Genomic DNA, 72,089 nt, shown 5'->3' on the forward strand with positions numbered 1-72,089 from the left:
CTTCGGGTAACTCTAGTCTATAAGCAACCTCACCAACACGAGCCAAAATCTTGAAAGGCCCAATAAACTGAGGAGCTAACTTTCCTCATTTTCGAAATCGAATAACACCCTTCCACAGCGAAAACTTAAGCATCACCATCTTACCTTCTTGGAACTAGCATGGTAAGTTGGTCGCCTTCGCTTATCGGCATAAGTTTTTTGCCTATCTTGCGCCGCCTTAAGTCGGGCCCGAATCATCTCAATCTTACTATTCGTCTCTAAAACTAAATCTGTAATCCCGATTTCCCTTTGTCCCACTTCGCCTCAACAAATAGGAGTTCGACACCTTCGCCCATAAAGCATCTCATACGGTGGCATTCCAATACTAGCATGGTAACTATTGTTGTACGAGAATTCCACCAAAGGCAAGTGTTCATCCCAACTACCACCGAAATCAATAACACACACCCGTAACATATCCTCCAACGTTTGATTCGTACGCTCGATTTGACCGTCCGTTTGAGGATGATATGCTGTGCTCATCTTCAATTGAGTACCCATATCTTCATGAAACTTATTTCAAAATCGAGACGTGAAACGAGTATCTCGATCCGAAACAATAGATATAGGAACCCCATGACTTGATATCACTTCCTTGATAAACAACTTAGACAATGTCTCCGACGATATCGTCTCCCGGATAGGAAGAAACAATGCACTTTTTGAAATGTCCCGTTAATATTGATTATAAACGTTCCATATTAATTGATTTCGTTGCGAGGTTTTGACCTCTATATGAGACATTTTTAAAAGACTGCATTCGTTTTTAAAACAAACCATAACCTTTATTTTATCGACAAGGGTAAAAGGACACCACCTAGATTATCAGAAATGATAATCTAAAAATATCACACTTACATACTACCAATACATATTGGTTTACAATATTAATATGTTACAACAAAGTAAATCTCGAATGCAGTTTTAAACAATATTATACAAGGATGCTGACACCAAGTCTTGTCCATATATTAGCATGCAACAGCAGAAGCTCTTAATAATCACCTGAGAATAAACATGCTTTAAACGTCAACAAAAATATTAGTGAGTTATAGGTTTAACCTATATATTATCAAATTAATATAATAGACCACAAGATTTTATTTATTCAATAATCCTACACTCGCAAGTGTATAAAAATCATTCTATGATGAACACCTGGTAACCGACATTAACATAATGCATATAGAATATTCCCCGCATACTCGCAAGTATGTCATAAATTGGCAATCACAATTACCATATAAATCGAAGTATTAAAGCATTACATATTCTAGAATGGGGTTTGTTAGGCCCATAGATCTATCTTTAGGATTCGCGTCAATTAGGGGTCATTTTCCTAATTCTTAGGCTACCAGACTTGAAGGGGCAATTTTCGGTTTAATAATCCAACCATAGAATGTAGTTTTGCGTACTTGTGTCTATTTTGTAAAACATTTAGAAAGCTGCATGTATTCTCATCCCAAAAATATTAGATTTTAAAAGTGGGACTATAACTCACTTTCACAGATTTTTACTTCGTCGGGAAGTAAGACTTGGCCACTGGTCGATTCACGAACCTATAACAAATATGTACATATAAATCAAAGTATGTTCAAAATATATTTACAACATTTTTAATACGTTTTACTGTTGTAAGTTTATTAAGTCAGCTGTCCTCGTTAGTAACCTACAACTAGTTGTGCACAGTTAGATGTATAGAAATAAATCGATATATATATATTATCTTGAATCAATCCACGACCCAGTGTATACACGTCTCAGGCTAGATCACAACTCAAAGTATATATATTTTTGGAATCAACCTCAACCCTGTATAGCTAACTCCAACATTACTGCATATAGAGTGTCTATGGTTGTTCCAAATAATATATATACATGGGTCGATATGATATGTCAAAACATTTGCATACGTGTCGATGGTATCCCAAGATTACATAATATATTAGAATACATGTATAATACAATATGAGTTAGCTAGGATATGATTAATATAGATTTGTTACCAATTTTCACGTAGTTACAACAAGCAAAAATATCCAATCTTGTTTTACCCATAACTTCTTCGTTTTAAATCCGTTTTGAGTGATTCAAGTTGCTATGATTTCATATTGAACTTAACTTTATGAATCTAAATAGAAAAAGTATAAGTTTATAGTCGGAAATATAATTTACAAGTCATTTTTGTAAAAGTAGTCATTTCAGTCGAAAGAACGACGTCTAGATGACCATTTTGGAAAACATACTTCCACTTTGAGTTTAACCATGATTTTTGGATATAGTTTCATGTTCATAAGAAAAATCATTTTCTCAGAAGAACAACTTTTAAATCAAAGTTTATCATAGTTTTTAATTAACTAACCCAAAACAGCCCGCGGTGTTACTACGACGGCGTATATCCAGTTTTACGGTATTTTTCGTGTTTTCAGGTTTTAAATCATTAAGTTAGCATATCATATAGATATAGAACATGTGTTTAGTTGATTTTAAAAGTCAAGTTAGATTGATTAACTTTTGTTTGCGAACAAGTTTAGAATTAACTAAACTATGTTCTAGTGATTACATGCTCAAATCTTCGAATAAGATAGTTATACATATATGAATCAAATGATGTTATGAATATCATTACAACCTCAAGTTTAGTAGGTAAACCTATTGAAAATGATGAAAAAATAACTTGAGCTTCAAAGGGTCTTTGATGGCTTGGAAGTTCTTGAAATAGAATCATGACACAAAAACAAGTTCAAGTAAAATTATTACTCGAATTAAGATAGTTATAGTTATAGAAATTGAATCAAAGCTTGAATATGAATATTACCTTGATTTAGAAAGATAACCTACTATAAATAACAAAAGTTTCTTGATCTTAGATGATTGCTTGGAATGGATTAGGAAACTTGGAAGTAAACTTGTAAACTTGGAAGTGTTCTTGATGTGTTCTTGAGTAATTGTTTTTATGATGATTATAGGTAATAACCAAAGCTTGTATTTGATGATTTTTGCTAGAAAAATAGTAACTTAGACGTTCATGGAAGAGTGTGTGTGTTTTGAGAGAGAATTGAGAAGAAAATTGGAAGTGAAATGGAGTAGGTGGTGAGTGGTGAAGGTGAGTGGGGTTAAAAGGAGTTCTTGTTTTTGTTTTCCTTGCTCATAAGTCATGCTAGATGTTAAATGATGGTTCCCACATGGTTAGGTGACTCACATGGGCTGCTAAGAGTTGATCATTGGAGTGTATATACCAATAGTAAATACATTTAGAAGCTGTGTATTGTACAAGTACAAATACGAGTGCATACGAGTAGAATTGTTGATGAAAATGAATGAGGATGTAATCGTAAGCAATTTTGTTAAGTAGAAGTACTTGGATAAGTATCTTGAAGTCTTTCAAAAGTGTATGAATACATATTAAAACACTACATGTATATACATTTTAACTGAGTCGTTAAGTCATCGTTAGTCATTACATGTAAATGTTGTTTTGAAACCTTTAAGTTAACGATCTTGTTAAATGTTGTTAACACATTGTTTATTATATCTAATGAGATGTTAAATTATTACATTATCATGATATAATGATGTATTAATATATCTTAATATGATATATATACAGTTAAATGTCATTACAACGATAATCGTTACATATATGTCTCGTTTCGAAATCCTTAAGTTAGCAGTCTTGTTTTTACATATGTAGTTCATTGTTATTATACTTAATGATATGTTTACTTATCATTTAACATGTTTATATATAGTGTATCAATATCTTAAAATGATTCATATGTAATTAATAAGACGTTGTTATAACGATAATCGTTATATATACCGTTTTCAAGTTTCTTAATTCAATAGTCTCATTTTTATGTATATAACTCATTGTTAAAATACTTAATGAGGTACATACTTATCATAATATCATGATAACTATATATATATATATATATATATATATATATATATATATATATATATATATATATATATATATATATATATATATATATATATATATATATATATATATATATATATATATATATATATCCATATGTATGTCATCATATAGTTTTTACAAGTTTTAACGTTCGTGAATCGCCGATCAACTTGGGTGGTCAATTGTCTATATAAAACCTATTTCAATTAATCAAGTCTTAACAAATTTGATTGCTTAACATGTTGAAAACACCTAATCATGTAAATATCAATTTCATTTAATATATATAAACATGGAAAAGTTCGGGTCACTACACTTTTCGTCAACCGCTCAACTCTCACCCAAATCGTATCAAATTGGGTTCTCGCCGTCTTTGGTAACTTTGTAATGAAATCCATGATAATGTGCTCCTATTTCCATTTCGAGATTTCTAACGGTTGTAACATACCATACGGCTTTTGGTGTTCGGCCTTAACTTGCAAACACGTGACGCATTTTTCAACATACTTAACTACATCACGTTTCATGCCGGGCCACCAATACTCTTTCCTCAAATCAAGGTACATCTTCGTCGCACCCGGATGAATGGAATATTTTGACTTATGTGCTTCATCAAGTTGCACTTGTCAGTAATCGCCCATCTTAGGCACCCACACTCATCCTTGAAAGGACAACAAACCATGCGGGCCTAAAGTGATAGACTCTGTTTGCCTCATGTTTCGTTCTTCATGCTTGTTGTTAACAAAAGCTTTAATTTGAATCTCACTAAGCTTTACAAGAAAATTGTTAGTAATAATCATGTGTAACGATCGTGAGTAATAATCATGCGTTACGATCCTACTCGTATCGCCGGATGTTGAATCTTTCGACTCAACGCATCCACGACCACATTCGCCTTACCCGGATGGTAAAGTATCTCACAATCATAATCCTTTACCACATCCATCCACCTACATTGACGATAATTCAAATCTCGTTGGTCAAAGAGATGTTTTAAACTCTTGTGATCTGAATAAACCGTACACTTGACATCATACAAGTAGTGACGCCAAATTTTCAACGCATGAACCACCACCGCCAATTCAAGATCATGAGTCGGGTATCTCTTTTCATGTTCCTTCAATTTCCGAGAGACATAAGAAATGACTTTACCCTGTTTCATTAGAACACACCCTTGCCCATTAATGAGGCATCACAATAATTCCTCATATCTTCTACACCTTCCGGTAACACCAAAACCGGAGCTTGACACAACTTCTCTTTCAACAATTGGAAAGCAATTTCTTGCTCGTTTTCCCAATTAAATCTCGCGTTCTTCCTTGTTAATTTCGTCAAAGGAGAGGAAATTTTTGAAAAGTCTTGGATAAACTGGCGATAATAACCGTCCAATCCGAGAAAACTTCGGATTTCCGTAGGTGTAGTCGGTTGTCCCCAACTCTTTACCGTCTCTATCTTCCCCGGATCTACTTGAATACCTTCTTTGTTCACAATATGGCTAAGGAATTTCAATTCCCTTAGCCAAAATTCACACTTGGAGAATTTAGCATACAACTTCTCCTTCCACAACGTCTTCAACACTTCGCGTAAATGGTGTTCATGATCCTTCATACTCTTCGAATAGACAAGTATGTCGTCAATGAACACAATCACCGACTTATCCAACATAGGTTGGCACACTCAGTTCATAAGATCCATGAATGCCACCGGTGCATTCGTAAGACCGAAAGGTATAACTACAAACTCAAAATGCACGTAACGCGTTCGAAAAGCCGTTTTCTCAATATCTTCCTCACAAACACGCATTTGGTGACAGCCGGACCGTAAGTCAATTTTAGAAAAATAGGTCGCCCCTTGGAGTTGGTCGAACAAATCGTCAATTTGAGGCAATGAATAACGATTCTTGATTGTCACTTTGTTCAACTCCCGATAATCGATGCACATCCGCATACTACCATCTTTCTTCTTTACGAACAAAATCGGAGCGCCCCATGGCGAAGCACTCGTTCGGATAAAACCCTTTTCAAGCAACTCTTGGGTTTGGTTCAACAACTCATGCATCTCCGTTGATAAGGAGTCTTAGAAATGGGGGTAGCCCCCGGAACCAACTCAATGCGAAATTCGACTTGTCTTTCTGCCGGAACACCTGGTAACTCATCCGAAAAAACATCTTCAATTTCACTAACCACCGGAATTTCACGAATGGATGGTGGCTCTTCACGAGTATCAACTACATGGGCAAGAAAAACCATGCAACCACTATTAAGGAAACGCCGTGCCCGTGCATAAGTGCATAATGGTACGAGTCTCCTTCGCTTATCTCCATGAATAATTAACTCTCCCCCACTTGGGGTCTTCACACGAATAGACTTTTTGTTGAATGCGATGTCGGCTCTATAACGATCGAGCCAATCCATACCAACAACTATATCAAACTCACCCAAAGTCATCAGGATAAGGTCGATTTTAAAGGTTTTGGCACCAAACATAACATTACAATCTTTACACACATCAACCCCTAGCACCGTCTTACCATCTACTATTTCAACTTCTACCAGATGACTTAACTTAGCTAACGGTTTGTTAAGCTTAGACACAAATCAAGGTGACACAAACCACAAATTAGCACCGCTATTAAATAGTATCCTTGCCGGATTAGAGTTAACCATGAAAGTACGTGAGACAACTTCATTGGATTGTTTGGCTTCATCAATGGTCATCAAATTGTTTCGTCCTCTAGCTGTACCCTCCGTTTTCTCTAACCACTTAACTTGGTCACCCTGCTAATCGGGACACTCTGACTTTTGGTTCCCTTCCTTTTGACAATAGAAACAAGTGAGTTTTGTTGATGAGGATGGTTTCGGGCAATCCCGAGCCGTATGCCCCTTTTGACCACAATTGTGGCACGAAAAAGGAAAACCTCCGGTAACATTCTTCTTCACTCTATTAACACTTTCGGAGCCCTTCTTGTTCTTTTTATTTGAAAAGTTTGAATGACTTGTAGCTTCAAACTTTCTTTTTCTAAAAGTAAAGTCACTCTTTTTCAAAACGAGCGACTCAAAACCCTAAGCTATATCGAACAACTCATCAAAAGTTTTCATTGATTTCCTACTAATCTTCTCCTGGTAGTTGTCGCTCAAGGTTCGATAGAAGTATTCCTTCAACATATGATCATTCCCGACATACTCCGGGAAAAATTGGGTCTTTGATAAGAAAGTGGACTTGAGAGTGTTCAAATCCATCGACCATTGCCTCAAAGCACGCAACTCGTCCTTAAGCCTAGAAAGATCGGCAGAAGTTTGGTATTCCTTGAAATATTCCTGCTTGAACTCGTCCCACGTGAAATCCATACATTGTTCCTCAACATAGAGTTAGATTTTTGCGTCCCACCACAATTTGGCATCACCCCTTAACATACTACACTCGTACCTTGTCTTCTTATCGAGAGGGAATTCACTAGTACGGAAGGCCCCCTCCATATCAGAGATCCAACGGTTGCTCTTTAGTGGGTCTCGTTCACCATCAAAGGTGGGAGGTTGAGCATCCTTGAAATTCTTATAGTGGAAGTCTCGCCTCCCTACATTATCACCATGAATAATAGCATTAATTTGTTCCTTGATTATATCGGTCACTTGCTCGTCAACCGACTCTAGAAACATCTTCTTAACGTCCGCTAGAAAGGGTGCATGATGCTTTTGCAAAATGGCCTCAACATTGGCCGTAAACTCGGAATCTTCGCTCGTACCTCCGTTATCGGTATCATGTCCCTTTATCATCTTCATTCTATAAAACGGAATAGGTTAAACAACGAAATAAATGGAAACGACATATAACATACCACACCACCCCATCTTGCTCCAAACTCATTGTACATCACTTGTTTGACACGATTTGCACCCGTAACAATGGTAGCTAGTCATTATTACTCGAGCACGTCGCATTAACTCGCTAGTACAATGCCTATCTCGCTTGATGATTGTAAACACAATACAAAACAATTAACACAAAGTTAGTTCACCTCAGCCTAGGAACTAACCAAACCAGGTCCGACCCGTCTCCTATAAGTCCCGCATAAAATGCTTACACAATAAAGTCTAAGACTAGGCACATATCTCAAGTCGCCTAAATCCCTTAGACCATGCTCTGATACCACTTGAAATGACCCAACCCGTCTCTAACCCGAACCAATTTTTTTTTATAGTAACCCATTCACACGCCACTTTAATTGGTTACATGATGTCAACCGATTCATATTAACATTTAAAACGTTCAACAAGTTTAAAGTTTACATAATAGGCTAGAAGGCCCTTAATCAAATGTGTTACAAGTTCGACCTCAAGATGATAGATTTAAACCAAATGACTCATGAGCATGGCTTGGGGCTAAACTACCCAAAACAATAGGCCGTCTTCCAAAAGCTTCACCTAAGCAACCAACATGGGAATATCTAATTCCCGACAATCCCTTTCCCTTCTCCACACTTGTACCTAAAAATTAAACAACGAGAAGGGTGATAATGCTAAAAACGAACATATATTTCATAGCATTATTCCTCAAGAAAGACAAGATTTTAGTTGTAATTGTTCTATTTACAAGTGATATTCGTTTAAATAATAAAAGGTGAAGACAAAAGATAGATTCGACGAATTGAAGACTCAAACGACCAAAAAGCTCAAAAGTATAAAATACAATCAAAGAGGTTCCAATTATTGATAAGAAACGTCTCGAAATTACAAGAGTACAAGATTAAAAACGTAAAGTACAAGATATAAAATAGTACGCAAGGACGTTCGAAAATCCGGAACCAGGACATGAGTCAACTCTCAACGCTCGACGCAACGGACTAAAAATTACGAGTCAACTATGCACATAAATATAATATAATATTTAAATAATTCTTAAAAATTATTTATATATTATATTTATATTTAAATAACGTCGGCAAATTAAAAGACAAAATGGTGTGAGCTGGGTTTACGAACTTCGCGACTTGCGGAGTTTGTAGTGGAAAAACACCGCGACTCGCGGAGATACCCTGGACAAAAATGCCTATAAAAGCTAACGCATTTTGATCATAAAAAATATCCATCAATCTCTCTATCTATATGTAAACGTATATATATATATTTATATTTTAATTTTAATTTTAATTTTAATTTTAAATCCTAATAATAAGGGTATGTTAGCGAATGTTGTAAGGGTGTAAGTCAAAATTCTGTCCGTGTAACGCTACGCTATTTTTAATCATTGTAAGTTATGTTCAACCTTTTTAATTTAATGTCTCGTAGCTAAGTTATTATTATGCTTATTTAAATCGAAGTAATCATGATGTTGGACTAATTACTAAAATTGGGTAATTGAGCTTTGTACCATAATTGGGGTTTGGACAAAAGAACGACACTTGTGAAAATTAGACTATGGGCTATTAATGGGCTTTATATTTTTTTAACTAAATGATAGTTTGTTAATTTTAATATAAAGATTTACAATTGGACGTCCCTATAAATAACCATATACACTCGATCAGACACGATGGGCGGGATATTTATATGTACGAATAATCATTCATTTAACCGGACACGAGAATGGATTAATAGTCTATGGAATTATTAAAACAGGGGTGAAATTATGTACAAGGACACTTGGCATAATTGATAACAAAGTATTAAAACCTTGGGTTACACGCAGTCGATAACCTGCTGTAATTATTAAACAAAGTAATAAAACCTTGTTACAGTTTAAGTCCCCAATTAGTTGGAATATTTGACTTCGGGTATAAGGATAATTTGACGAGGACACTCGCACCTTAAATTTATGACCGATGGACTGTTATGGAGAAAAACCAGACGGACATATTAAATAATCCAGGACAAAGGACAATTAACCCATGGGCATAAAACTAAAATCAACACGTCAAACATCATGATTACGGAAGTTTAAATAAGCATAATTATTTTATTTCATATTTAATTTCCTTTATTTTATATTTAATTGCACTTTTAATTATCGCACTTTTATTTATTGTTATTGTATTTAATTGCACTTTTAATTATCGTACTTTTTAATTATCGCAAGTTTATTTTATCGCACTTTTATTTATCGCAATTTCCTTATCGTTATTTACTTTACGCTTTAAATTAAGTTATATTTATTTTTATTATTTTACATTAGGTTTTAACTGCGACTAAAGTTTTTTAAAATCGACAAACCGGTCACTAAACGGTAAAAACCCCCCTTTTATAATAATAATATTACTTATTTATATATTTGTATTTTTATAGATTAAAACTAATATAGCATTAAGCTTTGGTTAAAGATTTTTTCCTGTGGAACGAACTGAACTTACTAAAAACTACACTACTGTACGATTAGGTACACTGCCTATAAGTGTTGTAGCAAGGTTTAAGTATATCCATTCTATAAATAAATAAATATCTTGTGTAAAATTGTATCGTATTTAATAGTTTTTCATAGTAAAATATAAGCTATTTTATATACACCTCGCATAACATCAAGTATTTTTGGCGCCGCTGCCGGGGAATCCAATTTCTTGCTTAAATGCCGGAAGCGCAACGCTAATATAAAAAAAAATGCTTTTGTAAAAACACGTTTTAAATATCCGAAAACATAAAAAGAAAACAAAAAATATAAATATTTTTAAGAGTTTGTTAAATTTTTAAGTTTTATAAAGTTTCTTTATTTTTATTTTATAAAAATATAAGTCTTATTTAAATATTTTGTGTTTATTTAAAACATAAAAAAAAACGAAAATATATATATATTTATATATATATATATATATATATATATATATATATATATATATATATATATATATATATATATAAATCTATTTTTAAGTAAAATTATAAAGTATTTCTATTTTTATTTTAGTTTTTAAGACATAAGTTTTTATTTAATTTATATAAATATTTTATTTAATTATTAAAACAGAAAAATATATAAAATATAATTTAAAAAAAAACTACAGAACCTGTCAAACGAAACCACCTTATCTGAAATTTCAAATCCCGCGACTCGCGGAGTTTGTTGCAAGGTGTACCGCGACTCGCGGAGCCACCCTGACACGCGCCTGACAGAACCCTAATCTGCATTAAATACGGAGTATTATTAATTATTATTAATTAATTTGTATTTAGGGTTAAATATTTAATTAATTTAGTATTTAATTTAAGTTTTAATTAATTAATGTATTTAGTTTAATTAGTTTTATTAAATTATAAAATTAATAGTTTTATTAAATAAATAATATAAAAATAATATTTTTATAAAAATTGTACTTTTTACAACTTTTAGTATATTTTTATATTTTGTCCCCTTTTAATTGTTTTAGCGTAATTTGTTGTATTTTTCGCTCGTATTTAGTTTTAAATATAGTTTTTGCCATAGTTATTTTTTTCTTCTAGATTTTTAGGCTTTGCCGTAAAATCCCTTAAGTGCTTTTTTTCTTTAGACTAAGATTTAGGTGCTCTAGAATTTTGCGACGTTTTTTTTTAAAGTTTTAGTACCTTTTTAAGTTATTGCCATTTGGGATATAGTTTTACTTGTAAGCTTTAATATTTTTAGACGCAACTTTTAATTTTTAGTTTTTAGTTCCTTCTTAAGTTTCGAAACACTACTTTCTTATTTTTATTTTTCGACGCCTTTTACCTATGTATCAATTATCACTCCAATTAGTAATCTCAATTTGCAATTTTAATTTTAAGTTAGTGATAGTAATAAGGTTAGGTTAGTCGAGTGTTTTAAAGTTTTATAAGTCATTCTTTTTCTTTCTTATTTTTCGACGCCTTTTATTTTTCAACCCTTTTCTTTTTCGACCTTTTTCGACGCGCTCTTTTTCTTTCTTATTTCTCGCCATTCTAGTTTTTAGGACATAGATTTTTATTCTATTTCTTATCTAAATTTCTTAAAATTACGAAAATTTATTTTAAGTGGTTAAATTGATAGACATCAAAATTTTCTGGTTCATAGTAATAGTTGAATTTGTACGTGGACCGGGTTATTGGAGCCAAACAGTACTCAATTATATTGAGACCAAACGAATCCTGCCCCTCTGCTGCATCTTTTGGCTATTCGAAACATGGGCAAAATCAGAAAAGTCTATTAATTGGATAACTTATATAATTTTTCTTTCCTTTTAAAAACTAATAGGATATTCAGTGAATGCACCGAGCAAGACGTTCACCACCTGTAACTCGATCAAGACATCTAGCTAATATTGTCGCCGTTGATTTTTCTTTAGAATTGTCATCCAGTCGACCAAGTACTCCAATTCAAATTTTCGATAATCCATTTTTTGAACCCGACCTCAAAATTGAGAATCCGGAAAATATTCAGGGACGATTCATAGATCCTGAACCATTAATTTTCCTCCGGAACCACCAATCATTCAAACAGAGATTGTTGAGGAACGAACCATTAAATCAGAATCCTCTAGTGATTCAGATTTAACAAATTCAATTATGGAGAATCTGGAACCTCTAAGTATGGAAGACCGAATGCGAGCTAAACGCACTGGCCAAGGTCACGCAATTACTCATCCTGACATTAATGCGCCAGATTATGAAATCAAAGGACAAATTCTACACATGGTGACTAATCAATGCCAATTTAGTGGTGCGCCGAAGGAAGATCCAAATGAACATCTCCGTACCTTTAATAGGATCTGCACACTATTTAAAATCCGAGAAGTTGAGGACGAACATATATATCTCATGTTATTTCCCTGGACTTTAAAGGGAGAAGCCAAAGATTGGTTGGAATCGTTACCTGAAGGGGCGATTGATACATGGGACGTTTTAGTTGAAAAATTTCTTAAACAATTCTTTCCGGCATCTAAAGCCGTAAGACTTCAAGGAGAAATTGTTACGTTCACACAGAAACCGAATGAAACTCTATATGAGGCGTGGACTAGATTTGGAAAGTTATTAAGAGGATGTCCGCAACATGGTTTAGACACTTGTCAAATAGTACAAATATTCTACCAAGGATGCGACATCACTACAAGGAAAGACATCGATATAGTAGCTGGTGGTTCCATTATGAAGAAAACTGAAACTGATGCTTACAAAATTATTGATAACACTGCTTCCCACTCACATGAGTGGCACCAAGAAAAAGATATCGTTAGATCATCTAAAGCAGCTAGAGCCGATTCTAGCCATGACTTAGATTCCATTTACGCAAAGATAGATGCTGTCGAGAGACGAATGAAAAAGATGACTAAAGATATTCACTCAATACGAATTAGTTGTGAGCAGTGTGGAGGACCACATTTGACAAAAGATTGTCTTAGTATTGAGCTAACAATGGAACAAAGAGAGAATATTTCATACATAAACCAAAGACCTGGAAATAATTATCAGAATAATTATCAACCACCAAGACCAATTTACAATCAAAACCAGAATTATAACCGAAATATTCCATACAACAACCAACAAGGTCCTAGCAATCAACAAGTATCCAATAATACTTACAATCAACAAAGACCTAATTTTCAAAACAAACCACCACAAACAAATGATAAAAAGCCAAATTTAGAAGATATGATGACGAAGCTAGTTGAAACTCAAACGCAGTTTTTCACATCTCAGAAACAAACTAATGAACAAAATGCTCAAGCATTTAAAAATCAACAAGCTTCTATTCAAAATTTGGAACAAGAAGTAAGTAACATAGCAAGGTTAATAGGTGAAAGAAAACTAGGAAGTCTACCTAGTGATACAAATGCTAACCCCCGGAATGAAACAGCTAAAGCCATTACCACAAGAAGTGGTACAACACTTAAACCACTTGAAATACCTGTAATTTCTGATGAAGCTATTCCTACTCCACAAGAACCACAACCTGAGCAAGATAAGGAAACAGAACCGGTAGTTGAAAAGGTTAATGAAGATAACACAGTTAAGGCTAAACCTTATGTTAAACCATACCAACCACCACTTCCTTACCCGAGTAAAATGAAAAAAAAGAAACTTGAAGCCGAGCAATCCAAATTTTTAGATATGTTTAAACAGATAAATGTAAATCTTCCTTTCATTGATGTAATTTCAGGAATGCTTAGATATGCTAAATTCTTGAAAGATCTAATCACAAATAGAAAGAAAATGGAAGAACTCTCGGCCGTTACTATGAATGCTAATTGTTCAGCGATGCTGTTGAATAAGATACCAGAAAAATTATCTGATCCAGGAAGTTTCACAATTCCATGTTTTCTGGGTAGTCTTAGTTCAATAGAAGCATTGGCAGACTTAGGTGCTAGTATAAATCTAATGCCGTATACACTATACGCTAAACTAGACCTTGGAGAATTGAAACCAACAAGAATAAGTATACAACTAGCCGATCGATCAATAAAATATCCTAGAGGGATAATGGAGAACATGCTAGTTAACGTTGGTACTTTAGTATTTCCAGTAGATTTTGTTGTTCTGGACATGGAAGAAGATTCTCAAGTTCCTCTCATATTAGAAAGACCATTCTTAAACACGGCTAACGCAATGATAGACGTGTTCGGTAAGAAACTGACCCTAAGTATAGAGGATGAGAGTGTTACCTTTTCAGTTGATAGAGCAATGCAACAACCGCAATCTGCAGATGATACATGTTATTATATTCAAACTATAGATTCACATGCAGAATTGTTAGAAGAATTTCCAGAATTACAAGGAACAGGAGAATGTTCTTTAGGAGAAGGAACTGAACTAATTGATGAAACTGAAATGTTAGCTACACTAATAGCTAATGGATATTAACCAACAACAGAAGAAATTCAAATGCTAAAAGAAGAAGACATATATCGATATAAATCATCGAAAGAAGAACCACCGACATTAGAGTTAAAGCCACTTCCAAACCATTTGGAATACGCTTATTTACATGGTGAATCTGAATTACCTGTAATAATATCGTCTTCTCTTACTGAAAATGAGAAATCACAACTCATTTCTATGTTGAAAGCTCATAAACCAGCCATTGCATGGAAGATTTATGATATTAAAGGAATAAGTCCTTCGTATTGCACACATAAAATCCTTAAGGAAGAAGGTCATAAAACGTATGTGCAACGCCAACGAAGACTAAATCCGAATATGTAAGATGTTGTTAAGAAAGAAATTATTAAACTGCTAGATGCAGGTTTAATTTATCCAATCTCTGATAGTCCATGGATAAGCCCAGTTCAATGCGTGCCTAAGAAGGGTGGCATGACTGTCATCACAAATGAGAAAAATGAGCTTATTCCGACTAGGACTGTAACAGGATGGCGTGTATGTATTGATTATAGAAAATTAAATGACGCCACCAAAAAAGATCACTTTCCCTTACCTTTTATTGATCAAATGTTGGAAAGATTAGCCAGAAATAGTTACTATTGTTTTCTTGATGGATTTTCTGGATATTTTCAAATTCCAATAGCACCCGAAGACCAAGAGAAAACCACATTCACGTGCCCTTATGGTACTTTTACTTACAAACGCATGCCATTTGGACTTTGCAACGCCCCTGCAACCTTTCAAAGGTGCATGATGGCAATTTTTCACGACATGATAGAAGAATGCATGGAAGTTTTCATGGATGACTTTTCAGTCTTCGGTGATACATTTGAAACATGTCTAGCTAATCTTGAACGAATGCTTATTAGATGCAAACAATCAAATCTAGTTCTTAATTGGGAGAAATGTCATTTCATGGTTAAAGAAGGCATCGTTCTTGGTCATAAAATCTCAAAGGAAGGAATTGAAGTGGATAGAGCTAAAGTAGATGTAATTGCTAAACTTCCACATCCCACCAATGTTAGAGGAGTTAGGAGTTTTCTAGGGCATGCCGGTTTTTACCGACGTTTTATTAAAGATTTTCTAAAATTGCCACTCCTATGAATAAACTCCTAGAAAAGGATGCTCCATTCATCTTTTCAGATGAATGCATCAAATGTTTTAATATTCTTAAAGAGAAACTCACTAGTGCGCCGATCATGATAACTCCAAATTGGAATCTACCGTTTGAACTTATGTGCGATGCAAGTAATTTTGCAATGGGAGCCGTTTTAGGACAAATGATTGAAAAACGATTTCAACCTATATATTATGCTAGTAAGACATTACAAGGAGCACAAACAAATTACACAAGTACCGAGAAAGAACTCCTTGCTATTGTCTTTGCTTTTGACAAATTTAGATCATATCTCGTTCTAGCAAAAACTGTGGTCTATACCGACCATTCTGCTCTTAGATACCTATTTTCGAAACAAGATGCCAAACCAAGATTAATCCGTTGGATCTTACTCTTACAAGAATTTGATATTGAAATCCGAGATAAAAGAGGAGCAGAAAATCTCGCCGCTGATCATCTTTCTCGTCTTGAAAATCCTGAATTAGAATTCTAAATGAATCGGCCATACAAGACAACTTTTCTGATGAATATCTATTGAAGATAGATTATAATGAAATTCCATGGTTTGCAGACTATGCAAACTACTTAGTATTTGGATTCCTTGAAAAAGGATTATCGTACCAAAAACGAAAGAAATTCTTCAGTGATATAAAACACTATTTCTGGGAAGATCCACATTTGTTTAAAAGTTGTCCCGATGGAATAATACGCTGATGTGTATTCGGAGATGAAGCTAGTAAAATCTTAAACCATTATCACACATGACCAACAGGAGGGCATTATGGGCCTCAACTAACAGCAAGAAAAGTTTATGATGCTGGATTCTATTGGCCTACAATTTACAAAGACGCACACCTTCTTTGCAAATCCTGTGATGCTTGTCAAAGGGCCGAAAAAATAAGTGAACGTGATGAAATGCCACAAAATGTCATTCAAGTATGTGAAGTATTTGACATTTGGGGTATTGACTTTATGGGTCCATTTCCAAAATCTCATAAAAATCTCTACATTCTCGTAGCCATTGATTATGTATCTAAATGGGCGGAAGCACAAGCTCTCCCAACTAACGATGCACGAGTTGTAGTCAACTTTTTAAAACGTCTTTTGCAAGGTTTGGAACACCGAAAGCTTTAATAAGTGATCAGGGAACTCATTTCTGTAATAATCAACTTGAGAAAGTTCTTAAAAGATATGGAGTAACTCATAAAATCTCCACCGCATATCATCCACAAACAAGTGGACAAGTTGAAAATACCAACCGAGCTTTAAAACGTATTCTAGAGAAAACCGTAGGATCAAATCCGAAGGAATGGTCCATTAAATTGGAGGATGCACTCTGGGCTTTTAGAACAGCCTACAAAACTCCAATTGGAACCACACCTTTTAAACTCGTTTACGGAAAAGCATGTCATCTTCCAGTAGAAATTGAACATAAAGCATTTTGGGCTTTGAAGACATGTAATCTTGATTTACATGAAGCTGGACGTCTACGGTTAAGTCAACTAAACGAATTAGAAGAATTAAGACATGAAGCATACGAAAATTCGTTAATCTATAAGGAAAGAACGAAGAAATGGCATGATAAAAGAATCAGAAGTTCAAAAAAATTTAAAGAAGGAGACAGAGTTCTTCTTTTCAATTCACGATTCAAGCTATTTCCTAGAAAATTGAAATCAAGATGGTCTGGACCATTCATAGTCAAAAGAGTTTTCCCATACGGAACAGTAGAATTAATAAATTCAAATGGGATTGAATTTAAAGTTAATGGTCACAGAGTTAAACACTACATAGATAGTCCGATGGAAGTCAACAACGAAGTTAATCACAATTTCGATACCACAGCTAACTAAGTGTGGGGAGAATCAAGTATTTAAAGGATAATATGTATTTCTGTTAGAGTTAGATTTTCCGTTTTCATGTAGTTCTCGAAAATGGAACCCGAATGGTCTTTCCCTAGCAGACCCTAAAGAACTAGTCTTCTCCCCCCATTCTGAATTTTTATTTTTTTTTAGGTTTTTCGAAATGAAGACTTCCTGTGAATTATACCATGGTCTAATGCTACACGCTTTGATCACTAAACGTAATAATGACACACTTCCAAGTGAAATCGTATCATTAATCAGAGGTAAATTGGGCGGAGTAAGAAAAGAATCCAGATGCGAGAATAATAAGTTACAATTTGGTAAAGGAAAATCAAAATCCGCAGCGAAAAGAAGAGCACGACACCTTGAAAGATGTCACAAATGCGGAAAATGGTCACACGAAGGTAAATGTTCAAATAATCAAACTTATTCAAACACCGAATTTGTTACTTTATGCAGAGATGGACCGTTCATATGTTTAGAAGAAAAAATATTAAATGCTCAAGGTTACGCCTATGTAGCCATGGAAAATCAATTAGTTCGACTATCTTATGAGTGGGCTAGGGCATATCACTAAGAAATATATTTCACAGGTAAGTTTGTACAGTTTTTATTTTTATTTTTAACCTTTTGATAATAAACGCTAATTTGTTCGCTATAAAGTATTAAATTGGTATTCGATGAAATTAGGTCTTGCGACCGAAATTGTTGATATCATACAAAAAAAAAAAAATTATTACATCACTGCGAAATTTAACGTTTATTCTTAAGGTATAAATATCTTTAATCAATCAACCCAAAATATTTCAAAAATTCGTCATGAGTTAAATTAGGTCATGGAACCGAAATTACTTTACCAAAAAGAGGGGCGCATATTTTTGATAATATTTGATTGATTAAAGTGGGATAAAAGCCAAAAAGATTTTTAATTTTATTTTTACCATATTTTTAAAATTAATATATAAATCTTAACTTGATATTGTAAACTTTTTTTAAATCAATATATTTAAAATTATAAATATTTGGAAAATTAATATTTTTAATATAAGTTTGTATGTATAAAAACAAAAATATAATTTAAGTTTGGTGTAAATTTTTAAAATATGAATTTTTTTAATTTTATGCATTTTAAATTTAAGTTTGGTGTGAATTTGAAAATAAAAATTTACTTTATTTCGCTAAGTTAAAAATATAATTTTTAAAATTCGTCGTGAGTTGAAGACTAGGTCTTTGAACCGAAATTGCTTTACCCGAGGGGGGGACGAGAACTTTTATTATCATTATTTTTAATCTTATTGAATTAAAGTATGCAAAAAAAAAAAAAATTTAAAAACCCAGAAATCTTTGCTTTTAAAACCGCGCTTTAAATTGACAAATTTTAAAATTTTGTCGAGGGACGGACTAGGACATCGTTCCGAAACAACCTCGTCCTAAATAACAAGGGAAAAAAAATTTTAGAATTAATTAATTAATTATTTTATAAGTTAAGGTTTTTATAAATAAAAAAAAAATACAAACACCGCGACTCGCGGAGTTTGTAATGGGTAAACACTGTGACTCGCGGAGTTTGCAAAATCCAGAAAAAAAATAAAACGCAAAGATCAGATCAGTTGCACACAACCACACCACAAAACTGCGAAAACAAACACGAAAAACACACATAAAATCGAATTTTTTCACCATTTTTCATCAAATCTTTCACAAAATCATGTAGAGAAGGATGCTATCAAGGAATTACTCAAGGAAAACGGTAAATTTCTACACCTAAACACCATTTAATCCGAAAATTAGTGTTCTTGAACAAATTTATACCCAATTCGATTTTGATGCTTTTTAGTGTAATTATAGTTAAATTGTTTATGTATTATGCTTGTATAACCTAGATTGATGCTATTTAACATGATTAGAAGCCTTAAACTTGAAATTTTGAGTAATCTAGGGTTTGTGTTCTTGAGCAAAATTGGGGCTTTTTGATATAAACAGGTTATGGCCAATTTTTGTCATGAATTATTGCTAAATTAAGTAGTGTAACATGTTTAGGTAGTTAAATGATCCAAACTTTGAGCCTAAACATGATTTTTGAGAATTAAAGTGGACTTTTTCAAGTCTAAAATTCATGAACTTGATTTTTGAGAGATAATGCCATTTGAAACTTGTTTAATTGCTAATAATGATTATTTTGACATGTTATTTGAGTTGAATGCTTATGAACTTGGCGAACATTTTCGTATATGCTTATTTGAAAAAGTGTAGATTTGATAAAAATATGAAAATGAGCATAAGTTTGATATAAATTGAACATGTCATTGTAATTATTTTGATTGATGATTTTGCTGACACTAATGCATATTTAGATGCACAAAAATTGTGTTTGATGTGTTTTGCAGACTGAAAGGGGTGAATCGTCATCCCAAGCTCGCATTGCTCCTCCCGAGAATGCGGAACAACAGGATGTTGATAACTATTACAAACAAGATATACCTCATCCAGTTATGACATTTTCAGATATGCACGTGGAAGATTTGCACCCGAACTTAAGATTAGACAGACGTTGGATAGATTATCCAAAATACCAAAGGAGCTTGCACACTCTTCATTCTAAAGCTGTTGAAGTACCTAGGGTAATAGAATGGGAACCATTAGAAGCCGTAGGATTGGGTGAACGGATTAGAGAATTACTTACACAGAGGTATGGTAATTCTACTTTTAACGATTGGGTACGATTATTCAACATGCGTAGACCTGTATATAAAGTATGGTGTGAAGAATTATTGTGTAGTATAGAAATAAATGATCGGGTAGCTAGTTTAACCGATCGAACTTTTATTAGATTTTTGTTAGGAGGTTCAATACGCCACATGTCTCTACTAGACATGGCTCAGGCATTACGTATATATACGTCTGAGGAGCTAGCATCTGCCGATTGTCGAGGGTGGATATTAAATGGTAGGAAAATTGATGAAAATTTTGATACGCATGGTGTATGGAGTCAAATGACTAGCCATCACCGATTTAAAGGGAGAAATTACTCTTATTTGGATATAGATAGAGCTGAGTTAAGAGTAATTCACAGGTTTCTAGCGAACTCGATTACACAGCGAGGTAAAAATAAGGAAAAGGTAAATGAGCAAGATTTATTTTACCACATGTGTATTCGAGACCCACAAAGCGCTGTAAGTATACCTTATTGTGTGGGTTATTATTTATCAGCTATGGTTAGGGGGGTGAGACCGCACAGTATAATAGGAGGTGGTATATTTATTACATTAATTGCTGAGTATCTCGATGTGGATATAAGTCAGGGGGATTATTAATCGAAGAACCAGAACCCCACGATACAATTGGTTTAAATGTATATCATGGTGCTAAGGTTTTGAAGAGGCGAAATAACGCCGCAGTATAATATAATGGAAGACATCCACAGGTTGAAAGAGATCAACAGCCAGGTAATGTGGGAGGGGGAAATGAAATGACAGAAATGCAAAGGTTTATTGCTTCACAAGAGTATGAAAATGCTAGACATCGAGCATTTGAAGATTGGCAAGTTCATCAAAACCATATCATGGCACATTGCCAACATATAGGTAGAAACTATATTCCTACTCCAAAGCCCGTATTTCCTCCCTGGTCTATAGAGATCCAACCACCGTATCCTACTTATAACCCAGCTGAAGCATTTTATAACACATACGGTTATGCATGGAACCCCTACTGGTATCAGTATCAACCCTAGTTTATTTAGTTTTATTTATTTTATTTTTGTAATGTTACTACATTTAGCACTTATGTTGATATTGTAATAGTTTTTATAATTTTCTAACTTTTATTATTAGATTTTAATAATTTTTGAATGTGGGGTAATATACCAAACTTCAAAAATATGTATATATGTTTGCAGTTTATCTTATGTACACAACAGGGTAAAACAATGCATTTTCAAAGACTGACATTAAGTTCAGCAAAAACAACTAATTTTGACGACAAGATGAAAAATAAATGTGATGTAACAACAAGATGGAATGAACAAATGATATGCACCATTTATCATTCAACACAAACAACAATATGTTTGGAAACTTTGGTAAAATTTAATCATTTTTTCTGCGCTAATCACCCTCAATAATTTAAATTGTTACTGATTTCTTGCAAATGAGGGCATTGCAAGATCTTAAGTGTGGGAAGGGGTTAAATTCTTTCGAATTTTAAAATTTTTACTTTATACACTTGGTTACCATTAAAAATACTAGTAACGCAGTAGTTGTATTAGAATCTAGTGCTCTCTGATAATAAAGAACAGCCCTAGTCTTATATACTGACTACCCAATTCTAGTAAAATTTTTCAAAATTTTCAATTAAATGAACTCAAAATCATGTTTATACATATTTATGAACGATAAAACTAGGTGTTAACACCGAAATTATTGTTACCTCGGAAAGGACATAAATTGAGAAACAAACTAAAATGTTAGAATTCATTTAAAATGGAATAGAGGACAATAAAAAGGAAAATAAAAGCCAAGTGTGGGAAAATTTAACAAGTTATTTTAAACATATGTCACATATTTCTGTAACAAATAATTAAAGATACTTTTGCTTTGGACTAAACTAAATAGTTTTACCCGATTTACTGTAAGAAAGATGGATCTACACGATGAATGAATTCCATCATTAAAAGAAAGTAAAGTCTTACGAAAAAGACACGCGCTTCTTGATTTAGGTCATGAAGTTGTCGTCCAGACCAGCAGTAGGTTGACAAAAAATATAGAAAAGTCATCACTAAAATCAGCAGGAAATCCACGGACCTCAGCATCAAACAGGGTCGCCAAGTGGTCAGACTTATCCTAACCATGAGAGGATCTGTCTCGTAAAATGGGGAGGACGCCGTGCAAATTAGCTGGATAAGACTAATGAATCAGATCCCCAGAAAGGATAATCTCCTTAAAGATCAAAAATCAGCTTTTAAGACTGATATTACTCAATCCTAGAGATTGACCTTAAAGATTGAGAATTACAAACTCATGGAATTCGATGATATCTACACTCGAGCTTGAACGAGAAAATATTTTGATCAAAATTACAAACCGATTTGTTTTCTAAAAACCCATTTCTAATGAATTCATTACCATTGAACGTAAAATCCTAGGAATTCACCTGGAATTCATTAGGTCACCTAAACCAAATCGGGTGTCAACCGTAAGAATGGTGGTTGCATAGCATGGTCAAAGACATGACCTTGTACCAGACCGACAAATTATAAGGGTGAGCTTTACTATTGCTCCTACCAAGGATAGTAATTGCATCCGATAAGTTATAGACCATAATTAAAAGCATGTCACGAGACATTGCCTTAACAGTTGCTTGTTCAACGCTTTCCTTTATGACCGGACGGTAGTTTATCGAAAGGCAATATACGGAGCAAGTATACTGGACGTGTTGCTTTCCTAATACAAGGTTAGCAAGTGGGTGACACAAAACCACAAGTTTTGAGCTAAAATTTTCAAATCTGAAACCCACCAAACCCACAAAAAGTATTTGCAAACACCGGTGAAGGGTTATTCCGGAAAACTTATCTAGGGTAAAAGCTAGATTTAATTTTCAAAAGATCAAATGTTTTCATAAAGATCCAATTTCCTTAATGGATCTAAATTTTTATAGTCATGTGGGAATGTAAACCATAACGTTACTACCATTGTTTATACCGCCATAAAGAAATCACTGATGTGCAAAGTGTGAAGAATAAAGAAGTGATTCTAGTATTTCAAGACTATATTGCTTGAGGACAAGAAACACTCAAGTGTGGGAATATTTGATAATGCTAAAAACGAACATATATTTCATAGCATTATTCCTCAAGAAAGACAAGCTTTTAGTTGCAATTGTTCTATTTACAAGTGATATTCGTTTAAATAATAAAAGGTGAAGATAAAAGATAGATTCGACGAATTGAAGACGCAAACGACCAAAAAGCTCAAAAGTATAAAATACAATCAAATAGGTTCCAATTATTGATAAGAAACGTCTCGAAATTACAAGAGTACAAGATTCAAAACGCAAATTACAAGATATAAAATAGTACGCAAGGACGTTCGAAAATCCAGAACCGGGACATGAGTCAACTCTCAACGCTCGACGCAACGGACTAAAAATTACGAGTCAACTATGCACATAAATATAATATAATATTTAAATAATTCTTAAAAATTATTTATATATTATATTTATATTTAAATAACGTCGGCAAATTAAAAGACCAAATGGTGTGAGCTGGGTTTACGAACTCCGTGACTTGCGGAGTTTGTAGTGGAAAAACACCGCGAATTGCGGAGATACCCTGGACGAAAATGCCTATAAAAGCTAACGCATTTTGATCGTAAAAAATATCCATCAATCTCTCTATCTATATGTAAACGTGTATATATATATATATATATATATATATATATATATATATATATATATATATATATATATATATATATATATATATATATATATATATATATTTATATTTTAATTTTAATTTTAATTTTAATTTTAAATCCTAATAATAAGGGTATGTTAGCGAATGTTGTAAGGGTGTAAGTTGAAATTCTGTCCGTGTAACGCTACGCTATTTTTAATCATTGTAAGTTATGTTCAACCTTTTTAATTTAATGTCTCGTAGCTAAGTTATTGTTATGCTTATTTAAATCGAAGTAATCATGATGTTAGACTAATTACTAAAATTGGGTAATTGGGCTTTGTACCATAATTGGGGTTTGGACAAAAGAACGACACTTGTGGAAACTAGACTATGGGCTATTAATGGACTTTATATTTGTTTAACTAAATGATAGTTTGTTAATTTTAATATAAAGATTTACAATTGGACGTCCCTATAAATAACCATATACACTCGATCGGACACGATGGGCGGGATATTTATATGTACGAATAATCGTTCATTTAACCGGACACGGGAATGGATTAATAGTCTATAGAATTATTAAAACAGGGGTGAAATTATGTACAAGGACACTTGGCATAATTGATAACAAAGTATTAAAACCTTGGGTTACACGCAGTCGATAACCTGGTGTAATTATTAAACAAAGTAATAAAACCTTGTTACAGTTTAAGTCCCCAATTAGTTGGAATATTTGACTTCGGGTATAAGGATAATTTGACGAGGACACTCGCACCTTAAATTTATGACCGATTGACTATTATGGACAAAAACCATATGGACATATTAAATAATCCAGGACAAAGGACAATTAACCCATGGGCATAAAACTAAAATCAACACGTCAAACATCATGATTACGGAAGTTTAATTAAGCATAATTATTTTATTTCATATTTAATTTCCTTTATTTTAATTTTAATTGCACTTTTAATTATCGCATTTTTATTTATTGTTATTGTATTTAATTGCACTTTTAATTATCGTACTTTTTAATTATCGCAAGTTTATTTTATCGCACTTTTATTTATCGCAATTTCCTTATCGTTATTTACTTTACGCTTTAAATTAAGTAATATTTATTTTTATTATTTTACATTAGGTTTTAACTGCGACTAAAGTTTTTTAAAATCGACAAACCGGTCATTAAACGGTAAAAACCCCCCTTTTTTAATAATAATATTACTTATTTATATATTTGTATTTTTATAGATTAAAACTAATATAGCGTTAAGCTTTGGTTAAAGATTTTTCCCTGTGGAACGAACCGGACTTACTAAAAACTACACTACTGTACGATTAGGTACACTGCCTATAAGTGTTGTAGCAAGGTTTAAGTATATCCATTCTATAAATAAATAAATATCTTGTGTAAAATTGTATCGTATTTAATAGTTTTTCCTAGTAAAATATAAGCTATTTCATATACACCTCACATAACATCAAGGGGTAAGCAATGCTTAGTGAGTGCAATAATTACGCGCATACATATATAACCTACTTGTAACGACCCGACTTTTTCGACTTTTAATTATACTTTATACTTTCACGAAACTGCGTATGTGTGCATACTGAGTTAGATTATATTCTGGGATCATAATTCATATTAATTACTTTCGTTAATGCCTTGGCATGCGTTATTAAGTACTTAGTTACTTAACTTGATCCTCGAAAGCTTTTATGACCTTTGGTGTCACTTGTCGTTTAAAACGAGCTATGTACTTTGTACACGTTAAACTTTTGTCATAATTGGAATATTATGACTACGTAATACTAATTGTTATTTTCTAATGACAATTATTTGGCTTGATGGTTCCTTAATTACGCTTAGTGTTTACTATTGCTCACTAGTTAGTCTTAATGGACTTAACACCTTAATGGACCTAGCTTATTAAAGGCCCAACCTACTCAAGTAATGGACTCATTTAGTGGACTAATTAATGGACTAGTTAGCCCATTAATACATGAGATAAAATCCACTTAATATTAAGACAAAGTTTAAGCATGCTAGTGTACCATTACTTACACATTTTAACCTTATATCCCATGCTAACCAACATCACAACACCACCATGTACTACCACCCATGCAAAGCAAATGATCCCCCCATGCTTGCCCCTGTGACCGTCGGCCTTTATGGCACCAACCATCACCACCATTTTATTTTCAAACACCTCATTTCATTCTCAAAAAACACACTCATAAGTTTTCTCTATAGTTTTCTCTCTATAATACTTGAGAAAATTGTAAGTTCAAACTTCGTTTCTTCTTCTTTTTCTTCCTTTAATTCGTGATCATCATCATTCTTGTTTAAAGATTCAAGTTTTGTAACTTGAATCTTCATAACTCTTGTAGATTCAAACTTTGATTTGAAAGTCTTCAAGAACATGAAGTATTCAAGTTTTTAGCTTTAAATCCTCAATATCTTGTTAGATCTAAGTTTTATAACTTAAGATCTCTATATTTATGTTAAAAGATCAAAACTTATGTTTATGATCTTCATGTAACTTGTTGATCTAAATCCTTACTTTAAAGATCTTTAAGAACACTAGAAATCTAAGCTTTCTAGCTTAAAGTTTCTACAAAAAGTTGGTTGAAAGATCAAGTTCATAAGCTTATGATCTTCTTTAAATTGTTGTACTTTAAGTTTGTAATTTGTGTTTTCATTAAATAAAAGATACAAGCTTACTAGCTTGAAGTCTCAAAAGTGTTTTAAGAAATCCAAGCTTTCTAGCTTAGGGTTTCATTTTTGTGTTTGATCTAAGTTATGTAACATATGGTGTTCTACTTTTTGTTTAAACAAAAGCTCATAAGCTTACATTCATTTTTCTTTACAAATCTAAGTTTCATAACTTATGATGTTGTAAAAGTTGAAAGTCTAAGTTCTATGACTTTGGGTTTCATCAAGAACATAAGATCTAGACTTTCTAGTCTAAGGTCTTCAATATCTAGCTAAGATCTAGGTTCTATAATTTAAGGTCTTGCTTATCTTAGTTTGAATCAAAGTCTATAATTTAGTAGAACTTGTACTTGTGTCAAAACTAAGAGCTTGATGTAACTTTGGTTCATCATCTTGCTCAAACTCTTAAATGAGTTGTATTTTATTCTTAGTCTTGACTTTGTGTGTTGATGGTTAAACCTTGGTTAAAATGATGCTAAAACATCAAGAGTCGTACACTTGAGGCTTATACGCATTAAGGATGAGAACCGTGATGAGCATCAAACACCAAGAAACCCACCAGAGCACTTGTTTTCTATTTTTCAGGGTTTGATCAGACTCCTGGCACTTTTGGAAAGATTATTTTCAGATATTTCGGTTCGAGTAGATGACTTTTCGTTTAAGACTCGCCTAAATCTGATATACGGTTCAGGATTTATAGCCTTTCGAAAATCACTACGCCTTCGTAATGACGTGCTGAAATTTCTGACCTACTCGTTCTTGAACCGTCGCCACGGTCAAACGACATCGAGTTAGGATCAAAAAATTTGACAGTAGTAAGAGGACTCACATACGGAGCGTTCGCCACTGACCATGCGTCATTTACAGTTTGTATAGAGGTCGTAGCAGCTGATGGAATCAGCCCTTTGTTTCGATCTCTATTGTTGTTTAAAACTTACTTTATCTTTTACGTATGATGATGATGATGATGATGATGATGATGATACTTAAGGCTTAACTTAATTTACTTTTAAACTTTTTGGGATGACTTACTGACTTAGTAACCTTTGACTTAGGTTGAGGACTTTTCGGACCAACTTACTACCTGCTTACTTTTCATATCGACTTTTACCACACATTCACTGTGAGTTATAGCTCCCTTTTTACTTTAAATATTTTTGGGACTGAGAATACATGCGCTTTTTATGTTTTAACCTACTAGATATGAGTACTTAAACTTTATATATGTGTGGGTGATATAACGGCACAAACTTTCTGTAGTGACCCGAACTTTTCCATGTTTATATATATATATTAAATGAAATTGTTATTTACATGATTAAGTGTTTCCAACATGTTAAGCAATCAAACTTGTTAAGACTTGATTAGTTGAAATAGGTTTCATATAGACAATTGACCACCCAAGTTGACCGGTGATTCACGAACGTTAAAACTTGTAAAAACTATACGATGACATATATATGGTTATATATGTAGTTAACATGATTTTATTATAAGTATGTATCTCATTAGGTATTTTAACAATGAGTTATATACATAAAAATGAGACTATTAATTTAAGAAACTCGAAAACGATATATATAACGATTATCGTTATAACAACGTCTTACTAGGTACATATGAATCATATTAAGATATTGATACACTTGGTTAATTATGTTAAATGATAAGTAAATATATTATTAAGTGTATTAACAATGAAATACATATGTAAAAATAAGACTACTAACTTAATGATTTCGAAACGAGACATATATGTAACGATTATCGTTGTAACAACATTTAACTGTATAAATATCATACTAAGATATATTATATATCATAATATCATGATAATATAACAATTTAACATCTCATTTGTTATAATAAACAATGGGTTAACAACATTCAACAAGATTGTTAACCTAAAGGTTTCAAAACAACATTTACATGTAACGACTAACGATGACTTAACGACTCAGTTAAAATGTATATACATGTAGTGTTTTCATATGTATTCATACACTTTTGAAAGACTTCAAGACACTTATCAAAATACTTCTACTTAACAAAAATGCTTACAATTACATCCTCGTTCAGTTTCATCAACAATTCTACTCGTATGCACCCGTATTCGTACTCGTACAATACACAGCTTTTAGATGTATGTACTATTGATATATACACTCCAATGATTAGCTCTTAGCAGCCCATGTGAGTCACCTAACACATCTGGGAACCATCATTTAGCAACTAGCATGAAATATCTCATAAAATTACAAAAATATGAGTAATCATTCATGACTTATTTACATGAAAACAAAATTACATATCCTTTATATCTAATCCATACACCAACGACCAAAAACACCTAAAAACACTTTAATTCTTCAATTTTATTCATCTAATTGATCTCTCTCAAGTTCTATCTTCAAGTTCTAAGTGTTCTTCATAAATTCCAAAAGTTCTAGTTTCATAAAATCAAGAATACTTCCAAGATTGCAAGTTTACTTCCAAGTTTTCTAAATCCATTCCAAGTAATCATCCAAGATCAAGAAACCTTTGTTACTTACAGTAGGTTATATTTCTAATACAAGGTAATAATCATATTCAAACTTTAATTCAATTTCTATACCTATAACAATCTTATTTCGAGTGGAAATCTTACTTGAAATTGTTTTCGTGTCATGCTTCTGCTTCAAGAACTTTCAAGCCATCCAAGGATCCTTTGAAGCTATATCCATTTTTCTCATTTCCAGTAGGTTTATCCAAGGAACTTGAGGTAGTAATGATGTTCATAACATCATTCGATTCATACATATAAAGCTATCTTATTCGAAGGTTTAAACTTGTAATCACTAGAACATAGTTTAGTTAATTCTAAACTTGTTCGCAAATAAAAGTTAATCCTTCTAACTTGACTTTTAAAATCAACTAAACACATGTTCTATATCTATATGATATGCTAACTTAATGATTTAAAACCTGGAAACACGAAAAACACCGTAAAACCGGATTTACGCCGTCGTAGTAACACCGCGGGCAATTTTGGGTTAGTTAATTAAAAACTATGATAAACTTTGATTTAAAAGTTGTTATTCTGGGAAAATGATTTTTATTATGAACATGAAACTATATCCAAAAATTATGGTTAAACTCAAAGTGGAAGTATGTTTTCTAAAATGGTCATCTAGACGTCGTTCTTTCGACTGAAATGACTACCTTTACAAAAACGACTTGTAACTTATTTTTCAGACTATAAACCTATACTTTTTCTGTTTAGATTCATAAAATAGAGTTCAATATGAAACCATAGCAATTTGATTCACTCAAAACGGATTTAAAATGAAGAAGTTATGGGTAAAACAAGATTGGATAATTTTTCTCATTTTAGCTACGTGAAAATTGGTAACAAATCTATTCCAACCATAACTTAATCAACTTGTATTGTATATTATGTAATCTTGAGATACCATAGACACGTATACAATGTTTCGACCTATCATGTCGACACATCTATATATATTTCGGAACAACCATAGACACTCTATATGTGAATGTTGGAGTTAGCTATACAGGGTTGAGGTTGATTCCAAAATATATATAGTTTGAGTTGTGATCAATACTGAGATACGTATACACTGGGTCGTGGATTGATTCAAGATAATATTTATCGATTTATTTCTGTACATCTAACTGTGGACAACTAGTTGTAGGTTACTAACGAGGACAGCTGACTTAATAAACTTAAAACATCAAAATATATTAAAAGTGTTGTAAATATATTTTGAACATACTTTGATATATATGTATATATTGTTATAGGTTCGTGAATCAACCAGTGGCCAAGTCTTACTTCCCGACGAAGTAAAAATCTGTGAAAGTGAGTTATAGTCCCACTTTTAAAATCTAATATTTTTGGGATGAGAATATATGCAGGTTTTATAAATGATTTACAAAATAGATACAAGTACGTGAAACTACATTCTATGGTTGAATTATCGAAATCGAATATGCCCCTTTTTATTAAGTCTGGTAATCTAAGAATTAGGGAACAGACACCCTAATTGACGCGAATCCTAAAGATAGATCTATTGGGCCTAACAAACCCCATCCAAAGTACCAGATGCTTTAGTACTTCGAAATTTATATCATATCCGAAGGGTGTCCCGGAATGATGGGGATATTCTTATATATGCATCTTGTTAATGTTGGTTACCAGGTGTTCACCATATGAATGATTTTTATCTCTATGTATGGGATGTGTATTGAAATATGAAATCTTGTGGTCTATTGTTACGATTTGATATATATAGGTTAAACCTATAACTCACCAACATTTTTTTTGACGTTTAAAGCATGTTTATTCTCAGGTGAATACTAAGAGCTTCCGCTGTTGCATACTAAAATAAGGACAAGATTTGGAATCCATGTTTGTATGATATTGTGTAAAAACTACATTCAAGAAACTAATTTTGATGTAATATATTTGTATTGTAAACCATTATGTAATGGTCGTGTGTAAACATGATATTTTAGATTATCATTATTTGATAATCTACGTAAAGCTTTTTAAACCTTTATTTATGAAATAAGGTTATGGTTTGTTTTAAAAATGAATGCAGTCTTTGAAAAACGTCTCATATAGGGGTCAAAACCTCGCAACGAAATCAATTAATATGGAACGTTTTTAATCAATAAGAACGGGACATTTCAGTTGGTATCCGAGCGTTGGTCTTAGAGAACCAGAAAATTTGCATTAGTGTGTCTTATCGAGTTTGTTAGGATGCATTAGTGAGTCTGGACTTCGACCGTGTTTTCTTTAAAAATGATTGCTTAACATTTTTGTTGGAAACTATATATTATTAACATGTATATATTATGTGATATATTAATCTCTTAACATGTTTGATATTGTGTGATAGATGACTACCTCTATCATAAATCCCATTGACTCACCTAATAATAACGAAGAGTCAAATATATATTGGACTGATTCACAAGTTCCCGAAGAAGAACCGGAAGAAGAATCAGAACCGGAAGAAGAATCAGAACCGGAAGAGGAGGAACCGGAGGAGGAAATAGAACCGGTGGGGGAAATAATAAAACGATTAAGTAAAAGAAAAACCTCAACCAACCGACCAAGGTTAATTATGGTCAATGGTGTTTCCGCCAAGGAAGCAAAATATTTGGAGGATTACCAATTCTCCGATGAATCGGATTCCGACGAGAATTCCGATGATGTTATAGAAATTACCCCAACTGAAATTAAAAAGACAAAAGAAAATAATAAGGGAAAGGGCATAAAAATAGAGAAATCTAATTCCAACCCCGATGAACTTTATATGTATCGTCAACCCCCGAAGCCCTTAAGTTGTAACAATGACCCGGGAACCTCTAAACCACCAGGTTTTTCTAAACCATTGTGGAAAACGACAACTCGTATTAGGGGAACATCATATATCCCTAGAAACTTGGAAAAACGAACCAAAACTGAAGAAGAAGAAACGAGCGAGTCGGAATAAGATAGTTGTATTCGTGTGGTGTAATATATGTAATATAGTGTGCTTATGCTTTATGATATATGTAAAAATTGCTTGTATTAATAAGTATTTTTTTATGAATCTAACTCTTGTCTATTTTACAGTATAAAAACACAAAATGGATAGACAACCCAATATTTTAAGAGACCTACCCGGAGACATGATTGATGAAATCTTGTCTAGAGTCGGTCAGAATTCTTCGGCACAACTATTTACGGTAAAATCAGTTTGTAAGACATTCGAAGAACGTTCCAAGAATGTCTTGGTTTATAAGAGACTTTCTTTTGAAAGATGGGGGATTTCACATTGGGAAACCCATAAGTTACGATGTGTTTACTTTGACGCATATATTGCGGGGAACCCAAATGCTATTTTACGCAACGGGTTAAGAAATTATTTTGACTCAATGTATCCGAATATAGGACTTCATGATTTAGAAAAAGCGGCTAACATGCAACATAAAGAAGCATGCTATGCTTACGGGTTAGTAATGTTCGCTTCTCACCAAAGTGAGAAAAAGAACATCGGGCTACAACTATTAAACAAAACATTCCCACAAGTGACGGAGTCGGTAATTGGGGTAAGAAATGAGGTTTTTAGGTTATTACGAGACTGTTGGTCATTACGTAAACCTCGTCCCATTGATGACGTTACAATACGCTGTCTTATCAACGGCCATAACGGTTATGTTCCACAAGACCAAGGATGGGAAGTAGTCCTAGTAAAACCAGAATGCATGACTTGTTTCTGGACGTATGAATTACGTGTCTTTATTGCCTTTGCTGAACGACTTGTGTACTAGCTAGAATTATCTTCACAACTATCTTGTATCAAAGTTATTGTGTGCTATATTTCATGCTTTATGTAAAATAAGCGGTATTGTAAGTTTGTAAAATATTGTATAAAAGTTTGAACGCGAAATATTATTATAATCAGTTTTTCATATAGAATTGTAGTAGTTGAATTGTATATTAGCTACTAAGTATGAACTTAACGGGTAGGTACTACCCGAATTTAAACTTATAAAATGCTAATATGAAGAAAAAACTTTTATAAATGAGTTCATATTATGCTACGAAATACTATTAACTACTCTTAATATTCTGTATGATTAACGTTTTCCATTTGACTATTTTGAAGGAAATGGCACCGATTACTCGACACACCGTGAATATGAATGAAGAGGAATTCCGTACTTTTCTAGCTTCAAGCATAACCGCAGTACAGGCTGCGCTACATACCAACAATAACCTTGGATCTAGCAGTACAGGAAATCGTGTAGGATGCACCTACAAAGAATTCACTGCCTGCAAACCTTTGGAATTTGATGGAACCGAAGGACCGATTGGATTGAAACGGTGGACCGAGAAGGTCGAATCCGTGTTTGCCATAAGTAAGTGTACTGAAGAGGACAAAGTGAAGTACGCTACGCATACCTTCACAGGTTCTGCGTTAACATGGTGGAATACCTATCTAGAGCAAGTGGGACAAGATGATGCGTACGCACTACCGTGGTCAGCATTCAAGCACTTGATGAACGAGAAGTACCGTCCCAGAACCGAGGTCAATAAGCTCAAGACAGAACTTAGAGGGCTACGAACCCAAGGATTTGATATTACCACGTACAAAATACGATTCACAGAATTGTGCCTATTGTGTCCGTGAGCGTTCGAAGATGTGGAAGAGAAGATCGACGCGTTTGTGAAAGGATTACCGAAAAGAATCCAAGAAGATATAAGTTCACATGAGCCCGCCTCCATACAACAGGCATGTAGAATGGCTCACAAACTAGTGAACTAGATTGAGGAAAGAATTAAAGAACAGACGGCTGAAGAGGCCATTGTGAAGCAAGCCAAAAGAAAGTAGGAGGAAAACGGTGATAAGAATCACCAATACAACAACAACAGCAATTACAATAATAATCGCAACAAATATCCCAACAATCGCAACATCAATCGCAACTACAACAAACGGCCAAACAACAACAACAACAACTACAACAACAACAACAACAACAACAACAACAGCAACTACAACAATCATCCCAACGACAATAACAACCGCAACAACAACAACAATCAGAAGCAGCTATGCCAAAGGTGTGAAAAGTATCAATCGGGGTTCTGCACCAAATTTTGCAACAAGTGTAAAAGAAATGGTCATAGCGCGGCAAAGTGTGAGGTCTACGGACCAGGGGTTAACAGAACGAAAGGAACAAATGGTGTCGGAATGAGTAATGGTGGAGCAAGTAGTGTCGGAGCAAGTTATGCTAATGTAGTTTGTTATAAATGTGGAAAACTGGGCCACATTATTAGAAATTGCCCGAACCAGGAGAACACCAATGGACAAGGCCGCGGAAGAGTTTTCAATATTAATGAGGTAGAGGCACAGGAAGACTCGGAGCTTGTTACGGGTACGTTTCTTATTGACAATAAATCTGCTTACGTTTTATTTGATTCGGGTGCGGATAGAAGCTATATGAGTAGAGATTTTTGTGCTAAATTAAGTTGTCCATTGACGCCTTTGGATAGTAAATTTTTACTCGAATTAGCAAATGGTAAATTAATTTCAGCAGATAATATATGTCGGAATCGAGAAATTAAACTGGTTAGCGAAACATTTAAGATTGACTTGATACCAGTAGAGTTAGGGAGTTTTGATGTGATAATCGGTATGGACTGGTTGAAAGAAGTGAAAGCAGAGATTTTTTGTTACAAAAATGCAATTCGCATTATACGAGAAAAAGGAAAACCCTTAATGGTGTACGGAGAAAAGGGCAACACGAAGCTACATCTTATTAGTAATTTGAAGGCACAAAAACTAATAAGAAAAGGTTGCTATGCTGTTCTAGCACACGTCGAGAAAGTAAAAACTGAAGAAAAGAGCATCAATGATGTTCCCGTAAAAGAATTTCCCGATGTATTTCCGAAAGAATTACCGGGATTACCCCCACATCGATCCGTTGAATTTCAAATAGATCTTGTACCAGGAGCTGCACCAATAGCTCGTGCTCCTTACAGACTCGCACCCAGCGAGATGAAAGAACTGCAAAGTCAATTACAAGAACTTTTAGAGCGTGGTTTCATTCGACCAAGCACATCATCGTGGGGAGCTCCTGTTTTGTTTGTCAAGAAGAAAGATGGTACATTCAGGTTGTGTATCGACTACCGAGAGTTGAACAAACTTACCATCAAGATCCGCTACCCACTACCGAGAATCGACGACTTATTTGATCAACTACAAGGCTCGTCTGTTTATTCAAAGATTGACTTACGTTCCGGGTATCATCAAATGCGGGTGAAAGAAGATGATATTCCAAAGACTGCTTTTAGGACGCGTTATGGCCATTACGAGTTTATGGTTATGCTGTTCGGATTGACTAACGCACCAGCTGTGTTCATGGACCTTATGAACCGAGTGTGTGGACCATACCTTGACAAGTTTGTCATTATTTTCATCGATGACATACTTATTTACTCAAAGAATGATCAAGAGCACGAAGAACATTTGAGAAAAGTGCTAGAAGTATTGAGGAAAGAAAAACTGTACGCTAAGTTTTCAAAGTGTGCATTTTGGTTGGAAGAAGTTCAATTCCTCGGTCACATAGTGAACAAAGAAGGTATCCAGGTGATCCCGGCAAAGATCGAAACCGTTAAAAAGTGGGAAACCCCAAAAACTTCGAAGCATATACGTCAATTTTTAGGATTGGCTGGTTACTACCGAAGATTCATCCAAGATTTCTCCAAAATAGCAAAACCCTTGACTGCATTAACGCATAAAGGGAAGAAATTTGAATGGAAGGATGAACAAGAGAAGGCGTTTCATTTATTGAAGAAAAAGCTAACTACGGCACCTATATTGTCATTGCCTGAAGGGAATGATGATTTTGTGATTTATTGTGATGCATCAAAGCAAGGTCTCGGTTGTGTATTAATGCAATGGACGAAGGTGATTGCTTATGCGTCTAGACAATTGAAGATTCACGAGCAAAATTATACGAGGCATGATTTGGAATTAGGCGCGGTTGTTTTTGCATTAAAGACTTGGAGGCACTACTTATATGGGGTCAAAAGTATTATATATACCGACCACAAAAGTCTTCAACACATATTTAATCAGAAACAACTGAATATGAGGCAGCGTAGGTGGATTGAATTGTTGAATGATTACGACTTTGAGATTCGTTACCACCCGGGGAAGGCAAATGTGGTAGCCGACGCCTTGAGCAGAAAGGATAGAGAACCCATTCGAGTAAAATCTATGAATATAATGATTCACACTAACCTTACTACTCAAATAAAGGAGGCGCAACAAGGAGTTTTAAAAGAGGGAAATTTAAAGGATGAAATACCCAAAGGATCGGAGAAGCATCTTAATATTCGGGAAGACGGAACCCGGTATAGGGCTGAAAGAATTTGGGTACCAAAATTTGGAGATATGAGAGAAATGGTACTTAGAGAAGCTCATAAAACCAGATACTCAATACATCCTGGAACGGGGAAGATGTACAAGGATCTTAAGAAATAGTGGTTATGATACTATTTGGGTAATAGTTGATCGTCTCACCAAGTCAGCACACTTCCTGCCAATAAGAGAAGATGACAAGATGGAGAAGTTAGCACGACTGTATTTGAAGGAAGTCGTCTCCAGACATGGAATACCAATCTCTATTATCTCTGATAGGGATGGCAGATTTATTTCAAGATTCTGGCAGACATTACAGCAAGCATTGGGAACTTGTCTAGACATGAGTACTGCCTATCATCCACAAACTAATGGGCAGAGCGAAAGGACGATACAAACGCTTGAAGACATGCTACGAGCTTGTGTTATTGATTTCGGAAACAGTTGGGATCGACATCTACCTTTAGCAGAATTTTCCTACAACAACAGCTAGCATTCAAGCATTGAGATGGCGCCGTTTGAAGCACTTTATGGTAGAAAGTGCAGGTCTCCAATTTGTTGGAGTGAAGTGGGGGATAGACCGATTACGGGTCCGGAGATAATACAAGAAACTACCGAGAAAATCATCCAAATTCAACAAAGATTGAAAACCGCCCAGAGTCGACAAAAGAGCTACGTGGACAGTAAAATAAAAGATATAGAGTTTGAAATTGGAGAAATGGTCATGCTTAAGGTTTCACCTTGGAAAGGCGTTGTTCGATTTGGTAAATGGGGGAAACTAAATCCAAGGTACATTGGACCATTCAAGATTATAGATCGTGTCGGACCCGTAGCTTACAACTGGAGCTACCTCAATAACTCGCGGCTGTACATAACACTTTCCACGTCTCAAATTTGAAGAAATGTTTTGCTAAAGAAGATCTCACTATTCCGTTGGACGAAATCCAAATCAATGAAAAACTTCAATCCATTGAAGAACCTGTCAAAATAATGGATCGTGAGGTTAAGAGACTTAAACAAAATAAGATACCAATTGTTAAGGTTCGATGGAATGCTTGTAGAGGACCCGAGTTCACCTGGGAGCGTGAAGATCAGATGAAGAAGAAATACCCGCATTTATTTCCAGAAGATACGTCAACACCTCCAACTGCTTAAAATTTCGGGACGAAATTTATTTAACGGGTAGGTACTGTAGTGACCCGAACTTTTCCATGTTTATATATATATATTAAATGAAATTGTTATTTACATGATTAAGTGTTTCTAACATGTTAAGCAATCAAACGTGTTAAGACTTGATTAATTGAAATAGGTTTCATATAGACAATTGACCACCCAAGTTGACCGGTGATTCACGAACGTTAAAACTTGTAAAAACTATACGATGACATATATATGGTTATATATATAGTTAACATGATTTTATTATAAGTATGTATCTCATTAGGTATTTTAACAATGAGTTATATACATAAAAATGAGACTATTAATTTAAGAAACTCGAAAACGATATATATAACGATTATCGTTATAACAACGTCTTACTAGGTACATATGAATCATATTAAGATATTGATACACTTGGTTAATTATGTTAAATGATAAGTAAATATATTATTAAGTGTATTAACAATGAAATACATATGTAAAAATAAGACTACTAACTTAATGATTTCGAAACGAGACATATATGTAACGATTATCGTTGTAACGACATTTAACTGTATATATATCATACTAAGATATATTATATATCATAATATCATGATAATATAACAATTTAACATCTCATTTGTTATAATAAACAATGGGTTAACAACATTCAACAAGATTGTTAACCTAAAGGTTTCAAAACAACATTTACATGTAACGACTAACGATGACTTAACGACTCAGTTAAAATGTATATACATGTAGTGTTTTAATATGTATTCATACAATTTTGAAAGACTTCAAGACACTTATCAAAATACTTCTACTTAAAAAAAATGCTTACAATTACATCCTCGTTCAGTTTCATCAACAATTCTACTCGTATGCACCCGTATTCGTACTCGTACAATACACAGCTTTTAGATGTATGTACTATTGGTATATACACTCCAATGATTAGCTCTTAGCAGCCCATGTGAGTCACCTAACACATGTGGGAACCATCATTTGGCAACTAGCATGAAATATCTCATAAAATTACAAAAAAATATGAGTAATCATTCATGACTTATTTACATGAAAACAAAATTACATATCCTTTATATCTAATCCATACACCAACGACCAAAAACACCTACAAACACTTTCATTCTTCAATTTTCTTCATCGAATTGATCTCTCTCAAGTTCTATCTTCAAGTTCTAAGTGTTCTTCATAAATTCCAAAAGTTCTAGTTTCATAAAATCAAGAATACTTCCAAGATTGCAAGTTTACTTCCAAGTATTCTAAATCCATTCCAAGTAATCATCCAAGATCAAGAAACCTTTGTTACTTACAGTAGGTTATCTTTCTAATACAAAGTAATAATCATATTCAAACTTTAATTCAATTTCTATAACTATAACAATATTATTTCGAGTGGAAATCTTACTTGAAATTGTTTTCGTGTCATGATTCTGCTTCAAGAACTTTCAAGCCATCCAAGGATCCTTTGAAGCTAGATCCATTTTTTTCATTTCTAGTAGGTTTATCCAAGGAACTTGAGGTAGTAATGATGTTCATAACATCATTCGATTCATACATATAAAGCTATCTTATTCGAAGGTTTAAACTTGTAATCACTAGAACATAGTTTAGTTAATTCTAAACTTGTTCACAAATAAAAGTTAATCCTTCTAACTTGACTTTTAAAATCAACTAAACACATGTTCTATATCTATATGATATGCTAACTTAATGATTTAAAATCTGGAAACACGAAAAACACCGTAAAACCGGATTTACGTCGTCGTAGTAACACCGCGGGCTATTTTGGGTTAGTTATTTAAAAACTATGATAAACTTTGATTTAAAAGTTGTTATTCTGGGAAAATGATTTTTATTATGAACATGAAACTATATCCAAAAATTATGGTTAAACTCAAAGTGGAAGTATGTTTTCTAAAATGGTCATCTAGACGTCGTTCTTTCGACTGAAATGACTACCTTTACAAAAATGACTTGTAACTTATTTTTCTGACTATAAACCTATACTTTTTCTGTTTAGATTCATAAAATAGAGTTCAATATGAAACCATAGCAATTTGATTCACTCAAAACGGATTTAAAATGAAGAAGTTATGGGTAAAACAAGATTGGATAATTTTTCTCATTTTAGCTACGTAAAAATTGGTAACAAATCTATTCCAACCATAACTTAATCAACTTGTATTTTATATTATGTAATCTTGAGATACCATAGACACGTATACAATGTTTCGACCTATCATGTCGACACATCTATATATATTTCGGAACAACCATAGACACTCTATATATGAATGTTGGAGTTAGCTATACAGGGTTGAGGTTGATTCCAAAATATATATATAGTTTGAGTTGTGATCAATACTGAGATACGTATACACTGGGTCGTGGATTGATTCAAGATAATATTTATAGATTTATTTCTGTACATCTAACTATGGACAACTAGTTGTAGGTTACTAACGAGGACAGCTGACTTAATAAACTTAAAACATCAAAATATATTAAAAGTGTTGTAAATATATTTTGAACATACTTTGATATATATGTATATATTGTTATAGGTTCGTGAATCAACCAGTGGCCAAGTCTTACTTCCCGACGAAGTAAAAATATGTGAAAGTGAGTTATAGTCCCACTTTTAAAATCTAATATTTTTGGGATGAGAATACATGCAGGTTTTATAAATGATTTACAAAATAGACACAAGCACGTGAAACTACATTCTATGGTTGAATTATCGAAATCGAATATGCCCCTTTTTATTAAGTCTGGTAATCTAAGAATTAGGGAACAGACACCCTAATTTGAAATGTCCCGTTCTTATTGATTAAAAACGTTCCATATTAATTGATTTCGTTGCGAGGTTTTGACCTCTATATGAGACGTTTTTTCAAAGACTGCATTCATTTTAAAATAAACCATAACCTTTATTTCATCAATAAAGGTTTAAAAAGCTTTACGTAGATTATCAAATAATGATAATCTAAAATATCCTGTTTACACACGACCATTACATAATGGTTTAAAATACAAATATGTTACAACAAAATAAGTTTCTTGAATGCAGTTTTTACACAATATCATACAAGCATGGACTCCAAATCTCGTCCTTATTTAAGTATGCGACAGCGGAAGCTCTTAGTAATCACCTGAGAATAAACATGCTTAAAACGTCAACAAAAAGGTTGGTGAGTTATCGGTTTAACCTATATATATCAAATCATAATAATAGACCACAAGATTTCATATTTCAATACACATCCCATACATAGAGATAAAAATCATTCATATGGTGAACACCTGGTAACCAACATTAACAAGATGCATATATAAGAATATCCCCATCATTCTGGGACACCCTTCGGATATGATATAAATTTCGAAGTACTAAAGCATCCGGTATTTTGGATGGGGTTTGTTAGGCCCAATAGATCTATCTTTAGGATTCGCGTCAATTAGGGTGTCTGTTCCCTAATTCTTAGATTACCAGACTTAATAAAAAGGGGCATATTCGATTTTGATAATTCAACCATAGAATGTAGTTTCACGTACTTGTGTCTATTTTGTAAATCATTTATAAAACCTGCATGTATTCTTATCCCAAAAATATTAGATTTTAAAAGTGGGACTATAACTCACTTTCACAGATTTTTACTTCGTCGGGAAGTAAGACTTGGCCACTGGTCGATTCACGAACCTATAACAAATATGTACATATATATCAAAGTATGTTCAAAATATATTTACAACACTTTTAATACATTTTGATGTTTTAAGTTTATTAAGTCAGCTGTCCTCGTTAGTAACCTACAACTAGTTGTCCACAGTTAGATGTACAGAAATAAATCGATATATATTATATTGAATCAATCCACGACCCAGTGTATACATATCTCAGTATTGATCACAACTCAAACTATATATATTTTAGAATCAACCTCAACCCTGTATAGCTAACTCCAACATTCACATATAGAGTGTCTATGGTTGTTCCGAAATATATATAGATGTGTCGAAATGATAGGTCGAAACATTGTATGCGTGTCTATGGTATCTCAAGATTACATAATATACAATACAAGTTGATTAAGTTATGGTTGAAATAGATTTGTTACCAATTTTTACGTAGCTAAAATGAGAAAAATTATCCAATCTTGTTTTACCCATAACTTCTTCATTTTAAATCCGTTTTGAGTGAATCAAATTACTATGGTTTCATATTGAACTCTATTTTATGAATATAAACAGAAAAAGTATAGGTTTATAGTCAGAAATATAAGTTACAAGTTGTTTTTGTAAAGGTAGTCATTTCAGTCGAAAGAACGACGTCTAGATGACCATTTTAGAAAACATACTTACACTTTGTGTTTAACCATGATTTTTGGATATAGTTTCATGTTCATAAGAAAAATCATTTTTCCAGAAGAACAACTTTTAAATCAAAGTTTATCATAGTTTTTAATTAACTAACCCAAAACAGCCCGCGGTGTTACTACGACGGCGTAAATTTGGTTTTACAGTGTTTTTCGTGTTTCCAGGTTTTAAATCATTAAGTTAGCATATCATATAGATATAGAACATGTGTTTAGTTGATTTTAAAATTCAAGTTAGAAGGATTAACTTTTGTTTGCGAACAAGTTTAGAATTAACTAAACTATGTTCTAGTGATTACAAGTTTAAACCTTCGAATAAGATAGCTTTATATGTATGAATCGAATGATGTTATGAAAATCATTACTACCTTAAGTTCCTTGGATAAACCTACTGAAAAAGAGAAAAATGGATCTAGCTTCAACGGATCATTGGATGGCTCGAAGTTCTTGAAGCAGAATCATGACACGAAAACAAGTTCAAGTAAGATCATCACTTGAAATAAGATTGTTATAGTTATAGAAATTGAACCAAAGTTTGAATATGATTATTACCTTATATTAGAATGATAACCTACTGTAAGAAACAAAGATTTCTTGAGGTTGGATGATCACCTTACAAGATTGGAAGTGAGCTAGCAAACTTGAAAGTATTCTTGATTTTATGTAACTAGAACTTGTAGAATTTATGAAGAACACTTAGAACATGAAGATAGAACTTGAGAGAGATCAATTAGATGAAGAAAATTGAAGAATTAAAGTGTTTGTAGGTGTTTTTGGTAGTTGGTGTATGGATTAGATATAAAGGATATGTAATTTTGTTTTCATGTAAATAAGTCATGAATGATTACTCATATTTTTGTAATTTTATGAGATATTTCATGCTAGTTGCCAAATGATGGTTCCCACATGTGTTAGGTGACTCACATGGGCTGCTAAGATCTGATCATTGGAGTGTATATACCAATAGTACATACATCTAAAAGCTGTGTATTGTACGAGTACGAATACGGGTGCATACGAGTAGAATTGTTGATGAAACTGAACGAGGATGTAATTGTAAGCATTTTTGTTAAGTAGAAGTATTTTGATAAGTGTCTTGAAGTCTTTCAAAAGTGTATAAATACATATTAAAACACTACATGTATATACATTTTAACTGAGTCGTTAAGTCATCGTTAGTCGTTACATGTAAGTGTTGTTTTGAAACCTTTAGGTTAACGATCTTGTTAAATGTTGTTAACCCAATGTTTATAATATCAAATGAGATTTTAAATTATTATATTATCATGATATTATCATGTATGAATATCTCTTAATATGATATATATACATTAAATGTCTTTACAACGATAATCGTTACATATATGTCTCGTTTAAAAATCATTAAGTTATTAGTCTTGTTTTTTTTTACATATGTAGTTCATTGTTAATATACTTAATGATATGTTTACCTATCATAGTATCATGTTAACTATATATATATATATATATATATATCCATATATATGTCATCATATAGTTTTTACAAGTTTTAACGTTCGTGAATCACCGGTCAACTTCGGATGTCAATTGTCTATATGAAACATATTTCAATTAATCAAGTCTTAATAAGTTTGATGGCTTAACATGTTGGAAACATTTAATCATGTAAATATCAATCTCAATTAATATATATAAACATGGAAAAGTTTGGGTCACTACAGTACCTACCCGTTAAATAAATTTCGTCCCGAAATTTTAAGCTGTTGAAGGTGTTGACGAATCTTCTGGAAAGAGATGCGGGTATTTCTTCTTCATCTGATCTTCATGCTCCCAGGTGAACTCAGGTCCTCTACGAGCATTCCATCGAACCTTAACAATTGGTATCTTGTTTTGCTTAAGTCTTTTAACCTCACGATCCATTATTTCGACGGGTTCTTCGATGAATTGAAGTTTTTTGTTGATTTGAATTTCATCTAACAGAATAGTGAGATCTTCTTTAGCAAAACATTTCTTCAAATTCGAGACGTGGAAAGTGTTATGTACAGCTGCGAGTTGTTGAGGTAACTCAAGTCGGTAAGCTACTGGTCCGACACGATCAATAATCTTGAATGGTCCAATATACCTTGGATTTAATTTCCCTCGTTTACCCAATCGAACAATGCCTTTCCAAGGTACAACTTTAAGCATGACCATCTATCTAATTTCAAATTCTATATCTTTTCTTTTAATGTCAGCGTAGCTCTTTTGTCGACTTTGGGCGGTTTTCAACCGTTGTTGAATTTGGATGATCTTCTCGGTAGTTTCTTGTATAATCTCCGGACCCGTAATCTGTCTATCCCCCACTTCACTCCAACAAATCGGAGACCTGCACTTTCTACCATAAAGTGCTTCAAACGGCGCCATCTCAATGCTTGAATGGTAGCTGTTGTTGTAGGAAAATTCTGCTAACGGTAGATGTCGATCCCAACTGTTTCCGAAATCAATAACACATGCTCGTAGCATGTCTTCAAGTGTTTGTATCGTCCTTTCGCTCTGCCCATCAGTTTGTGGATGATAGACAGTACTCATGTCTAGACGAGTTCCTAATGCTTGCTGTAATGTCTGCCAGAATCTTGAAATAAATCTGCCATCCCTATCAGAGATAATAGAGATTGGTATTCCATGTCTGGAGACGACTTCCTTCAAATACAGTCGTGCTAACTTCTCCATCTTGTCATCATCTCTTATTGGCAGGAAGTGTGCTGATTTGGTGAGACAATCAACTATTACCCAAATAGTATCAAAACCACTTACAGTCCTTGGCAATTTAGTGATGAAATCCATGGTAATGTTTTCCCATTTCCATTCCGGGATTTCGGGTTGTTGAAGTAGACCTGATGGTTTCTGATGCTCAGCTTTGACCTTAGAACACGTCAAACATTCTCCTACATATTTAGCAATATCGGCTTTCATACCTGGTGACCAAAAATGTTTCTTAAGATCCTTGTACATCTTTCCCGTTCCAGGATGTATTGAGTATCTGGTTTTATGAGCTTCTCTAAGTACCATTTCTCTCATATCTCCAAATTTTGGTACCCAAATTCTTTCAGCCCTATACCGGGTTCCGTCTTCCCGAATATTAAGATGCTTCTCCGATCCTTTGGGTATTTCATCCTTTAAATTTTTCTCTTTTAAAACTCCTTGTTGCGCCCCCTTTATTTGAGTAGTACGGTTATTATGAATCATTATATTCATAGATTTTACTCGAATGGGTTCTCTGTCCTTCCTGCTCAAGGCATCGGCTACCACATTTGCCTTCCCCGGGTGGTAACGAATCTCAAAGTCGTAATCATTCAACAATTCAATCCACCTATGCTGCCTCATATTCAGTTGTTTCTGATTAAATATGTGTTGAAGACTTTTGTGGTCGGTATATATAATACTTTTGACCCCATATAAGTAGTGCCTCCAAGTCTTTAATGCAAAAACAACCGCGCCTAATTCCAAATCATGCGTCGTATAATTTTGTTCGTGAATCTTCAATTGTCTAGACGCATAAGCAATCACCTTTGTTCGTTGCATTAATACACAACCGAGACCTTGCTTTGATGCGTCACAATAAATCACAAAATCATCATTCCCTTCAGGCAATGACAATATAGGTGCCGTAGTTAGCTTTTTCTTCAATAACTGAAACGCTTTCTCTAGTTCATCATTCCATTCAAATTTATTCCCTTTATGCGTTAATGCAGTCAAGGGTTTTGCTATTCTGGAAAAGTCTTGGATGAACCTTCTGTAGTAACCAGCTAGTCCTAAAAACTGGCGTATGTGTTTCGGAGTTTTCGGGGTTTCCCACTTTTCAACAGTTTCTATCTTTGCCGGATCCACCTTAATACCTTCTTTGTTCACTATGTGACCGAGGAATTGAACTTCTTCCAACCAATATGCACACTTTGAAAACTTAGCGTACAATTCTTCCTTCCTCAATACTTCTAACACCTTTCTCAAATGTTCACCGTGTTCTTGGTCATTCTTTGAGTAAATAAGTATGTCATCAATGAAAACAATGACAAACTTGTCAAGGTATGGTCCACACACTCGGTTCATAAGGTCCATGAACACAGCTGGTGCATTAGTTAAACCAAACGGCATGACCATAAACTCGTAATGACCGTAACGTGTTCTGAAAGCAGTCTTTGGAATATCATCTTCTTTCACCCGCATTTTATGATACCCGGAACGTAAGTCAATCTTTGAATAAACAGACGAGCCTTGTAGTTGATCAAATAAGTCGTCGATTCTTGGTAGTGGGTAGCGGTTATTAATGGTAAGTTTGTTCAACTCTCGATAGTCGATACACAACCTGAATGTACCATCTTTCTTCTTGACAAACAAAACAGGTGCTCCCCACGGTGATGTGCTTGGTCGAATGAAACCACGCTCTAAAAGTTCTTGTAATTGGCTTTGCAGTTCTTTCATCTCGCTGGGTGCGAGTCTGTAAGGAGCACGAGCTATTGGTGCAGCTCCTGGTACAATATCTATTTGAAATTCAACGGATCGATGTGGGGGTAATCCCGGTAATTCTTTCAGAAATACATCGAGAAATTCTTTTGCAATGGGAACATCATTGATGCTCTTTTCTTCAGTTTGTACTTTCTCGACGTGTACTAGAACAGCATAGCAACCTTTTCTTATTAGTTTTTGTGCCTTCAAATTACTAATAAGATGTAGCTTCGTGTTGCCCTTTTCTCCGTACACCATTAAGGGTTTTCCTTTTTCTCGTATAATGCAAATTGCATTTTTGTAACAAACGATCTCTGCTTTCACTTCTTTCAACCAGTCTATACCGATTATCACATAAAAACTCCCTAACTCTACTGGTATCAAATCAATCTTAAATGTTTCGCTAACCAGTTTAATTTCTCGATTCCGACATATATTATCTGCTGAAATTAATTTACCATTTGCTAATTCGAGTAAAAATTTACTATCCAAATGCGTCAATGGACAACTTAATTTAGCACAAAAATCTCTACTCATATAGCTTCTATTCGCACCCGAATCAAATAAAACCTAAGCAGATTTATTGTCAATAAGAAACGTACCCGTAACAAGCTCCGGGTCTTCCTGTGCCTCTGCCGCATTAATATTGAAAACTCTTCCGCGGCCTTGTCCATTCGTGTTCTCCTGGTTCGGGCAATTTCTAATAATGTGGCCCGGTTTCCCACATTTATAACAAACTACATTGGCATAACTTGCTCCGACACTACTTGCTCCGCCATTACTCGTTCCGACACCATTTGTTCCTTTCGTTCTATTAACCCCTGGTCCGTAGACCTCACACTTCGCCACGCTATGACCATTTCTTTTACACTTGTTGCAAAATTTGGTGCAGAACCCCGAGTGATACTTTTCACACCTTTGGCATAGCTGCTTCTGATTGTTGTTGTTGTTGCGGTTATTATTGTTGTTAGGATGATTGTTGTAGTTTCTATTGTTGTTGTTGTTATTGTTGTTATTGTTGGGCCGTTTGTTGTAGTTGCGATTGATGTTGCGATTGTTGGGATAATTGTTGCGATTATTGTTGTAATTACTGTTGTTGTTGTATTGGTGATTCTTATCACCGTTTTTCTCCCACTTTCTTTTGACTTGCTTCACATTGGCCTCTTCAGCAGTCCGTTCTTTAATTCTTTCTTCAATCTGGTTCACTAGTTTGTGAGCCATTCTACATGCCTGTTGTATGGAGGCGGGCTCGTGTGAACTTATATCTTCTTGGATTCTTTCTGGTAATCCTTTCACAAACACGTCGATCTTCTCTTCCTCATCTTCGAATGCTCCCGGACACAATAGGCACAATTCTGTGAATCGTCTTTCGTACGTGGTAATATCAAATCCTTGGGTTCGTAACCCTCTAAGTTCTGTCTTGAGCTTATTGACCTCGGTTCTGGGACGGTACTTCTCGTTCATCAAGTGCTTGAATGCTGACCACGGTAGTGCGTACGCATCGTCTTGTCCCACTTGCTCTAGATAGGTATTCCACCATGTTAACGCAGAACCTGTGAAGGTATGCGTAGCGTACTTCACTTTGTCCTCTTCAGTACACTTACTTATGGCAAACACCGATTCGACCTTCTCGGTCCACCGTTTCAATCCGATCGGTCCTTCGGTTCCATCAAATTCTAAAGGTTTGCAGGCAGTGAATTCTTTGTAGGTGCATCCTACACGATTTCCTGTACTGCTAGATCCAAGGTTATTGTTGGTATGTAGTGCAGCCTGTACCGCGGCTATGTTTGAAGCTAGAAAAGTACGGAATTCCTCTTCATTCATATTCACAGTGTGTCGAGTAGTCGGTGCCATTTCCTTCAAAATAGTCAAATGGAACAAGTTAATCATACAGAATATTAAGAGTAGTTAATAGTATTTCGTAGCATAATATGAACTCATTTATAAAAGCTTTTTCTTCATATTAGCGTTTTATAAGTTTAAATTCGGGTAGTACCTACCCGTTAAGTTCATACTTAGTAGCTAATATACAATTCAACTACTACAATTCTATATGAAAAACTGATTATAATAATATTTCGCGTTCAAACTTTTACACAATATTTTACAAACTTACAATACCGCTTATTTTACATATACCATGAAATATAGCACATACTAAATTTGATACAAGATGGTTGTGAAGATAATTCTAGCTAGTACACAAGTCGTTCAGCAAAGGCAATAAAGACAAGTAATTCATACGTCCAGAAACAAGTCATGCATTCTGGTTTTACTAGGATTACTTCCCATCCTTGGTCTTGTGGAACATAACCGTTATGGCCGTTGATAAGACAGCGTGTTGTAACGTCGTCAAAGGGACGAGGGTTATGTAATGTCCAACAGTCCCGTAACAATCTAAAAACCTCATTTCTTACCCCAATTACCGACTCCGTCACTTGTGGGAACGTTTTGTTTAATAGTTGTAGCCCAATGTTCTTGTTCTCACTTTGGTGAGAAGCGAACATTACTAATCCGTAAGCATAACATGTTTCTTTATGTTGCATGTTAGCCGCTTTTTCTAAATCACGAAGTCCAATATTCGGATATATTGAGTCAAAATAATTTCTTAACCCATTGTGTAAAATAGCATTTGGGTTCCCCGCAATATATGCGTCAAAGTAAACACATCGTAACTTATGAATTTCCCAATGTGATATCCCCCATCTTTCGAACGAAAGCCTTTTATAAACCAAGGCATTCTTGGAACGTTCTTCGAATGTCTTACAAACTGATCTCGCCTTAAATAGTTGTGCCGAAGAATTCTGACCGACTCTAGACAAGATTTCATCAATCATGTCTCCGGGTAGGTCTCTTAAAATATTGGGTTGTCTATCCATTTTGTGTTTTATACTGTAAAATAGACAAGAGTTAGATTCATAAAAAAAAAATACGTATTAATACAAGCAATTTTTACATATATCATAAAGCATAAGCACACTATATTACATATATTACACCACACGAATACAACTATCTTATTCCGACTCGCTTGTTTCTTCTTCTTCGGTTTTGGTTCGTTTTGCCAAGTTTCTAAGGATATATGATGTTCCCCTAATACGAGCCGTCGTTTTCCACATTGGTTTAGAAAAACCTGGTGGTTTAGAGGTTCCCGGGTCATTGTTACAACTTAAGGACTTCGGGGGTTGACGATACATATAAAGTTCATCGGGGTTGGAATTAGATTTCTCTATTTTTATGCCCTTTCCCTTATTATTTTCTTTTGCTTTTTTAAATTCAGTTGGGGTAATTTCTATAACATCATCGGAATTCTCGTCGGAATCAGATTCATCGGAGAATTGGTAATCCTCCCAATATTTTGCTTCCTTGGAAACACCATTGACCATAATTAACCTTTGTCGGTTGGTTGAGGATTTTCTTTTACTTAACCATTTTATTATTTCCCCCACCGGTTCTATTTCTTCATCCGCTTCCGATTCTTCTTCCGGTTCCGATTCTTCTTTCGGTTCCGACTCTTCTTCCGGTTCCTCTTCGGGAACTTGTGAATCAGTCCATGAATCATTCCAATTTACATTTGACTCTTCATTATTATTAGGTGAGTCAATGGGACTTGTTCTAGAGGTAGACATCTATCACATAATATCAAACGCGTTAAGAGATTAATATATCACATAATATTCACATGTTAAAAATATATAGTTTCCAACAAAATTTGTTAAGCAATCATTTTTCAAGTAAACACGGTCGAAGTCCAGACTCACTAATGCATCCTAACAAACTCGATACGACACACTAATGCAAAATTCTGGTTCTCTAAGACCAACGCTCGGATACCAACTGAAATGTCCCGTTCTTATTGATTAAAAATGTTCCATATTAATTGATTTCGTTGCGAGGTTTTGACCTCTATATGAGACGTTTTTTCAAAGACTGCAATCATTTTAAAATAAACCATAACCTTTATTTCATCAATAAAGGTTTAAAAAGCTTTACGTAGATTATCAAATAATGATAATCTAAAATATCCTGTTTACACACGACCATTACATAATGGTTTACAATACAAATATGTTACAACAAAATAAGTTTCTTGAATGCAGTTTTTACACAATATCATACAAGCATGGACTCTAAATCTCGTCCTTATTTAAGTATGCGATAGCGGAAGCTCTTAATAATCACCTGAGAATAAACATGCTTAAAATGTCAACAAAAATGTTGGTGAGTTATAGGTTTAACCTATATATATCAAATCATAATAATAGACCACAAGATTTCATATTTCAATACACATCCCATACATAGAGATAAAAATCATTCATATGGTGAACACCTGGTAACCGACATTAACAAGATGCATATATAAGAATATCCCCATCATTCCGGGACACCCTTCGGATATGATATAAATTTCGAAGTACTAAAGCATTCGGTACTTTGGATGGGGTTTGTTAGGCCCAATAGATCTATCTTTAGGATTCGCGTCAATTAGGGTGTCTGTTCCCTAATTCTTAGATTACCAGACTTAATAAAAAGGGGCATATTTGATTTTGCTAATTCAACCATAGAATGTAGTTTCACGTACTTGTGTCTATTTTGTAAATCATTTATAAAACCTGCATGTATTCTCATCCCAAAAATATTAGATTTTAAAAGTGGAACTATAACTCACTTTCACAGATTTTTACTTCGTCGGGAAGTAAGACTTGGCCACTGGTCGATTCACGAACCTATAACAAATATGTACATATATATCAAAGTATGTTCGAAATATATTTACAACACTTTTAATACATTTTGATGTTTTAAGTTTATTAAGTCAGCTGTCCTCGTTAGTAACCTACAACTAGTTGTCCACAGTTAGATGTACAGAAATAAATCGATATATATTATCTTGAATCAATCCACGACCCAGTGTATACATATCTCATTATTGATCACAACTCAAACTATATATATTTTGGAATCAACCTCAACCCTGTATAGCTAACTCCAACATTCACATATAGAGTGTCTATGGTTGTTCCGAAATATATATAGATGTGTCGACATGATAGGTCGAAACATTGTATGCGTGTCTATGGTATCTCAAAATTACATAATATACAATACAAGTTGATTAAGTTATGGTTGAAATAGATTTGTTACCAATTTTCACGTAGCTTAAATGAGAAAAATTATCCAATCTTGTTTTACCTATAACTTCTTCATTTTAAATCCGTTTTGAGTGAATCAAATTGCTATGGTTTCATATTGAACTCTATTTTATGAATCTAAACAGAAAAAGTATAGGTTTATAGTCGGAAATATAAGTTACAAGTCATTTTTGTAAAGGTAGTCATTTCAGTAGAAAGAACGACGTCTAGATGACCATTTTAGAAAACATACTTACACTTTGAGTTTAACCATGATTTTTGGATATAGTTTCATATTCATAAGAAAAATCATTTTCCCAGAAGAACAACTTTTAAATCAAAGTTTATCATAGTTTTTAATTAACTAACCCAAAACAGCCCGCGGTGTTACTACGACGGCGTAAATTCGGTTTTACAGTGTTTTTCGTGTTTTCAGGTTTTAAATCATTAAGTTAGCATATCATATAGATATAGAACATTTGTTTAGTTGATTTTAAAATTCAAGTTAGAAGGATTAACTTTTGTTTGCGAACAAGTTTAGAATTAACTAAACTATGTTCTAGTGATTACAAGTTTAAACCTTCGAATAAGATAGCTTTATATGTATGAATCGAATGATGTTATGAAAATCATTACTACCTTAAGTTCTTTGGATAAACATACTGAAAAATAGAAAAATGGATCTAGCTTCAACGGATCCTTGGATGGCTCGAAGTTCTTGAAGCAGAATCATGACACGAAAACAAGTTCAAGTAAGATCATCACTTGAAATAAGATTGTTATAGTTATAGAAATTGAACCAAAGTTTGAATATGATTATTACCTTATATTAGAATGATAACCTACTGTAAGAAACAAAGATTTCTTGAGGTTGGATGATCACCTTACAAGATTGGAAGTGAGCTAGCAAACTTGAAAGTATTCTTGATTTTAAGTAACTAGAACTTGTAGAATTTATGAAGAACACTTAGAACTTGAAGATAGAACTTGAGAGAGATCAATTAGATGAAGAAAATTGAAGAATGAAAGTGTTTGTAGATGTTTTTGGTCGTTGGTGTATGGATTAGATATAAAGGATATGTAATTTTGTTTTCATGTAAATAAGTCATGAATGATTACTCATATTTTTGTAATTTTATGAGATATTTCATGCTAGTTGCCAAATGATGGTTCCCACATGTGTTAGGTGACTCACATGGGCTGCTAAGAGCTGATCATTGGAGTGTATATACCAATAGTACATACATCTAAAAGCTGTGTATTGTACGAGTACGAATACGGGTGCATACGAGTAGAATTGTTGATGAAACTGAACGAGGATGTAATTGTAAGCATTTTTGTTTAGTAGAAGTATTTTGATAAGTGTCTTGAAGTCTTTCAAAAGTGTATAAATACATATTAAAACACTACATGTATATACATTTTAACTGAGTCGTTAAGTCATCGTTAGTCGTTACATGTAAGTGTTGTTTTGAAACCTTTAGGTTAACGATCTTGTTAAATGTTGTTAACCCAATGTTTATAATATCAAATGAGATTTTAAATTATTATATTATCATGATATTATCATGTATGAATATCTCTTGATATGATATATATACATTAAATGTCTTTACAACGATAATCGTTACATATATGTCTCGTTTAAAAATCATTAAGTTAGTAGTCTTGTTTTTTTTACATATGTAGTTCATTGTTAATATACTTAATGATATGTTTACTTATCATAGTATCATGTTAACTATATATATATATATATATATATATATATATATATATATATATATATATATATATATATATATATATATATATATATATATATATATATGTCATCATATAGTTTTTACAAGTTTTAACGTTCGTGAATCACCGGTCAACTTCGGTGGTCAATTGTCTATATGAAACATATTTCAATTAATCAAGTCTTAACAAGTTTGATTACTTAACATGTTGGAAACATTTAATCATGTAAATATCAATCTCAATTAATATATATAAACATGGAAAAGTTCGGGTCACTACATAATTGACGTGAATCCTAAAGATAGATCTATTGGGCCTAACAAACCCCATCCAAAGTACCGGATGCTTTAGTACTTCGAAATTTATATCATATCCGAAGGGTGTCCCGGAATGATGGGGATATTCTTATATATGCATCTTGTTAATGTCGGTTACCAGGTGTTCACCATATGAATGATTTTTATCTCTATGTATGGGATGTGTATTGAAATATGAAATCTTGTGGTCTATTGTTACGATTTGATATATATAGGTTAAACCTATAACTCACCAACATTTTTGTTGACGTTTAAAGCATGTTTATTCTCAGGTGAATACTAAGAGCTTCCGCTGTTGCATACTAAAATAAGGACAAGATTTGGAATCCATGTTTGTATGATATTGTGTAAAAACTGCATTCAAGAAACTAATTTTGATGTAATATATTTGTATTGTAAACCATTATGTAATGGTCGTGTGTAAACATGATATTTTAGATTATCATTATTTGATAATCTATGTAAAGCTTTTTAAACCTTTATTTATGAAATAAAGGTTATGGTTTGTTTTAAAAATGAATGCAGTCTTTGAAAAACGTCTCATATAGAGGTCAAAACCTCGAAACGAAATCAATTAATATGGAACGTTTTTAATCAATAAGAACGGGACATTTCACTTTCCCCTTAGCTCGGTAACGTTTAACTATTGGTTTATAAACCGGTAGACGAGAATCTTAGATATGGATCCATAGGGTTTGACATCCCTACTCGGGCTAGTTGTGCTAGTAGTTAACGGGTGTTTAATACTTCGTCTGTTTTAACGCACTCGCCAGGTGCACTTTTAGGGGTGATATATTTTACCTTGTTAAGTTAGTTACATAGTTCCCACAGTTAAGCATATACTTTTTCATACTGTTTTGAATACGAAATCTCGTGGTCTACATTACATTGTTGTTTACAATAAAACTATAGCTCACCAACATTCGTGTTGACATTTTAAAGCATGTTATTTCTCAGGTTCTTAGACGTTGTTACTTCCGCTGTTATAGACTCGATGTGTTAGACTTCCGCTGCATTGTTTAGAGATGTCTCAATCATGAAACTTTTATTTTGCATTCACAACTTATGTTATTTTCAAACTATGGATTGTAATGACCTTTGTGTCACCTACTTATGTTAATGCTTTCTATTCGTAGGAGCACGCTATCTTTTGTAAGACATTTGACGTTGGTAAAAACGTTATCTTTTCATGAATGCAAAACTTGTTTTAAAATAGCATATAGTATTGTAACCGTGTAATGGACCTGTTGTTGATTATCTGTACACGTTGATTTTGTACGGGGCATCACATTTGGTATCAGAGCATTGGTTGTAGGGAATTAGGTTGCATTAGTGTGTCTTGACCGAGTCGATTAGGATTCACTAATAGGACTAATCTAAAACTTGCTCGTTTACTTGTTTCTGCGGAACTGCTGCATGCTACTGCTTACTATTACTGCTATATGTTATTACCATATGCTACTACTTATTCTCTCTACTGCATGCTAATATCTGCTTTTAATTGCATGTTACTTTGGTATAATACTGTTATTATTGCCATGCTATGTACTGCTGTAGACGGTCTAGTCTACTGTAGTTATTATGCCTGATTACGTGCTTGCTATATGTCTTACTGACATGGAAAAAGTTATTTTTTGTTGTTCAGATGTCGGACATACCACCCATGATCATTGACTTAGAGAAAAATTTAGATTCGTCTACTACTTCGCCTACTATTGTTGCTGACTCACTGCTACCCTCCGACGATTCTGGCGATTCATATTCTGGGGATAGTAGTCACGCGCCTGACCTAATGGTCATCTCAGACAGTGACGAGGATCCTGAGGAGGTCCTAGCTCCACCCATCCTTAGTCTCCCGGGGCCACAACATCATTCCGATGGTGACGTGATTCCTGGGGGAAACGAGGGCAGTCCCTTTCGTAACGAGCGTGGAAATTGGGTCACACGCACTGCTGACGGACTAGTTGTGCCGATTCCACCTGGAAGATATCGGGCTATGACCACCGGCCAGACACTTTTTCCTGCCCGTGATGTACCTGCACTACCCTCAGACGATTCGGACGGTTCATCATCAGATGACACCAGTGAGGAGGATCCCAGGGAGGATTCTGAGGAGGACTCCGAGGAGGATCCCATACAGCCGCCTTCTACCCCGCCGAAGAAGCGTTACCATTATGATGGTACATTATTCCAGGGGTAAACAGAGGCAAGCCGTTCGTGAACGCACATGGACAGTTGGTTAGGGTCACCGCCCGTAAGCGGGTTGTGTCGTATCCTGCTGACCCGTTCATGCTTTAGGTCGCCCGTTATGCACCATCTACTTCTAGTGCTACATCCGCACCATCCGGACGATCTGCACCACCGGCACCACCTGCACCACCTGCACCACCTGCACCACCTGCACCACCTACCCCACCGGCATCTCCCACCATTAAGGGGATGATGAGGGAAGTGCGTGCGCTATATGCCCGAGTGACTGAGCTCGAGGACCAGGTGTCCCACATGATGGACATCATTTATCCACCATCACCATAGGACTGTTGTATTAGATTTCATTATGTATTTCGATTAGTAGTTTCATGGTTTCATTCATGTATTGTACGAAAACTTATGAAGTTGTATGCAGCCTTTCTTATTATGAATGAAATTAATGTTGTTTGAATTATTGTACGACGTTTTATTTAATATATTATATGATGGTCCTTGTGTTATCTGCAACTAGTTTGCCATACTTGGTTAACATGTATTGTGTTGTTTCCATATTGATTACCCTGTACTATGACATTATTAATTGTTGATTAATGGATTTTGACTTAAGTCAAAATTTTTGTTTGGAAGATCGATGACGAGAGGAACACCCACTGCAGCACAAATTGAGGAAATGATAGCTGCTCGAGTGGCCATAGCTATGGCATATTCCAGCCCCGCACAAACTCCACCGGCAAACTAAAATGTTCAGAACGGGTGCACTTACAAGGAATTTCAGAGCTGCAAGCCACAAAATTTTCGTGGAACGGAAGGGCCAGTTGGGTTAACGAGATGGTATGAAAAGTTAGAATCTGTGTTCCGTGTGAGTAACTGCTCCGAAGTGAACAAGACTAAGTACGCCTCCTGCACATTATCGGATGGTGCTTTGACTTGGTGGAACACACTCGCCCGCTCAGGGAATTGATGAAGCTTACGCTACACCATGGGAGGAGTTTAAAAGGGCAATGATCGAGGAATATTTCCCCAGAACTGAAATTCAGAAAATGGAAGCGGAGTTTTGGGAACTTAAAGTCATAGGAACTGACCTTGATGGCTATAACCGAAGGTACTTGGAGTTAGCCTTGATGTGCCCCACAATGGTTACTCCCGAGTTCAAGCGTTTGGAACGGTATCTGTGGGGACTCCCCAAAGACATCCAGGGAAATGTCACTTCTTCGAAACCAGTGTATGTCCCGGAAGCTATGCGCATGGCGCACACCCTGATGAATCAAATTACCCGCCAAGAGCCAGAGAAGGTGAAATCAGAATCGGGAGATAGTAATGGGAAACGCAAGTGGGATGGAAACAAGGGTAAAGGTTTTGATCAGAATCCAGCCAAGAGGTATGAGAATTTTAAGGGTAACAACGACTGGAGGAACCCTAACCCAAACTACAATGGTAGCCTTCCTCAGTGCAAGAGATGCTCTAAGCATCATACTGTGTACTGCAATGTGGTGTTTGAGAAGTGTAAGAGGACTGGACACATCGGTAGGGATTGTAAGATCAACACTTCAGCTGTGAGAACAAATCCGAATGGGCCAAGGAAGAGCTTTAAATGCGGCCAACAGGGTCACTCCAAGAATGAATGTCCTAACAAGAAGAAGGATGGCGGGCCAACACATGGAAGAGTCTTCAATATGAACGCCAGCGATGCCCGCGAGGATCTTGACTTGGTTACAGGTACATTGACTATCAATATACTATTAGCTTCTGTCTTGTTTGATACCGGTGCTGATAGAAGTTATATATGTAGACACTTTTTGCTCTAAGTTAGATTGGTCACTAGTTCATTTAGAGGAGAGTCATCTTGTTGAGGTAGCCAATGGAAAACTTGAGAAAGTTGACCAAATTAGCCGAGGAGGTATAACAAACTTAGCAGGTGTGGATTTTGAGATTGATTTGATACCCATTAAGTTGGGGAGCTTTGATGTGATAGTCGGCATAGACTAGTTGTCCAAGGTAAAAGCAGAAGTTGTCTATGGAGAGAAGATTATCCGTATACCTCGCGAAGATGGGGTGCCATTGATTGTTTACGGGGAGAGATGTAGCCCAAAGCAGAACCTTATCAGTTGTATGAAAGCATAAAAGGTCATGAGGAAAGGGTGTTTTGCTATTTTGGCGCATGTGAAGAAGTTGGATACTGAGGAGAAAAGCGTGAAAGATGTATCGATTACGAACGAATTTCCCGAAATCTTTCCAGAAGAATTGCCAGGATTACCCCCACCGAGATCAGTGGAGTTTTAGATTGATCTAGTGCCAGGAGCTGCACCTGTAGCTCGCGCACCATATCACCTTGCACTAACTGAGATGCAAGAGTTGAAGAGTCAACTACAGGATTTGTTAGACTGTGGATTTATCTGACCAAGTTCTTCGCCTTGGGGCACACTCGTTTTGTTCTTAAAGAAGAAGGACAGATCTCTCCGTATATGTATCGACTATCGCGAATTAAACAAGTTGACAATCAAGAACCGGTATCCCCTTCCGAGGATTGACGATCTATTCGATTAGCTGCAAGGATCAAGCATTTACTCCAAGATTGATTTGCGATCAGGTTATCAATAGTTGAGGGAGAAGGAGAGTGATGTACTTAAGACTACGTTCCGAACTCGTTATGGTCATTATGAGTTTCTAGTGATGCCATTCGGATTAACTAATGCACCTGCCATGTTTATGGATCTCATGAATCGCGTATGCAAGCCGTACCTAGACAAATTCATTATCGTATTTATAGACGATATCTTAATCTATTCCAAAAGCGAAGAAGAACACGAACAACACTTTCGACTCGTGCTTGAACTCTTGAGACAAGAGCAACTCTATGCCAAATTCTCCAAGTGTGAAATTTTGGTTGAAGGAAGTTCAATTTGTTGGCCATATTGTAAGCGATCAGGGTATTAAAGTTGTTCCCGCAAAGATCGAAGCCATTAGCAAGTGAGAAACCCCCACTACTCCTACTCATATCAGCCAATTTTTAGGCCTCGATGGTTATTATCGTAGATTCATCGAAGGTTTCTCTTTGATTTCACATCCCTTAACCGCGTTAACTCACAAAGGGAAGAAATTCGTTTGGGCGGCCGAACAAGAGTTGGCATTCCAAACCCTGAAGCAGAAGTTAACCACCACACCTATCTTATCCCTTCCCGAAAGCAATGACGATTTTATTGTATATTGCGATGCCTCAAAACATGGTTTTGGGTGCGTATTGATGCAACAAAAGAACGTTATTGCTTACGCCTCCCGATAATTGAAGATTCACGAATGAAACTACACGACACACGACCTCGAACTTAGAGCCATTGTCTTTGTACTCAAACTGTGGAGACACTATCTTTATGGAACCAAAAGTATTATCTTCACCGACCACAAAAGCCTCCAACACATTTTCGATCAAAAACAACTGAACATGAGACAAATACGGTGGATCGAAACATTGAACGATTACGATTGTGAACTCCATTACCATCCTGGTAAGGCAAATGTTGTAGCCGATGTTGAGCCGAAAGGAAAGAATGGTACCTCTTCGTGTCCGAGCCTTAAACATCACCATTCACACAAATCTCAATAGCCAAATCTGTGTAGCCCAAGAGGAGGCTTTCTAAGAGGAGAACATTTCTCAAGAACGCTTGAACATTCTCGTCTCCCGATTCGAAGTTAAAGAGACCGGACTCCGTTATTTTTCCCGAAGAATTTGGGTGCCTAGTTATGGGGATTTACGAAGCCCTATTCTAGACGAAGCTCACAAGTCAAGGTATTCGATTCATCCAGGAGCCGGTAAGATGTACCACGATCTCAAGGAACAATATTGTGGGCCAAACCATAAAAAGGATGTTGCTACTTATGTTGGAAAGTGTTTAACTTGTTCCAATGTTAAAGTCGAACATCAAAGGCCATCCGGGTTACTTCAGCAACCCGAAATCCCGCAAAGGAAGTGGGAAGGAATAACGATGGACCTTATCACGAAACTACCAAAGACGGTAGGCGGATACGATACCATCTGGGTTATCATTGACCGTCTTACCAAATCTGCTCACTTCCTAGCCATGAAAGAAACTGATACGATGGACAAACTCGCACAATTATACATAAAGGAAATCGTATCTCGTCACGGTGTACCCTTATCAATTATTTTAGACCGAGATGCCCGTTTCGCTTCTAGATTTTGGCGTTCCTTGCAAGAAGCTTTGGGAACACGTTTAGACACCGCGTATCACCCACAAACCGACGGACAAAGCGAACGCACGATTCAAACCTTGGAGGACATGTTACGTGCTTGTGTTATTGATTTCGGAAAAGCTTAGGAAAAGCATTTGCCTCTAACCGAATTCTCTTACAACAATAGCTATCATGCGAGTATTAAAGCCGCACCTTTCGAAGCTTTATATGGCCGCAAGTGTCGTTCTCCTATTTGTTGGGCCGAAGTAGGTGAAAAGCAAATAACCGGACCCGAACTCGTCCATGAAACAACCGAGAAGATCGTTCAAATCTAAGCAAGGCTCAAGGCGGCCCGTGATTGTCAAAAGAGATATGCCGACCTTAAACGTAAAGATCTCGAATTCCAAGTAGGTGATAGCGTAATGTTGAAAGTCGCATATTGGAAAGGTGTAATTTGTTTCAGAAATCATGGGAAGCTAAATCCACGATATATTGGTCCTTTTGAAATCTTGGAGCGTATTGGACCTGTTGCTTACCATTTGGATCTTCCGACTCAATTGAGCTCAATTCATCCCACTTTCCATGTATCGAATCTAAAGAAGTGTCTTGCTAAAACAGAACTTGTCATACCCCTCGATGAGCTTACGATTAATGACAAACTCCACTTCGTGGAAGAACCTGTTGAGATCATGGACCGTGAGGTCAAGACTTTAAAGCACAACAAGATTCCAATTGTCCGAGTCCATTGGAATGCTAAACGAGGACATGAGTTTACTTGGGAACGGGAAGATCAAATGATGCAGAAGTATCCTCACCTCTTCCCGACCCTACCATCTACCTCAGCTTAAAATTTCGGGACGCAATTTTCTTTAATAGGTGGGTAATGTAACAACCCAACTTTTTCGACTTTTAATTATACTTTATACTTTCATGAAACTGCGTATGTGTGCATACTGAGTTAGATTATATTCTGGGATCATAATTCATGTTAATTACTTTCGTTAATGAAATGTCCCGTTCATATCGATTATAAACGTTTCATATTAATTGATCTCTTTGCGAGGTTTTGACCTCTATATGAGACGTTTTTCAAAGACTGCATTTGTTTTTAAAACAAACCATAACCCTTATTTTATCGACCAGGTTAAAAGGACACCACCTAGATTATCAAGAAATGATAATCTAAAAATATCACACTTACACACTACCAATACATATTGGTTTACAATATTAATATGTTACAACAAAGTAAATCTAGAATGCAGTTTTAAACAATATTATACAAGCATGCTGACACCAAATCTTGTCCATATTTTAGCATGCAACAGCGGAAGCTCTTAATAATCACCTGAGAATAAACATGCTTTAAACGTCAACAAAAATGTTGGTGAGTTATAGGTTAAACCTATATATTTATCAAATCGTAATAATAGACCACAAGATTTCATATTTCATTATACTTCCCATACATAGAGATAAAAATCATTCATATGGTGAACACCTGGTAACCGACATTAACAAGATGCATATAAGAATATCCCCTATCATTTCGGGAAATCCTTCGGACATGATAAAAACAAATTCGAAGTACTAAATCATCCGGTACTTTGGATGGGGTTCGTTAGGCCCAATAGATCTATCTTTAGGATTCGCGTCAATTAGTAGATCGGTTTACTAATTCTTAGGCTACCAAGCAAAAGGGGCATATTCGGCTTCGATCATTCACCCATATAATGTAGTTTTATTTACTTGTGTCTATTTCGTAAAACATTTCTAAAACTGCATGTATTCTCATCCCAAAATATTAGATTTTTAAAAGTGGAAATATAACTCACTTTCACAGATTTTTACTTCGTCGGGAAGTAAGACTTGGCCACTGGTCGATTCACGAACCTATAATAAATATGTACATATATAACAAAGTATGTTCAAAATATATTTACAACATTTTTAATACGTTTTACTGTTTTAAGTTTATTAAGTCAGCTGTCCTCGTTAGTAACCTACAACTAGTTGTCCACAGTTAGATGTACATAAATAAATCGATATATATTATCTTGAATCAATCCATGACCCAGTGTATACACGTCTCAGGCTAGATCACAACTCAAAGTATATATATTTTTGGAATCAACCTCAACCCTGTATAGCTAACTCCAATATTACTGCATATAGAGTGTCTATGGTTGTTCCAAATAATATATATACACGGGTCGATATGATATGTCAAAACATTTGTATACGTGTCTATGGTATCCCAAGATTACATAATATATTAGAATACTTGTATAATACAATATAAGTTAGCTAGGATATGATTAATATAGATTTGTTACCAATTTTCACGTAGCTACAACAAGCAAAATTATCCAATCTTGTTTTACCCATAGCTTCTTCGTTTTAAATCCGTTTTGAGTGATTCAAGTTGCTATGGTTTCAATATTGAACTTAAGTTTATGAATCTAAACAGAAACAGTATAAGTTTATAGTTATAAATACAGGTTAAAGTCAATATTATAAGAGGTAGTCATTTCAGTCGAAAGAACGACGTCTTGATGACCATTTTGAAAAACATACTTTCACTTTGAGTTTAACCATGATTTTTGGATGTAGTTTCATGTTCATAATAAAAATCATTTTCCCAGAGGAACAACTTTTAAATCAAAGTTTATCATAGTTTTTAATTAACTAACTCAAAACAGCCCGCGGTGTTACTACGACGGCGTATATCCGGTTTTACGGTATTTTTCGTGTTTTCAGGTTTTAAATCATTAAGTTAGCATATCATATAGATATAGAACATATGTCTAGTTGATTTTAAAATTAAAGTTAGAAGGATTAAATTTTGTTTGCGAACAAGTTTAGAATTAACTAAACGATGTTCTAGTGATTACAAATTTAAGCCTTCGAATAAGATAGTTTTATATATATGATTCGAATGATGTTGTGAACATCATTACTACCTCAAGTTTTGTGGATAAACCTACTGGAAATGAGAAAAATAGATCTAGCTTCAAAGGATCATTGGATGGCATGAAAGTTCTTGAAGCAAAATCATGACACGAAAACAAGTTCAAGTAAGATTTCCACTCGAAATAAGATTGTTATAGTTATAGAAATTGAATCAAAGTTTGAATATGAGTACTACCTTGTATTAGAGAGATATCTTACTGTAAATAAGAAAGATTTCTTGAGGTTGGATGATCACTTGAAATGGATTTGCAAGATTGAAAGTAAGCTAGCAAACTTGGAAGTGTTGTTGGTGTGTTCTTGAGTAGTTGTTTTGTAACTTGGTTTATGTATGGATTTATGAACTAGATTGAGCTAGATTTTGATGAAGATGATGAAGAACACTTAGAAAAAAGGAAGAACACTTTATAGAGAGTAATTTGATTCAAGAAAATTGCAAAGTGAATGTGTTTGTGGTACTCATCATTCACGTGAATATGGGGTAGTCATATTGGCTCCATTAGTTTGTAATTTTGTTAGATATTTCATGCTAGATGTTAAATGATGGTTCCTACATGTGTTTGTGACTCACAAGTGATGCTAAGAGCTGATCATTGGAGTGTATATACCAATAGTAAATACATTTATGAGCCGAGTATTGTACGAGTACGAATACGGGTGCATACGAGTAGAATTGTTGATGAAAATGAATGAGTATGTAATTGTAAGAATTTTTGTTAAATAAAAGTACTTTTATAAGTGTCTTGAAGTCTTTCAAAAGTGTATGAATACATATTAAAACACTACATGTATATACATTTTAACTGACTCGTTAAGTCATCGTTAGTCGTTACATGTAAATGTTGTTTTGAAACCTTTAAGTTAACGATCTTGTTAATGTTGTTAACCCATTGTTTATTATATCTAATGAGATGTTAAATTATTACATTATCATGATATTATGATGTATTAATATATCTTAATATGATATATATACATTTAAATGTCGTTACAACGATAATCGTTACATATATGTCTCGTTTCGAAATCCTTAAGTTAGTAGTCTTGTTTTTACATATGTAGTTCATTGTTAATACACTTAATGATATGTATACTTATCATTTATCATGTTTATATATAGTGTAACAATATCTTAATATGATTCATATGTAATTAGTAAGATGTTGTTATAACGATAATCGTTATATATATATATATATATATATATATATATATATATATATATATATATATATATATATATATATATATATATATATATATATATATATATATATATCGTTTTCGAGTTTCTTAATTCAATAGTCTCATTTTTATGTATATAACTCATTGTTAATATACCTAATGAGATACATACTTATCATAATATTATGTTAACTATATATATGTCATCATATAGTTTTTACAAGTTTTAACGTTCGTGAATCGCCGGTCAACTTGGTGGTCAATTGTCTATATGAAACCTATTTCAATTAATCAAGTCTTAACAAGTTTGATTGCTTAACATGTTGGAAACACTTAATCTTGTAAATATCAATTTCATTTAATATATATAAACATGGAAAAGTTTGGGTCACTACAGTTAATGCCTTGCAACGTGTTATTAAGTACTTAGTTACTTAACTTGATCCTCGAATGCTTTTATGACCGTTGGTGTCACTTGTCATTTAAAATGAGCTATGTACTTTGTACACGTTAAACTTTTGTCATAATTGGAATATTATGACTACGTAATACTAATTGTTATTTTCTAATGACACTTACTTGGCTTGATGGTTCCTTAATTACGCTTAGTGTTTACTAATGCTCACTAGTTAGTCTTAATGGACTTAACACCATAATGGACCTAGCTTATTAAAGGCCCAACCTACTCAAGTAAATGGACTCATTTAGTGGACTAATTAATGGACTAGTTAGCCCATTAATACATGAGACAAAATCCACTTAATATTAAGACAAAGTTTAAGCATGCTAGTGTACCATTACTTACACAGTTTAACCTTATGTCCCATGCTACCCAACATCACAACACCACCATGTACTACCACCCATGCAAAGCAAATGGTCCCCCCCATGCTTGCCCTTGTGACCGTCGGCCTTTATGGCACCAACCATCACCACCATTTCATTTTTAAACACCTCATTTCATTCTCAAAACACACACACTCACTTTTTCTCTAAGTTTTCTCTCTATTTTTCTATCTAAAATACTTGAGAAAATTGTAAGTTCAAACTTCTCTTCTTCTTCTTCTTCTTCTTCCTTCCTTTAATTCGTGATCATTATCATTCTTGTTTAAAGATTCAAGTTTTTTAACTTGAATCTTCATAACTCTTGTAGATTCAAACTTTGATTTGAAAGTCTTCAAGAACATGAAGGATTCAAGATTTTTAGCTTTGAATACTCAATATCTTGTTAGATCTAAGTTTTATAACTTAAGATCTATTTATTTATGTTAAAAGATCAAAACTTATGTTTATGATCTTCATGGAGCTTCTTGATCTAAATCTTTACTTTAAAGATCTTCAAGAGCACTAGAAATCTAAGCTTTCTAGCTTGAGGTTTCTACAAAAAGTTGGTTGAAAGATCAAGTTCATAAACTTATGATCTCCTTTAAATTGTTGTACTTTAAGTTTTTAATTTGTGTTTTCATTAAATAAAAGATACAAGCTTACTAGCTTGAATTCTCATAAGTGTGTTAAGAAATCCAAGCTTTCTAGCTTAGGGTTTCATTTTTGTGTTTGATCTAAGTTATGTAACTTATGGTCTTCTACTTTGTTTAAACAAAAGCTCATACGCTTACATTCATTTTTCTTTACAAAATCTAAGTTTCATAACTTATGGTGTTGTAAAAGTTTAAAGTTTAAGTTATATGACTTAGGGTTTCATAACTTAGTAGAACCTGTACTTGTGTCAAAACTAAGAGCTTGATGTAACTTTGGTTCATCATCATGCTCAAACTCTTAAATGAGTTGTATTTTATTTCTTAGTCTTGACTTTTTTTGTTGATGGTTAAACCATGGTTAAAGTGATGCTAAAACATCAAGAGTTGTATACTTGAGGCTTATACGCATCAAGGATGAGAACCGTGATGAGCATCAAACACCAAGAAACCCACTGAAGCACTTGTTTTCTTTTTTCAGGGTCCGATCAGACTCCTGGGACTTCTGTAAAGTTTATTTTCAGATATTTTGGTTCGATTAGATGACTTTTCATTTAATACTCGCCTAAATCCGATATACAGTTTAGGATTTATAGCCTTCCAAAAATCACTACACCTTCGTAACGGCGTGCTGAAATTTCTGACCTACTCGAGCTTGACCCGTCACCACGATCAAACGACATCGAGTTAGGATCTGAAAATTTGATAGCAGTAATAGGACTCACATACGGAGCCTTGACCACTGACCACGCATCATTTCAGTTTGTATAGAGGTCGTAGCATCTGATCGAAGTCAGCCCTTTGTTTCGATCTCTATTCTTGTTTAAAACTTACTTTATCTTTTACGTATGATGATGATGATGTTGATACTTAAGACTTAACTTAATTTACTTTTAAACTTTTAGGGACGACTTACTGACTTAGTAACCTTTGACTTAGGTTGAGGACCTTTCGGACCGACTTACTACCTGCTTACTTTTCATATCGACTTTTACCGCACATTCACTGTGAGTTATAGCTCCCTTTTTACTTTAACTATTTTTGGGAATGAGAATACATAAACTTTTTATGTTTTAATATACTAGACACGAGTATTTAAACTATATATGTGTGGGTTGTATAACGGCACAAACTTTCCCCTTAGCTCGGTAATGTTTAACTATTAGTTTATGAACCGGTAGACGCGAATCATAGATATAGATCCATAGGGTTTGACATCCCCACTCGGGCTAGTCGAGCTAGCATTTAACGGGTATTTAATACTTCTAAAAGTCAAAAAAATGGACTAGGATATCACAGTAATCGGATTTCTAAAAGTCATTTTATGATTACTTGAATGTTCGTGTTACAATGTGTTGACTAGTGAATTGTTCATGGACCAAATAACCATTTAACATGCTTTTTGCTAACTAAGATTTTGTAATATACAAAGTTCATGATTAGTACTTTATGTTTCATGTATACTTCATGTGCTAAATATTTCTAGATGCTTGTATAATATACCCCGAAAACGACTACTTGAATGGGATCAAATCTGTCTATTTTGTACAAATAATTGTCTAAAATGAAGTAGAAGTTGAATAGAACTTTGTGCTTTTGATATGTTGTTTTATGTATATTTCTTAGCATAACTTGTTTATATGTCTAGCTCTGAAAGTCTTATTTGCTATGTGTTGTATGCGTGCCGATACCAAAGGTATGAATTCTATGAAAATCAGAAAGTCCAACAAGTTGGTTTAAACTGTACAAATTGGCTACATGGTTCTCTTTGATTATTTTACCACTGATTATTTGGAGTGTTTAGAGTCATATCCAATTGTCCATTTATTAATTTCCATTTTCTAGATTAAATGAGAATTAAAATAATACTGATGCGCAAACAAAAACTGAACTTGATGATAGTGTGCTTGGTCTTTTTAGAAAGCTTATAACATGAACTTATGATCTGAAGTTGTTCATAATTTTTTGATGTGTCATTTCAGAACTATGCTTGTCCGATTGCATGATCGTTGTAAAAACGTACGATAGCTAAACTAGTAAACGTTATTTGACTAAACGACTATATAAAGCTTATGAGTTGACCTTGGTTTGATTTTATAACATCATTGACATGACCTACTGATTTAGTTGACTTAGGTTGACCAATTTGACCAAGTTTGACTTTTGTTGACTTGCTTGACTAGTTGACTTCTGTGTTGACTTTTACTATACGATTTCGTCGGTCCAAGCAATAGGGAAACTGTTCTGCGAGTCTGTCTTTTGAAACAAAACTTATGTAACTATAAAATGGTACATTTATGTTCCATTACTCGGTCGTTTTAATTCGACTACTTTTGCTTATTGTCCAGTGCACTCATGGTGAGTCTACAGTCCCATACATTTTTAATTTTTGGAATGAGATAACATGCCATTTTAAACTGTTTTATGCATTACACATGCCTATAAAACTGAATATACACAATGAGTTTGATCCAAAAGCCTCTAGCTTGAATATATTAATTACTTTTTAAGGCTCGAACTATAAGGACGGTACCGTAGGTTTGACAAACCTCATTCAACGAACTGGGTGCTTATAACTTTGTAACCGAATGTTTGATCAGCGTTTGCAATATGGGGTAAAGGAAGACGTGTAGCGCATTTAAACTATCTGCGGGTTAAAGCTTTATATTCAAGTGCTCATAAATGTTGTATAATTTTTACTGTTTTGAACAAATTCTCGTGGTCTAACACAAGATAAACTGATTTACTTAAACCTGTAGATTCACTCAACATTTTTGTTGACCGTTTTCATGTTTTATCTCAGGTTCTTAAAGGTATTTAGCTTCCGGATTGCTTTGATGACTATGTGCATACGTGGTGCATACACTGGATTGGAGTCCATCATGGGTCTTTTCATCAAGAACATTTGATCGCATTTAAAACTGTTTCTTATTAAATAATATTTATGGATTATTTACTATTATCATTACATTAAATGTATTTAAATTATTTTACTTTAATGGCAATGCTTTTGAAATAAATGCGATTACTTTTTGGAAAACGTCTCATGTAGAGGGCGTGACCGTTAACTTTGGGACCAGAAGTTAATATTCCGTTAGTGTGTTCTGACGGGGTGTTACATTTGGTATCAGAGCTAATGGTTTAGGGAACTAGCATTTGTATTAGAGAGTCTGTATGAGTCTCTAGGACACATAAGTGAGTCTACACAACAACCCATACTTAGAACTGTTGTGATTTACTACACTATTACATATGCTTTGTTTATGTTATGCGTGTGCTAACTTGATTTGTTTTCTGTGAGCTTAGATGTCTGCTTCTCATCCCATCATTATTAGCGACTCCGAGTCCGAGGCTGAAGATAATGTTCAGTCACCAATGAACTAGGTATCTGACTTTGAGGTTGAAGTTGAGTCCGTGCATACAGAGGAGATTGAGCCCTCTGAGGCAGGTACAGATTCTGCTGAAGATGATCCCGAGGAAGAACCTGAAGAGGATATTGATGAATAAGAACTCGAGGAAGAGTCGAAACCCGAACCACCTAACCCAGTGCAGCCTAGCACTTTGGGTAAAAGGTCCTGCTCACCCGAACCCCTTCCTATCCCTCGCAAGGTGGTAGGCGGGTGGAGAAGGGATAAACCTCGTAGGAGGTTGTTTGAGTCGAGTAACAATCTAATTGCTCCTAGGGTTTCTCTACATGACTCTAGTCGTCCGTCTACTAGTGCTTCACCTAGTAGTCCTCACCTAGTAGTCCTGCTACCTAAGTTACTGAAGAGGTAACTTTGGGGAGTATGAATGCGAGACTTAAACTTGTGGAGGATGTTATTAGTCGTTTGCTTGGTCAGGGACAATCCCCTAAGTAAAGCTGTTTTATGTTACCGTACTTAATTCCACTATTTTGGATATATTATTACTTATCTACTTTATTACAAACTTACATGTGTGGTTTTTGCCGGTTATTTTACCTATGTACTCGTGGATGATTATTGATTCTTTTATTATACGATTATTGGATTATATTTGGCATGATAGATGTTTTACTTAATGACATGTTACGTGTTGTGTGGTAACATATTATTACGTTGTTATGCTGCATGATAATCTGCTGCTTAACTTTTATCATATATACTTATACTAGTGTTTACTATTACTACTAGCTAACACTACTCACTGCTATCACTACTAAATCTCTATGATTTACTACTACTTACTATGCACCACTACTCGTTGCTAGTATATTTTTAAGCTATTGTTTTCATTAAACTGATCTGGTGTATTATTTTTGTCTAGAAAGATAATGCCGCTGAAAGAATCGACAACTACTTTAATCCGAAGACTAGTTGCTGAGGGTATGGCTGCAAAGCGAGCAGTGATGGCTCATAACAATCAGGGGAATACTAGTAACAATACTAATGGCACCAACAGCAATAACAATAATCAGGGTGGATGTACGTATAAGAAGTTTACCAGCTGTAAACCGCATGCTTTTCGCGGAACAGAAGGACCTGTTAGTTTGACTCGTTGGTTTAAAAAGTTAGAGTCTGTGTTTCGAATCAGTGAGACTAGAGAAGTTGACAAGGTGAAGTTTGCATCATGCACATTGTCAGACAGTGCATTAATTTGGTGGAACGGTTATGCTGCGTCAGTAGGACTCGATCATGCTTTTGCCACTCCGTGAGAAGATTTCAGGCAACGTATGGTTGAGGAGTATTGACCTCAAAATGAGATTTTGAGGATGAAGAGTTGAAACAGGTGGGTACTGATCTTGTTAACTATAGCAAGAGGTTCTTTAAGTTCTCATTGATGTGCCCAGAGTTGGTCCCGACTGAGAGGCGCAAGGTGGAGTAATATATCGAAGGTTTGAATAGAACGATCAGGACTTATGTAACCACTTCTAAACTGAGAACTGTGCAAGAAGCCATCGACATGTCAAATTTGTTTCTTGATCAGGCTGCAAGTGATAGCAAAGTGGTTGTGGCGACCCATGAAAACCGTTCTGGAGACGGTAAACGTAAGTGGAATAACGGTCATGACAAGAAGTCTAATCAACAATTTCACATGAAACAGGAGGTTAATAAGGGTACTATGTCTGGTCCGAGTACTAGATCAGGGTATCAATGGAAGTTCCCATTGTGTACCAAGTGTAACAGACATCATACTGGAGCTTGTAATGGGTCTTCTCGTCAAGAACATTTGATCAGATTTAAAACTGTTTCTTATTAAATAATGTTTATGGATTATTTACTATTATCATTACATTAAATGTTTTTGAATTATTTTACTTTAATGACAATGACTTAGAAATAAATGTAATTACTTTTCGAAAAACATCTCATATAAAGTGCGTGACCGTTAACTGTGGGACCAGAAGTTAATATTCCGTTAGTGTGTTCTGAAAGGTTGTTACAAATGGGCTTAGTGTTATTTTTACCATCATTGCGTTCATCTTTCTTGCCTACCAAAGCTTGCGCTTCATTTAATGTAAGACTTACTGTTATTATTGGATGTGATACGGAAATGGGTGAGGGTGACCTAGTTGGCTCTAAGTCTTAATCTGTATCACCAATGGTTTCAGTAACTGTTGAGCAAAAGATAGGAGTCGAAGTCCTAGATCTAGTTACGCGTTGTGTAGGCTGAGTCTGAAACATCTCATAAGGTATGTATCATGTCCTCTTCTTCGTTTGTTCGAGAGATGATTCAGTTACAGATGAATCGGTGTCACTACCCTCAAGCGTAGTTGACAAAGTATGTGCATCCCCAAGTGGACTAAGCTCTCTGATCCTCACGGGTTGAACTTTTTGGATAACCCTAGTGTGATGACCCGAAAATTTCCATCCAAATTTAAACTTGATCTTTATATTATTTCGACACTATAAGCAAAGTTTGTAATGTTGAGTCACAAATATTTTAAACTGTTTCATATATTCGTTTGACTTTCGACCATTCCCGAGGATTTACGAACCACTATATAAATAGATGCATATAGATATTATTGAAATAATATATGATTAAACTGTTAGAATTAAATATGTAAAATAATATGAGATGTAATG

This window comes from Rutidosis leptorrhynchoides, chromosome 1, assembly GCF_046630445.1.
Source record: "Rutidosis leptorrhynchoides isolate AG116_Rl617_1_P2 chromosome 1, CSIRO_AGI_Rlap_v1, whole genome shotgun sequence".
Lineage (NCBI taxonomy): Eukaryota > Viridiplantae > Streptophyta > Magnoliopsida > Asterales > Asteraceae > Rutidosis > Rutidosis leptorrhynchoides.